General features: G+C 41.1%; 1 protein-coding gene across 1 annotated transcript; it reads right to left on the reverse strand.

Moving 5' to 3' along the window:
* Positions 1 to 23,108: 23,108 nt before the first annotated feature.
* cbln1 (cerebellin 1 precursor) lies at positions 23,109 to 58,703 on the reverse strand. Its single transcript, XM_004069759.5, has 3 exons — positions 57,988 to 58,703; positions 57,043 to 57,162; positions 23,109 to 26,250 (listed from the first exon to the last, which is right to left on the reverse strand). Exons 1-3 carry the CDS (start codon positions 58,243 to 58,245, stop codon positions 26,053 to 26,055), a joined length of 576 nt encoding a protein of 191 aa, XP_004069807.1. The 5' UTR covers positions 58,246 to 58,703; the 3' UTR covers positions 23,109 to 26,052.
* Positions 58,704 to 72,089: the final 13,386 nt, after the last annotated feature.

Consider the following 72,089-nt stretch of genomic DNA (forward strand, 5'->3'; position numbering starts at 1 on the left):
CGATCTGTGCCACATGAGAGGAAAAGAAATCGGAAATGGGTCACTTGAACCATGCAGTGTATGTGCGGCCTTAGAGCGATCTGAAGCTCAGTATGATTGGAAACGAGCAGAGATCCGCTCGAAAGATGGGTCTGGGAGCGGTTCTTGGTCCCGGACCAGGGTCCACTTGGGTCTCTTCTGACTGAAATTTGTTCCGGACAAAAAGGGGAAACAAACTCTGGTTTACTTTAACCCATAAGAACCATTTTTAAACAAATAAAATCGTGTATTTTACCACAAACCAAGTGGGCTACACAATCCATTCCTGATATTTTTTTGTTACACTGATGTGGGTTCTTATGTGTTAAGCAAACCAGATGTGTCCAGTCTCAATACACCCTTAGTTTTGAATAAAAAAATTTTAAAAAACATGCGGTTGACACGAGCCTATTTCCATTTTTAAAGAGATTAGTATTCCCATTCAAAATGCAACGCTACAGTCATATGTAAAGTTTTTGGAAACATTATTTAAGTCGACCATTAGTGTGATGGCAAACCATGAGCGACCTACACGACAAGAGGACCGAAGGGCCGTGAACTCTTGCTAATTTAATCAACAAAAGAACAGACAAAGAAGGATGATTTAACATTAAAAAACAAAATTAAATGGTTTAATATCAACATCAGATAACCTATGACCTTCTTCCAATCACAAATCTCGGCTTCTGCCTTGCGACCTCCCCAAGATTTAATTTGAATCCCTCAAAGTGGGGAACTACACATGTTCAATTTAAATGCATTCATTATAATCTGAATTAGTTTAAAGCCTGCAAATGAGATTTCCCTCCTGGCAGTGACGGTTCATAATGTGAAGTCTGTGACGCTCCTTCACAGTCCAACAGTCATTAGGAGCTGCACAAATAAAGATGACATGAATTTATTTCCTCTCCTATTACACTTTTATCACTAAAAATAAATGAATTATTTGCTTCATTTGCACAGTAATTAGGTGCTGCAGGCACATAAATCATTCTCAGCTTAAAAAGGTCAGTCCTGTTACCTGGATGAAGACAAACAATTACAAATCAGATAAAACTGCATAATTTATGCTGAACTTTTTTTCCCTTGAGGTTCTGCAGACTTTACAGTAAGAAAAAAAATGCTATTTTTATTACTCGTTAGGGATTATTAGATGAACTTTCTAAAATGCAATTTGTGAGAAAAATATTCTAGTAGGAAAATTTACAACTATAAGGAAATAAATGAGGGTCATGACATCAGTCAATTGCAAAAATAAATAAGTAAAATTAAAATACAAACATAATACATAAACATTAACTCAGATATAGGACACCCAGTGGCAGGAGTTTACTCTGCACCATTAAACAACAAAAGTTTTAGGGCAGGACAAAGTAAAATAGGAGTCTCTGTAGGATTCACTGCCAATCAAAGGCTTCTAAAGATTTGCAAACTTAAACTAAGTATGTGACTGGAGAGTGGTAGTGGTCTAAAGTTAGCTTGAAACTACTCTGAAGACTGCATCTTTACTATAAATATCCACATTATTTTAAACTGAAAAATACTTACTTTTTATGTAATTTTAAAAGATAAATTTCTAACTACAAATACTGCTTGGTTGATTTGTAAATGTGCTGACTGATAATTAGCTGCATATTTTTATTGGATTTGAAGTTTTGTGTTTTTAAGTTTTTAACAAAACTTCACTTTAGGCTCTCCTAAATGATTTTTCAGATTATTAATGGACATCAGTCTGAACAATTTATTTCAATATTCTATTTTTTTAGATATGTTAACATTTACTCTAAATTTATAAAATAAACATTCAGTTGAGTGAGTAGCTATTATTGTGTGTCAAAGTTGTACCTGTTAAATGCCCACAAAAGGCAGCTTTAAACCAATGACAGATATTTAATTTGTCATTTTAAGCCATTATTTCCCCAACATAACTGCTTTAGTTTTACAAATTAATACACAATCAGGTTAACAGTGGAATGCTTTCCACTAACAAAGAGATGAGTGTTAAAAGACTAAAGTGCAACTGCAGTATTTGGAGGATGTTATGTAACTGATGTGCAAAAAAAAAAATCTTAGAAAGGAGGATGAGAGACTTAATTGTCAAAATGTGCCAAACATGAAGTGACTGCAGGAAGACACTTATATGCTGGGAGGCTAATGAGACAATAGACAGCAGCTGAGATTATTTAAAGCAGGCAACAGCTGCAACACATGCACCAGTCTAAACCTCAAACACATACAGAAGAAGCAATAAAACCTTATCAAAAAAACAACTAAAAAGTCATCATAACCTAAAGCACTCATGTTTATCTCTTTTTTCTTTTTGTGGTCATTTTTGATGAGTTTTAGTTTTAAAAGTATTTGTAGAAGGTTTTTTAGAGAAACATTATAGGGGTACTTTAAATGTTTGCTCACTTTTTAAAAATCCATTGCAAACCAGTTTTTATATTTTAGTGTAGGGAAACATACAAGCATGCATGTATGTATCTATCGATCGATCGATCGATCGATCGATCGATCAATCGATAGATCTAATATATAAATATATATAGATAGATAGATATAGATTGATATAAATAGCTATAAATAGATAGATATAGATAGGTATATAATAGATATATGTATAAATAAATAGATCTATATATAGACAGAGATATGGATATATATATAAAGATATAGATATATCTATTTATATAGATATATCTATATCTACATATAGATAAATATCTATACATAGATATAGAAATATATATATAGATTTAAATATATATATTTACATATATATATATATATATATATATATATATATATATATATATATATATATATATATATATATATATATATATATATATATATATATATATAGATTTATATACCTATATCTATTGGTATATCTATATATACTTTATATATACACATATATATGCACATATATATAGGTATATATATAAACCTATATGTACACATATATAGGTATATATATATACCTATATATGTATTTTCATGATATATATATTATTTAATGAGGGCTTAACGGTGGCGCAGTGTTTAGCGCTCTTGCCCACAGCAAGAAGGCCCTAGTACAATTCCCGGCTGGGGGACCTGGACTACAACATCAATGGGGGACCTTTCTGTGTGGAGTTTGCATGTTCTCCCTGTGCATGTATGGCTTTTCTCCGGGGACTCTGGCTTCTTCTTACCGTCCAGAACATGCTTCATAGGTTAATTGGTCAACCTAAAATGTCCCTAGGTGTGAATGTGAGAGTGCATGGGTGTGTGAGATTGCAGACACTTTACCCTGCGACAGACTGGCGAACAGTCCAGAGTGACCCCTGCCTTCGCCCACAAGTGGCCGGAATAGGCTCCAGTAGCCACGTGACCCCGAAAGGGAAAAACTGATTAGAAGATGAATGAATGAATGAATGAATGAATGAATGAATGAATGAATGAATGAATGAATGAATGATGAATAATTATAATGAGGAAATTATGTATTCAAGACTTGCAAGAATTGTATACAAGACAAAGAAAAATCCTATTTACAACAGACATGTCAAACGTTTGGAGCCCGGGATTTGACATGGGTAAAATAAATAAATAAAGCGTTCCCACAAAATAATATTTAGTTCCCACGGAATAATTAATGCATGGGAACGGAATAATATTTTGATATACATTTATTCGGTTTTTCTTTGAATGCACCACAGTTACAGGGACACGTTGATTGGTTGAGATGCATTATGGGATATGTGTGATGCATGTAGCCTTCGGATGTAAAGTGACTGCTAACGAGAATGTTAATAAAAGACAAGTCCTGAATATTATTATTCCTATTCGACCCTAAACTACATTATCTGCCGGCTGTCTGGACTCCGGAATGACAAGCAAAAGAGCTCTGCGGCGGACCACAGCTCGTAGCTGCGGTATGGGGAAGCAGCAAGCTTGGGCGTCCTAAATATTATGACATTTTTCTTATTTTCATAGAGACAATAATAATAGATCATTCTTGTTTTTATTTTTCCCCTCTTAAACGAATGTGGGTCACAGAGACACGGAAGTAGCGGCAGAAAGCTGCTTTTGTGAATGTGTGAATATGTGAATAAATGCAGACATGGAGACATGTTTACCAATGCTTTTGTAGCTTTTTAAATAAATCTGATCACTAGACATCCTCAGTGTCTTCCATCCAATGTAATGAGACACAGAAATGTGAAGGTATCTGCAATCACGTGAATTTATTCGCACAAATTAATTATTCAAGGGAACACAATATTATTTCGAGGGAGCAAAATATTATTTCGAGGGAACTGAATATTATTTTGTGGGAACGGAATATTTATTATTTTACCCATGTCAGTTCTCGGGCTCAGTACAAGAGTAAAACTAAATGTATTCATATTTTTTGCAAAGTTGTGCACGAATAATGATTTATTCACAACTTTTTTTTATAAATTGACTATAGTTAGTCAATATTGTGCTTCATGGTCATATTTGAGATAATCAGATGTTGTAATCATATGTTTTTCTGTTTTTTAACATTGGAAGATTATGTCTTTAAAAAAAATCACAGCTTAACCCTTGTGCTATCTTATGACCCCACCCTCACAGGTTTAGTGCACTGTCTTGTTGGGTCTAGATGACCCAACTCCCAATGTTAAAGTGCCTAGGATAGCACAAGGGTTAATGGAATCGTTAATCATAAATACATGGTTGTTTTTTGTGGAAAATCTCCTCAGACAGGACAAAGTCCACATGTACCTCCTGTCAATCCTGTCCCCCAGCCACACATCGTTTTGCTTAATGTTCTACCTAACTGACTGTTCAAAATGTTAAATGGCTAATTTGTCATGTAAACTAAGCAATTTACAATGGTGTTGTCACCTGGAGAAAATATTTACGCTTTTAAAATGTTTTTTTGTGTGAAAAATGTGTAAAGAGAGAATGCTAAACAAGTTCTGCGATCATTTCAAAACGATCTGTTTTACGTAAAAACGTGACAAAGCTGAAACGAACTGAAATGATCCATTAATTGAAATACTCAACAAAGCCAAAATTACAAAGAAATAAAACTTGTATTGGATGCAAATAAAATGCCATTAGTGGATCCGGTTGAAACAAACAAAATATTGATATGAGGAACTTCCATCACTGATCTGATTATGAGAATAAAGCAGCTAAAGTCCAAACATGGGAGAAACTGAGAAGAAAACAGACGGGAGCATGACTGGAGACGAGGTGCCTGAAGGCGTTCTCTGTCACATGTAATCATGTGGAATGATGAATATAGAAATAGAATTACAAATATGCTTGTAAATACAGCCAGATCTGTAGAAAATGAAGACCTGACTGACTGAACTTCTTCTGCTGCTCAAATCTGTTACGATATTGAAAATTTGACACGTAAAGATGGATCGATATGTGATCTTTGGAAACGCTGAGGTTTTTTCCAGGATGCCTAAATTGAAGCTCTCTGTCACACCAACATATTTACTCATGCACCAAATACAAATACAAGAAAAGAAGATTGCGTTGCTGGATTTAAAAAAAGTAAATAAATCTGGGCTGTTGATCCGAAAACAGGAACATGAAGCAACAAAGGCTTTTTTCATTGAGCCGAGCACAATGTGAAGCTGAGACGAATAGAAAACAGGCTGGGCGCGCAAGCATCCCCCCTTCATCCCCAGACCCTCTCATCTGTCCATCCCCTGTCCTTCTTTTTTCTCTTTCCTTCCTCCATCCTCAAAAGGTTAGTAAATGTCAGACGGGAGTTGTCATCATCTTCGCTGGCGTCATCTTTCTTCATAGAAGCAGCGTGTGTGTTTGTGTGCGAAGTGGAAGGGGATGCAACAATTGAACAGAATGAAATGGAACAGGATATTGAAAATGGGAACTTCCAACAAAAGACGCACAGGCTTGTGCACGCTCGTGCACGCGCAGGGAGACTTGAAATAGAGCTGAGTGTGCAGCGTGCACCTCTCCTCCCTCTCTGTTTGTCACATTGCATAAAGAAACAACAAAAGTTGGGTTAAAGCAGCCTGTGACTTCACCAACACACACTCATTTCATTTCACTCCATCTTGCCGCTGCGTCTTCATCATAGCCTGCATTCGCCTAGCTGTATTTTTTATGACTAATAGAAGAAGCGGGCCTTAGTGGCGATGACAAATCCCCGCACTCTGACAGTTTTACAGCCCCTAAAGAGCCCCTTGACAAACGACGGGGCTGTAAACCCAATATTCTAATGCCGTGTGTTATTGTAATGGCGTGTGTGCAGGAGTGAATTTTCAGGAGGTGTTAGGTATTGCTTATCTGCCGCAATTATGGAAGTGCTTAAGTATCAAAAACAAATCAGAGCGAGACATTCGCATAAAAGCGTGCTGGCAGAGGAATGTTTTATTCACTGAACGAACCACACAGAGTCCTGTTTTCATATCGAGGCGTTCCATATCACTGAAGGAAATAATCACACAGATTCACACTCACAGCGTTAAAAGCCCTTTTATGCATGAAATATTCACCATTTCCTCAAATTTAGAGATAAGTCGATCAAATTGTGTCACGTGAACTAAACCAAACTGAATGTAACCTGTACCAATGTTGCTCTGAACATTTCTCTGATGATGGAGGACATATAAAGAAAATTAAACTCTAAATTGCATTTCTGTGTATTTACTTATTCAAATCGTTGTCAATCAGGAGCAGAAAAAAAATTGCAGATTGAAAAAGAGCTTATTTGTCACATAGGAAACATGTTGGGCTGGTCCCTGCTCCAAACTCTAGGTGGAGAATGAGAGGTGGGGTCACTCCACGCCAACAGTCCTGCCCATAACTCAAAGGTGAATTTCTGATGAACTACAGTATCCCCCCCGTATTCAAGGGGCTTAGGGACCAGAGACTCCCATGGATACGCAGAATCCATGAATATGGAGAACCAGCTCCCACCCCAGCCAAAGAATGTCCATCAGCGATCCTTACTCATCCAAAACCCTTCTGAAACATTCCTGATGCTTTGTGAACCATTTATTAAAGAACATCGGAATATTGCTCAACATAAAGAGGTTTCTTTTCAGTCAGAGCTGTACACTGTACTTTTTAAAGCACATTAGGAGTGTCTCTCTGTCACTCTGTGCCTAAAAACCAGGAGGCCGTGCTTCCTCTTCCATCAGTCAAGTGCGAGAAGGCATCTTCTTCCAGAATTAGCTGGTTTCTTTCATATTAAACACCTGCGCCGGATGATAATTGTTCTCTGCAATCATCTTCCTCAGCGTATCAGAATATTTTCCGGCCGCTTCTGAGTCAGCTGATGCCATTTCTCCATGCAGGGGCACAAACTTTGGTTGGTAGGGATTCAGGAACCACTGGATCCAGCTGTTGCTCGGTGGGAAATATTCTTTAGCAGTCGGCAAGGAAGCCGACAGGCCGGATTGCTCTTCGTCTCCGCTCCCCTCCTCCCCCGCAGCACCTCATTCGGATGCAAAAGTCTCATACAAGCATCTTGGGCTGAGTTTTTGTGATGAACCGGGGGGAGTCACGTGACTCAAAAAACAAATCTGCCAATCCGTGAAACCGCTAATATTGAAACGTGAATAAGCGGGGGAACACTGCACTGCCACTCTACAGAAACTATGTCCAAGAAAATGACACAGGTTTATAGATTTGGGCTAAAACGGCATAATCATAATTAAAAGATCTCTGGGAATGCTTTGAAAATAGATCAAAAGATGATCAGGGTGAGTCTATAACCAACCCACGTTTCCTTCCTGTCTCTTCATTAATGCCAGAACTGACATTCTGATATGAAAAGCCTCTTTTCTCCACGTCAGAATCAGCTGACTCACGTGGATTGCGTAAACAGTTGAAGGGTTGCAGCATGTCAAAGAGCGCGTCTTATCTAGGTGTCGCCGGCAATGTCTCAGGAGTTAAAGGGTTAAACTCTTAGGGTAACACAAAACGTGACTTGCTCATCTGCTTACAAAGAAACACTAGCAGGGTTGTAATTTTTTTCTGCATGGACTTTCTAGCCCACATGTGTCAAACTCAAGGCTCGCCGGCTGCATCCAGCCCGGCGTTTAATTATATCCATCCTGTGGGATCATTTGATGTTATTGTTATTAATGACCCGGCTATATGCAGCACTAGTAACATAATAAAAACAGATCCCATAATGCAGCGCTACATCTGCATTTGCATTTGAAGAACAAAAAAGGAAGTTTGAGTTACTTCACAGACGAAGAAAGACGTGCATGGATCTATTTGTCTGCAAGTGGATGCATCAGAATGGAGCAGAGCAGGGAGTTTGTTGTCCATCGATTGTAGACCCTACCTCTCTTTTACAATCATTATGTCATCTGTTCTTGATTCATAACTATTGGAATAAATAGATACTTTATAAAAGTCCTCCATCATAAAAAAAAGCCACCGTTTATGTAAAAAGTATTGAAAGAATTTGTCCATAACCCCAAATTACATAAATGTCGTATTTATTATTTCTATGAAGACCGTTTTCAAAATATCCAGTCCAGCATAGCAAGACAGCAGTTTAAGTCAAATGTATCAACGATGAGAAAAAGTTGACTGCTTTTCTGCCCAAGAGGTGATGATGCATCAGATGTGTTGCCACATGTTAAGGTCAAATTTACCTTCGTTATCCCTTTACAAACGGAAACCCAAAGAAAAGCTCCAAAGTTTATGAAAATTGTATTTTATTCAAAAGCCATTTTTAAAGACTTAGCTATTCTCCACTGTGGACATGTGGACATTTAAACAGCACACAAGGGTAAAAAAATGACTGAGTCAATGTTTATTGTACGTCCTGAATTTTATATAAAGCTCAAAAACACATGAATAAAACCTCTAAAAGTAAGAGATCCTTTGACTTTCTCATTGGATGCTTCAGAAGATGTATATTTTTAAAGTATGATAAAGCCTGATGCATCACTCCGGCAGCCCTCCCCTCTTAAAGGCTTACCGTGAGCATGTCTCAGGCCTTCTTTTTCCCGTTACTTGCTCATAATTCCCTCGTGGCTGCATGCACTTATTTCCCCTGAGGGCCAGCCGGCCTCACGGAGCTGCAGGAATGCATTAAATTCAAGAGTTGTCGACGTACACTCAAAAGAAAGCAATAACCGGCGCCCGGTCGCCGCCCCCACTGTCCCCACTTTTCCGTTGATTTTCTAAGGTCGAGCAGAATTGCCTTTTAGCTCGGCTGTGATTATGTTCCATTTAACATGGGAATTATGAGGATTACACACATCAGCGCTGTGTCACATACTCGACCAGATTAACAACAGCATCACAGGGAGGATAAAAGTCGCTCTGAAGTCTGAATAATTTTTCGCCCTAAACTTTAGAGGACGCTTTTTATTTTGAATATTGCTGTTGTCAATCCTGGCTGTTTTTAATACACTCTCAGAGCCTCCAGTCCTCTTGTTGAGTGGATTTATTTAACGCTTAAAAGACGTTTTCTTTTACTGCCCACCTGCTAAACACTCCTGCTGTCAGAAGGAAATAAAGTGAACTTAGGAGTGGACATTCGGAGCTAAAATCCCGGCCCTTCACTTTTGTGCAAAGTCATCAATAAGCAAAGGAGAAAATGAAAATAGCTTGTCACGTCTGGATGCCTGAAGGGTCAAAGTAAACCAGGCGTCAGTGAGACAGGATCTCTCCACGGGGCTGAACCATGTTCCTTCTGGGTTCTCCTGGAGCTCAGAGCAGAGCGTCGAAATTAAACGGCATGTGAAAATGGCTGCGAGGAAAACTCACTTCCTTGAATTTGATTTGGACTGACTTAATTATCAGGATCTGAAGAGGAGCCCTTTCAAGCTGCTGGCACAAGACAGTTCATTAAAGAGCCGTCACCGCTTTGTTACCCAAGCAACTCCCGGGGATCGATGCGTAATGCCTTTTTGTTTATGGAGACGGAGGGGGGAGGGGGGCAAACTAATTGAGCCCTCCACCATTATTATCCTGACGGCCTGTTGACCCACTCCGTGACAGATCCGCCTTTCCTGTCAACGACTGCGCCCAACTGACGCGGTTTCATGCAAAAACTGCTCCTGACTTAAACCCTCCAAGGCAAATTTGTTGACAGACTGATGTCGCATCATTTCAGAGGAAAAATGAAATCACTCTGTATTTGTTTTCCACAGACAGCCACTAGCGTCTAATAGCAGATATAATTGAATTTCATGGTGAACACACACAAACGCCCCTCAGCTGTTAGTTAAAGTAAACAGTGCTAATATGGTGTCTCACACACAGTAATTACAACCCAATCTGTGCTGCTTTCCCTTTTAATTGCTCTTCTTTCCCTCAGTCCCTTCTTCCTCCCCCTCTTCTGCCTCCATCCTCCATCTCGTTCTGTCCCTCCCCGCTACTCTGCATTTGAAGAATTATTTGCACTAACGTGGACCCTAATTGGCTGTCACCGAGTGTGAAGCCACTTCCTGGATATAATCATGTTTACATGCGAGCGCCGGGTCCCACACTGCTGGGCTTGTCTCTATCCAGCTCTTTTGGGGAGTCATTTACTGTAAAATTGGCAATGATAGGCGCAGAGAGGGAGAGCGGGAGCCACTGGATCAGCAGAAAATGGGTGTTGATGAGTATTCCTCCAGCACGCTTTGTTTTGTTTGAGCTTTTTCAAAGGTTCCTGGGGTGTATGGGGTGGGTGTGGCTGAAGCTTCAGGGGAAAGTTTCATAGTAAGTAAGTACGTTTCGTGAGTAATTATCACAGAGATCGCAAGTTTACGAATAAATCGTTCCCTCCTTATATGCAGTCAAGGCGTGAAAGACTGAATCCAAACACCCCTGATCCACTAGATCAACTGTACCGCTCAGTTTGTAGGTGACCCTGCTGAGCTCACGGCTGGTCACTTGGATCAGGTGTGTGGAACTGATCACACCATCCAAGAACTGTTTTCTTCCAAAAACAATGAAACGAGGAGCAGAGACGAGCCAATTGGAGGGGAGTGGGACAGAGGGACAACACAAGAATCGCACTGCACCAAAAAGAAGCATGGAGAACTAAAAGATAAATAAATGATCAAGAATAGAGGAGAGGAGAAGTAGATGAGAATAGAGGACAGAACCCCAGTGAACCATACTTTCCCCAGCTTCTAACTTCTAGCAGGCCACGAGCAACTCATTGTTATTAAAATGTAATTGAGACATGTTAATAGTAAGTTGCATGCAGTGGGGCACATATAGCGGATGGTAATAATAATAACAATAATAGAAAATCTATGTTTTTAGCTCATCAGTATTAATACAAAATAATAATCTAATCAGTAGCTGCAGTTACATGTACAAAATATCTTTGATCAGATCAAAGATATGAAACTATATAGATATAAACTATATAGATATAAAAACTTCATCCGATTATAACAAATGTTTACATATGCCACACTTTCAGTCAGAATAAATCATATTGACATGTGGAGAACTATCTAAAATAGCGGAAACAGCCGTAGAAGAAGTAAAAGCAAGATCTGTCATAAACAAACAAACAAAGCTGCAGCATAGAGTGAGACGATCTTCTAAACGTGCTTTTATCATTGATATGATTATTGTTAAGTTCCTGTTTGCTCATAACTTTTTTAATCCATGCGGGCAGAACGGACCCAGAAGAAGGGTTAGGATTAGGTTAATGCGTGCCAATAACATTGGAAACATAAATTCACATGCGTGTTTACACGGCCTCTGAGGACTCATCAGCCGCCTCAGCCAACATCTTCTTCAAAAGAAAATCATGTGGTCTGTCTGATAAAAGTGCATAAAGTGTACAGTGTTCACTTATAAATAAATGAGTTACTTACTTACCCATCTTACAAGTCACCCAGTGCAGAAGGAGGGGTCTTAGGGCAGACATGCCCAGTTTAGTTTAGTCTGTTTAGTTAGTTCAGTTTAGTATTTTCCTGTTGAATTCTATGTATTCATGATCCTTTTGATTTTACGTTTACTTTAAAATTTCCGGTACGAAGCCCATTGAGACGACTGTTGTTGTGAATTTGGGCTGCATGAATAAAACTGAATTGAATTGCTCTGCTGCTGTGCGGTGTTCACTTGCTGCACTGTAGGCTCACTTTCGACTTTAATCTCGTAAATTTACGAGTTTTTTTCTCGTAAATTTAAGACATTAAATCTCGTAATTTGACGTACTCTTTTTTTTTCTCGACGCCCTAAAACTCTGTCTAACAATCCTGCATATAAACAGGAGATATGAACAAAAAACCAAAGTTAGAAACCTTGAAGTAGTTAGTCTGTTCTGTTTCTGACAGTTTGTGAGAAACAGCCTCAACAGCAGCGGCATTAACATTTTAATGAGTCAAAACTAAGCCAAACAGTTTTCACTGAGACAATTCAAACCCAGCAAAAGCGTGGAGAGCATCTTCTCCAAAGGATGTGTGTTTGCAGACACTTTGTCCTCCACATCCGCCTGTCCCACTAATGCAGAAGATAAACTGCCATTTCAGACAATAACAACCAGCAACTTGAAACAACATCACTTATTTGTGTCCTCATTTCTATTCATTATAGCAGACCTTGAAGGCAGCGTGATCAAATGGGGCACTTCAAATGCAGCAGTCCGGCCTCCAGCTCTGCTTTAGCAGCTTGTCATGAAAATATTTCAGATTAAAAGCGTTGGGAAGACGGTGACCCGATCGCAGCGCTCCTGAAACACGCTCTGTGATTGCCAGCGCCGGTAATTCCCATTCCCAGCACGACGAGGGGTTGAGGGTTCACCTGAGAAGTCCAGACTCTGAAACAGAGATAGTATTTTTTCCATCTAATTAAATTTCCTTCTGCTTTTACCCCCCTTTCTTACTGTCGTGCGTCATTTCAGTTTGTGTTGGCAGGCTGTCCCAATAAAAAAGACGAAGTCATTAAATAATATGTGTGCGCATTGGCTAGGCTTTTTTTTATTCATCTTCCGTGTGCACAGCAGTGGCGCGCATGTTTTTTGCCAATTAGGCACTCGGTGACAGGACATGTGGCGAAGCAGCAACTGGACTATTCTTGGATCAGCAGTTGTGCTTTCTGGACACTTGCTGCAGGAGAGCTGCTGTCCTTTCAGCTGCATCAGTGGAGAAGAGTCAGTCTGTCTTTGTTTTGTGCGCCCACTTTCATTTTAAACATTCAAATGGAAATGACACACATCCGGTACCAGCCTGTTAGAAAATCTTCATCAGCCCCTCATCTACGCTGCTTCGTCCTGATTTTCACGTTTGCTGGAGTGTCAAACATTCATAAATGAGTCATGGAGGAGAAAGGAACGTCCTCAACAGAAGAGGGAGTTAAGTGTCTCCGTTCTGTTGTGTATCTGATGCAACTCTTTTCTCAGCACCTTCAACTACAGACTCATTTCACCAAAGAGCCAGCGTTCACGACCAACATCAACAGCTCCTTCAGCTGAGGACTGAAGTATCAATAAATCAACCGATCAATCATTTTCATTTGTCAAGTCTTAGACTTGACCCTTTAACCCTTGTGTTATCCTAGGCACTTTAACATGGGGAGTTGGGTCATCTAGACCCACTAGACAGTGCGCTGAACCTTTTTTCTTCAATGATTTGTGATCTTCACTGGTGTCCATGGATTACATAAAATCTTTCCACCTTTAACCACCTTTGTCATGGTAGGGAGAACACGTCAATGTAAGGGTGGGGTCATCTAAGATAGCACAAGGGTTAACAAAACAACACATGCTCCTTGACCTACCGTAACCGTAGCTCTACAACCGTTTCCACAGTCACCTGTCACAATAAGCTGGTTTACATTAATGACGTGAACATATAACGACTTTACAAACATGATATGCAACTAAGTGTTGCATATCAGCAAAAGACACTTTTCTCTGCTTCAGAATTTACTGGAATTACGTTAATTGCGTAAACTGTTACAGTAATTCCAAGAACTCAAGCTTTGGTGTAAAAGGATTAAAATATTTTAGTGTCACAGGATGATGATTGATTTCAATATGGTTATATGTTAGATGCCCCTCCTGACATGTCCCAGCGTTCTTGCCCAGACTTGGGACATGCACACAAAAGCACTGGAATGTGCCTTCTTGTGGTTACAGCAGCAGAGTTTCTCACAAGTAGTCTATTTACCTCAATAAAGCCACTAGTGAGAAAATATTAACATGTGGCGTGTGTTTCTGCATTTCCACACATGAAACTATGGCAAAAAGATGGATGATAAACCATCACCACAGCACTGTGGGATGAAGGTTAAGTCGCCGAATGCTCCTCTCTCTGATCACAGGTTGTGTGTAAACAGAGAACCAAACCCAACTGAGTTAGAAAAGCCAGTTGAAAGTCTTAAATCTGGTATAATGCAGGTCTTAACGTTGAAAAGCAATTTGCAAACCTAAGAAACCAGGTAGTTAAAGGCATAATTGGCAAAGAAACATCTGATCTTCCAGGTAAAATGAAATAGTTTGCGTGGAAGTGTTTGCAATTTGGTCTTTTTGTTAGCAGTGGATGATATTCCTATAAACAAAAGGCAGAGAAATTGGATAGAATGCTCAGTGTTTTCATTCAAATTGGCCAGAGGATCCACAATTCTGGACCTTCAGGTACAGTAACTGGTCTAAAAGAGAAGTTCAGTTGTTCTAAGGCAAGAACGGAGACGACTTTCTCACAATACAGGGAGGCAGATGAGTCGAGCACAGCTCCTGAAGTTTTTGCAGGAAGGACGTGAAAGTGGTAAAAAATCAGAAATGTTGGTGGCCAGGTACAGCATAGACATGGGGGCTTTGGTTTTAACCAGGGGTGTCAAATTCCAGGCCTTAAGGGTCGGTGTCCTACATGTTTTCCAACCAACCTGCCACTGACGCTCCTTATTGGCTAAATACACCTGCTCCAGGTAATCAGCAGCAGATGAGGAAGGATTTCTGGAAAACCAGCAAGAGGCAGGCCCTAAAGGCTTGGATTTGGACACCTCTGGTTTAGTACATTCTCCGCCGTCGTGGTGTAGAACATCTGCAGCTGTAGTTGGAAAAAAAAAAAGCAGAAATATGCTGCAAGATGTCCCAAACCAGTTTCTCAGGTGACACAAAGTCAGTGGACGATATGGGAAGGTATAAAACTGAGTACCTTCAGTACATTTTTACCATATCTCAACACATGTTCTTACTTTCTCTTGGGCTTTATTAGGGTGTCATGATCTTAAGACTGTTTTTCCTGATATGGCTGCAAAGTATTGCCATGGCAACAGAGCATCTCTGATCTTGCTGACCTGGTCAAAAGAAAAATAGTACATTTTATTTTCAAGGGTGTCGTCCTTCATGTCAGAGTGACAGTTAAAAGCCCTCAAGTAGACTTTAGTGCTTTCATCTGTGGACTAATTAGAATGAACCCCTTGTGTGACCGTTTGAATGTGAAAGTAATTTTTTCAAATACTCAGCCTGTTTCCTGGTCAATCAAAACTCTGCACACTGAGAAAACTCTTGAGAAGAAACTGATTGTTGAGCTTTGCTGCGCTGTGGGGTTGGCACTCCCCTTTAAGAGCAAAACGCTGCAGCACAATCGCATGTGATGAGCAGAAGAATAGAGCAGATAAAACATGAGTCAAGAAGGTTTCAAGAAAAGACAGTGGCCTGAATAAAAATAATGATCACTCCTCTTCAGTGTAAGTGTCTGGATTAAACCAAAGCTTGTTTTCAGGAGACAAAACATTATATTTCTTTTGCATGATTTGAATTTGAAAGCTTCCAAACCCAAGTAAACTTTCTGCACAGAAATAGTCGCCTGCAGCATAAAGGTCCAAGAAGTCACCTCACCTCTTCCTCAATCAATCATCCAAGGCCTCCACTCCTGAAGTGAAGCCATATGGCGTCGCTTCCTCTCCTCCCCTTGCCCGCTCCAACTGTCACATGTTGGATTTCTCCAGCTCTTCATAATGTAGTTACTCCTTCTTAGGCTCCTCATCTCCCCCTTCTTTCCCATCAGGCAACCAGACACACATCTGTCTGTGCAGTCATTAAAAAAAAAAGCAAAAGACGAAAGAAATCCCTGGTAGACGAAACTTATTTTGGTCCCAACAGGTGGACCAGCTTTAAATACAAACTTTGAAACATGGAGTCAAACTAAACAGTGTGGCCTTTTGCCAAAACACTGCATTAGAACTGCAGGTTCTAATCCCGATGAAACACCAGACTTTTGGACTTTCTTTGTTAGTGTCACCAAAAGGAAAACAATTCATTTGGAGTCATTAGAGCTTGTGCTCATTGACTCAATTTGAATTGTTTTCAAAGAAAAATGTAAAAGGATTAAAGAACGAGACTCCATCTGTGTGGAAAACACCTGCGGAAAAACGCTTCTTATTTACTTTTGCTTTAGTTTCTCACTCTTTACACATTTGTTTTTTTTATCATGAACATTTTGGCCACCGTATCCCTGCCCTTCTTCCTCCAAATCACCAGAAGCTTTTGAAAATGAAAACACTTGTGAACTCTGATTTACTGTTTTTGCTCCTCCAGCATGCAGCTCCTGCCGTGGCTGGTGACTCTGCCCCTCCCACAGACATCAGCTCTATGGAAGGGGCTAATACAGAGATATCTGCAGCTGCAAGTAAAGGATAGAAGTTTCCTCTTTTCTCTTTACAGGTTTAATTGCCCCCAGTGGCTACACTACTGTGAGTAATTCTTAGTAAAAAATCAAATTGGAGCCTTGAAGTTCATCTAATTTTTTTTTTCCAGGATTACTAATGAAAAACAAGGCGAGACCCCAGGACTCACCATGTTCAGGGTTTGCAGTCCTCAAAACTTCAATTTACCATTTTAGGCTGTCGTGCTCACATTGTGGGTGGAACAAGTCAAAACAGTGGTTTCAAAGCTTACTGATAAGATCTGAAACGTAAAAAAAACTGTTTTTAAGAATCGATCACCTTCATTTATCAGAATGGATTAAAAACTTGGATCACCTCATACTTCAGAATCATTGATTTGAAGATGTTTCTCTGAATGTGAACAACAGTCAGTCTATGAACCTCACAGCTGTAAATCTGCCGATGTGTTCATTTTCTGCTGTTCTTTGCTTTGTATTAAGTCTATCAGTAACTCTGTGTTCTGCCGTCCCCCGTCACCTCACCTCAGCTCATAACGTAAGATCAACAAAGGCAGACTGAGCCTGTGACACCCAATGATACTCCATCTCAGGCTAAGGTATTACCTTCATCCAACCTCTCCAATGGCCTCATCTGCTTATGGATTCACTTGAGTAGCCTGCTACCTTCCCCTCAGTGGCGGTTTTTGATATGGGCGATGTGGGCGGTCGCCCAGGGCGGCACTTCATAGGGGGCGACATTTGGTTACAATGTCCTGCTATATTCAAAGAGGCAACTTTGCGCTTTTAATTTGAAATTGCTTCAGCTGCTGACACTTAATACTTTAATTTTTGACACATCAGACACTTAATAATGTCTTGATCCTGTTTCCTCTTCACACTTAAGGCCTGTTCACACCGGGACGAATTTCGCCGGCGATTTTCGCCGACGTTTAACGCCTCGTGACTAAACAAAGGGCAACAATGTGAGTGTGCACACCGAGGCGAAAAAACGCCAAGCGCCAAAGCGTCAAAAAAAAAAAACGCCTCGGGTTCGTTTTTTTTTCTCGACGCGTCGCGTCGAAATCTATTCGACCAATGAGAATGGCGCTTTGGACACGTGTCTGGAGCTTCTGAAGTTACAGTAAAACACAACTCGGGGGCGCTCAAACACAAAACTGCCTTGCTGAGCACACATACCAGCGAAGAAGTTAGACGCCAAGTAGCGTCTACACTGCCGCGAAGAAATAATGACGGACATTCTTAAATATCCCCTTACCAAGTACCAGTTGGAGCTACTGATGCTTGAAATATTCATGTTTTCTTTGTATGATTCTGACAAGCGCGTAAATACTTGCTCTCTTTTTCTGAGTGAAAAGCGACTTTAAGAATCGTAAAGTTGCGCAGCGCCACCTTGTGTACAGGAGTATTTCTGTTTACATTAAGCGCCATCTAATGTCAGGGAAGGAAATTGCATGTTCGCTTGGCTCATCGTCAGCGAAAATCGCCTGGGTGTGAACACAAAAGACGTGGCGAAAAAAGCTGGCGAATAACGCCTGGCGAATATTCGTCCCGGTGTGTACGGGCCTTTATGGTGCAAAAAATAAAAATAAAAAAAAGATTAAATAACTTAGAGTGAAACAACGTAAAACAGGCACATGAAAAAGAATTAGGCAGAACAAACACCCATGCTCAACCAAATTTCGACAAAAGCAGGCAATGGGGATTATTTCCCACAATTACTTGCTCCGACACAGCAGACCCGACGCGCACGTAACCACCGCCCTCTGCTGTAAGACGCTTGCGGCCACACCTCTTTGCGGTAGTCTTTGGAACATAAGTCAAAAAACTCGAGAGGGGGGCGCAACTCGCCGGTGGCTGGCTGAATCACACTAACAGGTGATTGGGAGTCTTTTTCTATCTGACAATCAACTCTGAGCCGCAGCTGTGCCTCCCGCCATAGAGACGGAGCCGCGTGTGTCAGAGGAAAGGGGAGGGGGAGGGGTTGTTACGGGGGGAGAAGGGAGGAAGCACCCAGGCGCAGAGAGCGAGAGAGGAGGCAGGAGGTTGCAGGGGAACGGGAGCTTTAATAAACAAAACTAAGGACACAAAACCAAAACCACTGCAGACGGCAGGCTAGAAACTCGAAACACTAAACACTCGAAACGGGGAGAGCAGACTAACATACTGACTAACATACTATGGACCAGCCCAGGAGGAAGGGAATGACAAGACTTAAATACATACAGACAACCAAGACACAGGTGAACACAATCAGGAAGGATGGGGAACCAAAGTAAAGATAGCACAAGGGGTTAAACCAGCAGATAATTGCCTCCTCTGATAAGATGCTAGAAATTAACTTTGTATGTTAAACAACTACTGCATTTTTTCAGTCTTGAGCTGCTATAATGTATCATAAACAGTCTGGCCATAGCAGATCTGTTGTTTCCATTTAAATGGAATCTAGAATCAGTGTTTTTCTTCAGGTTGTGTTCTTTTGTCTTTTCTTAAACTTCTGTTCCAAAGGGGATTTTGTCCACAACCTTTACCTTGTCCACTAAAATAAATTAATTTAATATACATGAACATACCGTCACAAAAGTGTCATAAGAAGTATCTGGTTCAGAACTTTTAGTAAAAGTGTCTGAAAATAGGAGAATCCAAGAATCGTATTTATTCTCCAAAAGTTGATTAATTTAGTTTAAAAAGTGAGACCAAAATATTATAGTTCATGAAACACTGATGTTTCATGTTTTCTTTCATTGTTAAGCTACGTTCACACCACCCTCGACAACGCACCCTCAAGCGATCAAACGAGTGTAGATGCAGGTTTCGGAGAGTTATAAAACTCATTTTCATGCATCACTATGCAAGTTTCCGCGACATCTATTAGGCTCTACATACAAAACACGCAGCCATTGAACGCCCGTTGAGTTAAACCAGGTTCAACTTTGACCAATCAGGGACTCTTATTTGGTAGTGACAAATGGAAGACATCCCCTTAATTCACAGAAATGCCAACTATTTGAACATTGATCATGGAGAAGAAATTATAATTGTGGTTTAAGCCCGACTACAAAAAGAAGACATCAAGTCTTTTATATATTGGATTAAAGCTCTGAAAGAAAAAAGCTTGAAACAATAACAGGCAGACGTCTGGATCAAAATGGAGCTGGTTTATTAGCTCAGCTAAAAGTCCACAAAGCCAAATCAGGGTCAGGCAGGCAGGAGTTGATAACGGGTATAAGATCATCCAAGGAGACAGGGGTAGTCAAGATCCAGGCGAGAGTTAGGCAGAGGACACCGTGGACAGGTCGCCAGTCTGTCACATGGCCACAATCACACACCCATGACTCACATTCACACCTAGAGACAGTTTAGAGTAACCAATTCATCTATGAAGCATGTTTTTGGACGGTGGGAGGAAGCCGGAGTCCCCACAGAAAACCCACGCATGCACTGGGGAGAACATGCAAACTCCATACAGAAATTTCAACTGAGAAGTATGAACAAGTACTTGGCTGGGGCTTTTTAGCATTAACTACAGCATCAGAGCAGCTTGGCATAAAGATAAGGCTCTGATTCTGCTGACAGGAAGTGCTGGTGGGCCTCCTGTTTTACCTTCCTTTTTACAACTGACCCTCTTTGTAGATGATCAATTGCAGAGTTAACATACCCTTAAACTGGGAGTTGGTGCTTTTGGCTTTGAGGGCGTGTGTCTGGTAACTGTTTGCCCCTCTGGGATAAACAAAGTTGTCCGAATTTGAACTGGGAAGTCCAGCATCTTAAGAATTTGTTAACACCAGCTGACATGCAGTTTACTGGACACAGTGTTGGATATGGCAACAATTTTCTGTGGTGGCAGGTTTATTGCAAAAATGGAAATAACAAAATATCACAAACATAAACTTAAGGAGAGAAAAAGCATAACAACAGTCACCAGATCTTAAGCCAATATGTCACCTTTGCGATGGAACGGGAGATTGGCATCAAAGATGTGCAGTTGACAAATCTGCATTAACTGCGTGATACTATCATGTCAATATGGACCAAACCCTCTGAGGTAGGTTTCCAGTACCTTATTGAATCTATGCCACCACCGATTAAGGCAGTTCTGAAGGTAAAAATGGGTCCACGGTGTATCTTGTAAAGTGGCTGGTGAGTGTACTTTTGAAAGAATCTGCACGAAAGATCATAGTTTGCGCAAGTGAACATGTTTACAGAAATGTGTGGTGAGTGACAGCACAGAAGTGGAGCATATTCCTCTGATGTAAAGCTCGTCATTACTGCAGTCCACTATAGGGGTGGAGACCCTGCAGTTTTGTGGCCGTTCATGACCAGAGAAGAGGCTGAGTTTACATCAAGTTCAAAGGTCACAGGGGAAAACAGCAGAAAGAAACTGCTGATCGGGTCTTTTCCTTGTCTGGATGTCAGTCAGACACTACCCGTCTTCCTTTTCTCTGTCCATCCGTCTCCATCTGGCTGCAGTTAGAGGGCAAGAGGGCAGAAGGGAGTTTGGCAGTGAGGATGTGTGAGTGTGCGCTCAGGGCAGCTGTAAATAACAGCGTCCACATTTCCATAGAGCTGAAAATATAATGCTGCATCAGGTCCAACTGTCAGCTCTCTCCTGACATTGAGGAGGCTGCAGCAGGGAGGTGAGACTGGAGAGGGAAGGGAGGAGACTTCAAACACACACACACACACTTTGTTTGGCTGGCGATGACTTGCTGCAGACAATTATGTCTCCTTCGCTCAAACACAATTGAATTACGGCTGGAGGACAAGGCCTCTGGACAGCTCCACTGCAGAGAGGGAAATCAAAACACACCCACACGTTTGTTTCTCTATCGCTGTGGGGACTCCAGCTTTCCTGCCACCTGCTGTAACCTTAACCAGAAATTATGTCAAACACAACATGATCAAACCGTGGAGGCTAAAATCAAGCCTCGACTCTGAAAGAAAAAAAGGCTCTGCAGCTCACTATCTTTGAATTTTGCGTGGATAATGTCGTCTCTTTGGCTTTAATATGTAGTCACTTCCGCCAAACATTGAGGAGGGTCTTAGAATGCTTTCAACTTAGAATAACCTCTTAATCTGGTTCAAATTGGCATCTTCATAATCCAGGTCAGTAAACTGGTGAGAATCAAAGAAAGACCAGACTGATCCGTGTTAATGTACCCTTCCAAAAGAAGGGTCTCCCTTTCCCTGCAGGTGAACCTTGATTGTCTAATTACAGTGTGGATGAACAAAGGGTCTTCCTGGTTTCAGAACTGCTGTCATTTATCATTTGTATGGTGGAATAAATGTTAATGTAGGCTGAACTAAAGCTCATTGGAAAGTTCTGCCTACTTTACTTTATTCAGTGATATTCTTGTTTTTTTTATCTTTGAATCATTACAGCACCTGCATTTTTATTTTTCTTCTTTACCTGCTCCATTGTTTATTTATCACTGTTCTTAGAACAATCTTTCACTCCGCTTTTTCCGATCACTACATCTTTCTGGACTTCAGATAGGTTCCTGGCCTTTCCGGTGTTCACAAGGACTCAAGGTCCTGCAACCTAAAAACTGAAGCCCACATCATCACTGCTCCACTGCCGTGTTTGACAGTTGGTAAGAGACGTTTCTGGTTAAACAGTTCCCCTTTCTCCTGTGCTTTAAGACCTTTTACTATAATCTCCTCTGACTCAAGTGTTTTTATTTTCGCCATCAGCTTTTACAGTTGTTTTTAAAGAAAAACTATTGTTCTTTTCGTCCATTCTTTTTCACGGAAACACTTCCTTCTTGATGATGGTAAAGATAGCAGCAGAAAATAGTTTGTATTCTAATGACAAACCTTTAAATTATCAATGTTGTGTATAATATGAACACTAGGAGAGACGGTGAACCTAATTCTTCCCTGGAAATTACAAATCTTTCCAAACTGAAAAGGCGTGAGATTAGACAGGAAGACCTTTTACTACAACTGTGCAACAAAAACCCTCTTATGGATTTATTAAAAACAACCTTTGCTAGAATAAATGTAAAAAAAATGAAAGAAAATTCCAAGCTTGAGCTAAAACATACAAAAAAGAAGAGTGTGATGGAAATGGGGAGTAAACCTGAACACAAGAGGCTGGAGGGGAACAACAGAACAAAAAAATAAAAAGAATCAGAAGAAAAAAAAGGCCAGGGAAGACGGGAAGAAGCAGGAGGACGGAGGAGATAATGTTTGTGTTTGCTTGTTATTTTAGTGATAATTTTCCCCCTGGAGCTCATTAAACTCTGAAGAGAAATGATCCACAAAACCTTAAAAACCAACCGAGTGGAGGAGATCCAGGCAGATGAGAGGGAGGAAACGTCTGAGCGAAACCAGAACCAAAAATAAACCCAGAAGAAGGAGGAGAGGGGTTTAGAGCGAAGACGGAAAGGAGGACAAAGGCAGGGAGAAGAAAAGAAGCAAATTGACTGGATTTATGGAAACAAAACAAACACACAGCATCACACATAGAAACACGTGTTTGTTCTTACCGAACAAAGAATTTCCAGTCTGGACTTGTTTTAGGTTTAAGAAAAATAAAAGTACCGTTTAATTTTATTGATTTCTTCAGAGCAAATAAATAAATAAAAAAACAGTAGATAAATGGATTTGAATGATAAATCAAAGAATAGTTTAGTCGTCTAAATATTTTCATAACTGTACAGTGAAATAATATCAATAATAATAATAATAATATCACTTTTATATATATGTAAAGTCTTAGCTTTTTAGCCACACTTTGATTTGACCCAAAACAAAAAGAAGAAGCAAGTTTTTAATCAGAAGAGCAGAATGTCAGCCTCAGATTTCCACACAATCACTATTAGGTTTCATTTAGTCTTTTTTCTTTTATAGAACACTCAAGTACGGAAATACAGATATTATAATCATCAATCAGGTTCAGTACTAGTATTACCATTATTATCATCATAGAATAGAAACAGTGGCTTAGATTTTCATATGTTTATATATCCACGGTGCGTGTCTTCCAACAAACACACACAGACATTTATATAGAAATACATGTATTTGTACATAGATGTGTGTGTGTTTGTGTGTAAGGTTTGTGGTTGAAGGGTTCAGTGTCCACAGTCCATCATGAAAAAAAGCGCGTAAGGATTCGCAGGTCGGAGTCAGACGAGTACAGCAGCAGGTAAATACAGACGTGGAGGGAGGAGCGGTGGAAAAGAGGGACGAGAAAAAGATGTGATGAACCATAAAAGGGGAGGGGGGGTGCACAGGAAGATGAAGGATGACAAAAGCAAAAGAGCAAAAGCACTTCCTGTTTTATGAGCATCGGAAAAAATGCTTTGCATTGAACAGAACAAAGAAACAGAAATCATGAATAAAGAAATTCAAATCTGGTCTGAAGCTCCTGCTTCTGTTTACAGTCCAAACATGAGTATTTGTATTTGGAAATCCAAAGTTTTTCTTTCTATTGAGTCTTTTTGCTCTCAATAGCTGAAGTTTATTTTAAAAATGAAGTAGAAAGGTGTATTTTAACCGTTTACCTTTTTTTTTTTTTTCAACAATGGCCTTATTTTGCTCTACTTCCAACTTTCAACTTCTTTTTTGCCATTTTGTCTGTAAATATTATCTGTTCCAGCTTTAACAACACCAACATTTTTAAGGTTTCGTTTTCTGCACAATTTGATAAAGCATTAGCATTTAACATGGTAATTAAGCATTTCTTTCTTCTGCTGTTTTAGACTATTTTCAGATACATTTACTATTCTGATCAGGTTTTATTTTTTAGTGTTTAACTGTCATCTTTTTCTGTTGATTTGTGTTTCCTTCAGGTTTGCATTTGGGATCAAATGTCTTTAATTTGCACGTTGCTCGTTTTGAGTCCCCCATATTTAAAAATGCTGAAAAATGTCCCTGCTGTTGTTAGCAACTGTCTTTATTGACCCTTTTTTCTTCTCTGAGCATCGTTTAACACCGTTGAGCTCTCAGTAGCCTGTGTTACATTCGCTTTAGCTACGTTTTCTCGTATCTGCTTCAGCAGCAGCCTTATTGATATTTTGCACCTGTCTGATTTACCAAATGTTTTTCTTACACCTTCTACTAGTCTTGTATTTCATTTACCTTTTGTTTTTAATATTTCTAAATTTTTGCAATAGTTCAGACATTTATATTTTTTTAATGTTTGTGTCTGATTTCTTTAGGTTAGCCTTTATCATCAAATGTATCTTCATTTAGCTTCCTCTAAGCTATCTAACATTGCAGTACTGAGATTGTACTTGACATTGTCTGACTGTCCGGTACAATGTTTCAGCAACCTCTCAGGTGATTACCAATGTGATTACCCAATTTAGCCTTTAGCATTCTACTGATATGCTAATAGTTATCTTTTTCAAGGGTTTTAAAATCGATTTTAATAAAAGAAAACAGAGAGTGAATTGGCTGACCTACTTCTTTTATGTAGAATTAAAGATTGTGTAACCTTGAAGTCATCCTTGTGTGTCCAGGTGTGTGAAGGCGGAGCTTTTCTCAAATCAACACTTTCTTTGGAGTCCATCACTAAGGCGGATTCTTTGTCATCTTTGATGCAATTGGCTTCTTGGATGTAGGTGTTAAACCTGGATCCATCTGTTCATAGGCTGGAGATAAAGTTAGCAACTAGAAAGGGGGAAAAAACTGAACTGAAGGTTGTTTGGACATCTAATTGCTAAATCAGTCAATTAATAATTCTTCTTAAGTCATATTTAAGCAAAAAACATTGTTTTTACAATGTTCTAAAACAAACCCTCCTATTTTAAAGTGTCTTTTTTTTAACAAAAGCGTTAGATTTTGGTTTTTTTTACCATATTCTTAGCTGTGCTGGATCCTAAAATGCAAACTCATTTATGCAAGAATCCTTCTGTTTACGCCTGCTTTCAATTTGATTCATTTAGGCCACAGTTTCTTTTTTTACTTTAATTTCTTGAAAACGCAAAAAACGGATGAACCTGAAGTTTACAGCAGCAAGTTTTGAGATCAGAGTTTCATATTTTCTGATTAATAAAGGTAATTTGGGCAAAAATAAAAAGGATTTAAAACAAGTAGAAGGAAAAAAAGACAACAAAATGGGCACAGAGAACAAGATAAAGTTCATGGTAAAACATTCTTCGAAGCTGATGGCTGAATGAGTGGATGAACGAGTGCAGTGGAGGGACGGATGGTTGGACTTTTGGGAAACTCTGGGACAAACAAATCAGCAGAGAATAAAAAAAGTTTCGGCTGTCCAAAAGCTGCAGTCAAGCCAGAGGGAAAACAGAGGGAGGAAAAGGAAGGATGAGCGTGAAGGAGGTGAAGAAGGTGGCTGCAATCGCTCTGTTTACCCCGAAAAACATCTCATCTTTTCAGCTCCTTCGCCGTCTGCAGAAGTTTGTTGTCCTTTTTCTTCCTCCTCCATCTCATCCATGTCCTTGTTTCTTTTCCCTCGTCTTCGTTGAACTTTCCATCTTCCTCCTGTTCTCCTCTACATTGGGAACACCAGGAAGCCGGAGAAGGTGGAGTATTTCCATCCTCCCATTAGGTTTCCTCTCTCCAGTTTGAGGTAGGCCCGGTCACCCTTCTCCATCTGGATCAGGACGCCGTTGCTGGCGGCCTCACGCGTCACGTCCTGGTCGCCCGCAAATGCAGAAATCACCGGCCAGCCGTTGTGCATCAGACTCACCTGGACAAAGAGGAGAAGAAAGGTTTATTTCCTGCTTCTGTGGAGGATTTGAACAACAAGTTTGCGCCTGATTGGACAGAGCATTTCAGCTGGGAAAAACAGAAGCTGCAGTCAGCGCCGAGTCCCCAAATAGTTTTCATTGCTCTTCCTTTGAGCAGCAACACAAACACTCCAGTGGTTTGATTCCCTTCTTCCCCTTCACCCAAATGAAAACAGAGTTCGGAGCAACATATGGAGGAAGCCCTTTTTCTACGGGATCAAACCCTCATGTGAGCGGAATGAAAACCGACGAGGGCCTGAGCTTCCTCTGCCGTTCAAGTTTCAAACACCACTTCTGAGTCACAGAAAGATGTCATAAAATAAAAGAACCGTTGGTCCGAACGGCAAACCCATCATGTTTTATGTAAAGGCAGAAGAAACCCTAAAAAGACAGAGTCTCCATCCTGAAACATCGTTCATACGTATTTAATTGTTCTGTACATATTGTACATTTTAATAATAGAGATGTGAGTTACAGTATTTTTATTTTATTTTATTTTATCTTCACCACTCCAAGGCTGCTACACTTTCATTGTATCACCTTGTACAATGACAATTAAAGGATTCTGATTCTAAACTCTTACCCTGAAGAAGTTGGTGTGTAAATTCACCCCCAGGAACATTCACAGATTCACAGCCGGTGAATTTGGACGAGGCAAAATGCCGTATATTTGTCACAGAGAAGTTTCCGTCTCGCGAAGAAATACGACAAATTTACTGTGTTCTAATTATTCATATCCATTGTATGCATTTCCAGTACAAGCTGCGTGCGGTCTTGAGAATGCGACACGGCCGCCCGCCGGAGGATGTTGTGTTCGGGAGGGGGGCGATAGAGTCACCGCGACTCTTGCTGCTTCATCACCGCGGTGATCAAAAATCCCACACCGTCACAGCTCTACTCCAGAGCGGTTTAATAAAGTATCAACCACCGTTCTTCTGGGGGAAACCTTTTATTACTGTTCTCATTCACTCCTAACACCAAACATGAACGCACCCCCAACACTTGTGCACGCTCTCACTCACTCTTGTGCTGCTCGCGCTCATTCCTCTTACACATGCAACGCACTGACACACATACACATAGTCATTCTACAACACCTATATAGTTAGTTCGTTAGTTAGATAATTAGTTGTTAAATAATATTGCGTTGTAAACATTAATTGTATTCATTTGCGACGCGGCCGCTGGGGATTTTGTGTTTGGCGGCAGCAGGGGGGGTGGTTAACCGCGACACCACAACTCCTGCTGCTTCATCACTGCAGTGATCAAAAGTCCCACACCGTCACAGCTCTAGCATTATCTCCTCCCCCTGCAAAAGAGTGCAGACGCTTTTTTCCCTGCTCCTGCTGCTTCCTGCTTTATTTGCTTTTTAATCATTTAATTAATCATTTCTAATCATTTTACTTCTTCCACACATCCTGGAATATCAGACTGGTCATCCTTTTTTGTGACTTCCACCTATATAAATCAATATTTTTGACAAGCCAGCGACATGTCCGGAAGAGAAAGAAAAACAAACTCCCACTGTGAACGCTGTCGGATCTACCAACAAGAAATAAAAGAGCTACAAACAAGGATATTTACTTTGGAAACTGAAAATGGACTTCACAAGACCCTTCCAGTAACATCGGGTGGTAAGAAGCCTGCTCTTACCACAAACGAGAAGAACAGTGACATAGACCTGAGTGATGTTGTGTCCTTTCCGAAACTTTGTGCGGAGGAACTCTGTGTTAAGCCAAAGCGTAAAGATGACAGAACATCCGAAATAAAGCTCACAAACAGATTTTTACCCCTAACACAATGTGATATTGAAGAACACAGTGAAATTGGACCACAGAGAAGGAGTCATAATGTTGGAAACAAAGCACAGGCAGAAAGAAAATCTGTGCCAAACGTCAAGGTCAGAGATACGCTGCTGCTTGGAGATGGCGCTATCAGTGGAGTCAGCCACAGAAGAATGCAAACTTTATGTTGCCCAAGTTCTACTGTTCCAGTGATTACAGGACTCTTATCTAAAGTCTTGTACCAAGGAGTCAAACGAATAATCATCCATGTAGGTGCTGTCGATATCAGAAAAGAACAGTTCGAACGTCTGAAAAAGGACTTCATGAAGTTATTTGAAGAGATTGACAAAGTAGAGGTTGAAGCATTCATCAGTGGACCTCTTCCTAACATCGATGGGGTGTCACTCAAGTTCAGCCGTCTGTTTCAGCTGAACAATTGGCTCTCCAGAGAGTGTGCTTCCAGAGGATTGCATTACATTGAGAACTTCAATACATTCTGGAAGCGAAAGGACCTATTCATGGGAAGAGGCCCACACCTGAACAGAGGTGGAGCAAGAGAGTTAGTGAAGAACCTCCTCCACGCTCTGGGGCATAGAGGCCAAGGCCCTGAAAAGGCAGTAAGGAAGGACCGAGCCAGTGTCCCAGGAACCACAGCACAACGGCAACAACAACTACCTCCACCACCTACGGTCAAAGACTTTGATCCGGCAGCACCAGCACCAAAACCACCTCCATCTAAAGACTCAGCTCCACCAGCATTACAGCAACCATCTCCATCTAAGGACTCACCTGCACCAGCACCACAACAACTACCGCCAGCTAAGGACCCAGCTGCAGAACCACAACAACAACCACCAGATTTGGCCCCAGAAATTCCACCATCTGACCAGCTGTGGGCGCCCCCTGCTACATCTACTCCCAGTGAAGAATCACTTTCCTTTTCGTCCCCCCCACTTTCACCCATGGCCCTACCTAGCCATTTTGATAGCCTCATTAAGTCAGGAATTAAGATGGCTCCCCTAACACCTGTGAGCCTCACACCACACAGGAGCTCTCCTACCCCTCCAGCGCCCCCTCCTTATCCTTCACCCAAAGTCCCTCCAACACGGCCTTCATCCAAACCCCCTCCAACACGCCCCCTCCGTCGTTCACCCAAATCCCGTCCAGCTCCCGCTCCTCCCGGTCCATCACCCAAACTACCCTCAACTCGACCTCTCCTGCGCGCCTCTAGAGGTGCTATTCCCCGGAGCTAGGATGAAACGGGCCCCCAGTGTCCTAGGAAAGGTTATGTCAAACTGGGGCCCTGTGATGAACAGCTTCCTTCTGGTGCTATACCTGTAGTTGCACCACGTAGAATGCAAAAAAGGGCAGTTAGATTGTCCAATCAAAGAAATCTAGTTCACATCCCTTGCAAGAAGATTTTGACCAGTCCCAAGGTGTCATGATTTGAACTTGTTGTCTTGTTTTTGGTCCTTGTTCTGTCTTGTTTCTGTTTCCTGTTTTATTTTGAAAGTCTCCTGTCTTGTCTGGTTTCTTCAGTTTTACTTCCTTTGGTCCCCATCTGCCCTGATCGTGTTCACCTGTGTCTTGTCTGCCCTGTCTGTATTTAAGTCTTGTCTCTGCCTTCCTCCTGTGTTGGTCCATTAGTTATTCCTGTCCTGGTTGTCCTTGTCATGCCATGTTCCTCGTGTCTTGTTCCACGCCACAACTCTGATCCTCATGCCTCCACCTCTGCGTCTGGGTCCAACCGGCTCTCGAGCCACCCTGCACCATGACAGAATGGACCAACCATACTTTCTGGACCCAGCAGAGCGGGACATGAAGCTACTAGAGGCCTACTGCCAGGAAGCCGAGCGTACGAGGTCTTACTGGGTTTTTGACCAGGCCCAGTTTGCCTCGTATGCCTGGAGTGGGAGCCACCTGGACTTCACAGGGAGCCGTCTCGCCATGAGGGGGGGTCGTCGTCGCCGTCGTCCCCGCCGTCCCCTTCAACCTCCCCTTCCTGTTCCGGAGGTGGTCCGGCACGCACCACAACCCCTTCCAGTGGTGGTCCCGGATGCCCTCCAGCCCCTTCATGTTCCGGAGGTGGTCCCGGACGCACCACAACCCGCTCCAGTGGTGGTTATGGACGCACCCCGACCCGTCCCGGCTCCCAGGGGGTTGCCGCCTGCACCCCGACCCGTCCCGGCTCCCAGGGGGTTGCCGCCTGCACCCCGACCCGTCCCGGCTCCCAGGGGGTTGCCGCCTGCACCCCGACCCGTCCCGGCTTCCAGGGGGTTGCCGCCTGCACCCCGACCCGTCCCGGCTTCCAGGGGGTTGCCGCCTGCACCCCGACCCGTCCCGGCTTCCAGGGGGGTGCCGCCTGCGCCCCGACCCGTCCCGGCTTCCAGGGGGGTTCCGCCGGAACCCCGACCGGTCCCCACTTCCGGCTCCACGCCTGACCCGCCTGAGCTCGGCTCCACGCCTGACCCGCCTGAGCTCGGCTCCACGCCTGACCCGCCTGAGCTCGGCTCCACGCCTGACCCGCCTGAGCTCGGCTCCACGCCTGACCCGCCAGAGCCTGACTGCTGGCCCGACCCGCCAGAGCCTGACTGCTGGCCCGACCCGCCAGAGCCTGACTGCTGGCCCGACCCGCCAGAGCCTGACTGCTGGCCCGACCCGCCAGAGCCTGACTGCTGGCCCGACCCGCCAGAGCCTGACTGCTGGCCCGACCCGCCAGAGCCTGACTGCTGGCCCGACATGCCTGACGACTCCACGCCTGACGACTCCACGCCTGACGACTCCACGCCTGACGACTCCACGCCTGACGACTCCACGCCTGACGACTCCACGCCTGACGACTCCACGCCGGACCTGCCTCGCCGGACCGCTCGGCCCCCCGGCCGTCCTCCGGACCTGCCTCGCCGGACCGCTCGGCCCCCCGGCCGTCCTCCGGACCTGCCTCGCCGGACCGCTCGGCCCCCCGGCCGTCCTCCGGACCTGCCTCGCCGGACGGCGCGGACCCCCGGCCGTCCTCCGGACCTGCCTCGCCGGACGGCTCGGCCCCCCGGCCGTCCTCCGGACCTGCCTCGCCGGACGGCGCGGACCCCCGGCCGTCCTCTGGACTCTTGTGCCCGTCGAGGTTTATCCTCCGGGGCCCCCCCCTCATGTGACTTGTGGAACCTCGGAGCGGTTCCTTGAGGGGGGGGTACTGTCATGATTTGAACTTGTTGTCTTGTTTTTGGTCCTTGTTCTGTCTTGTTTCTGTTTCCTGTTTTATTTTGAAAGTCTCCTGTCTTGTCTGGTTTCTTCAGTTTTACTTCCTTTGGTCCCCATCTGCCCTGATCGTGTTCACCTGTGTCTTGTCTGCCCTGTCTGTATTTAAGTCTTGTCTCTGCCTTCCTCCTGTGTTGGTCCATTAGTTATTCCTGTCCTGGTTGTCCTTGTCATGCCATGTTCCTCGTGTCTTGTTCCACGCCACAACTCTGATCCTCATGCCTCCACCTCTGCGTCTGGGTCCAACCGGCTCTCGAGCCACCCTGCACCATGACACAAGGAAACTAAGCTCAAACTTGCTGCACTCAATGTCAGATCTTTATGCAACAAATCATTTTTAATCAATAATCTTATCTCTTCTTTTAATCTTGATTTTATGTTATTAACTGAAACATGGCTTGACAAAAACACAGGAAACATAGTTCTAGTCGAATCAACTCCCCCCAACTACAAACATGAATCGGAAATACGAGAAAATAAAAAGGGTGGAGGCGTTTCTGCACTGTTTAGAGATAATATTGCAACCCGCAGACTATCATTTGGTGTGTTTTCATCATTTGAGTATGTGTCCTTTAAGATTGAGTTAAAACAAACTCCTCCCTTACTCTGCATAGTTATGTACAAACCTCCTCAGCACAGCCAAAGTTTTATTGATGATTTCACTGAAATGCTCTCAGTTGTGTGCACAGACTTTGATGGTCTAGTCATTACAGGTGATTTTAATGTTCATGTTGATAATGTCAATGACAGAAATGCAAAAGAGCTCAATGCTGTCCTTGAAACCTTTGGTCTAATTCAGCATGTGAGTTGCCCCACCCACAGCAGAGGGCACACTCTGGACCTGCTCATCACAAGGGGGGTTATTATTTACAATGTCAGTGTGGTTGATGTCGCCCTCTCTGATCATTTCTGTGTATTCTTTGACCTGTCTGTTGCTCCCAAACCACCGCCTGGCCCTGCAGTTGTCCAGGGGAGACAAATAAATGAGAGCACTAGGGCACAGTTTGTAGAAATGATAAACCCTGAAAACGTCTCTGGTGCCAATGTTGATGAAATGCTGAATTCTGTTACTTCTAGCATCTTGAATGTTCTGGATGCCATTGCCCCTATGAAAGTTAAATTGAGAAAACATAGACAGAAAGCTCCCTGGAGGAATGATGATCTAGTCAGGGCACACAAACAACAGTGCCGCAGAGCCGAGCGAAAGTGGTGCAACTCAAAACTCGAGGTTCATTATGGAATATATAAGGCGGAGTTGTACGCTTACAACCAGATCTTATGCAGAACAAGGGAAAGGTACTTCTCTGAAATAATTGGAAGTTGCAGCAGCAACTCTCGTATCCTGTTCACAACAGTTAACAGATTAACTAACCCTCCAACCCAGCTACCAATAGAACTGGTTTGTACACCCAAATGTACTGAGTTTGCTGTATTTTTCAATGACAAGGTTCAGGGCATTAAAAAAGCCATCAACTCCACAACACATATAACTATCCAACGGCCACCTACTCACTCTAAACTGACTCACTTTGTACCTGTCACTGACCAAATTGTCCAAGAGACCATCACCCGTCTGAGCTCGTCTACATGCTGCCTTGATGTGTTACCCACTAGATTTCTAAAGTCTGTCTTGAACAGTGTGTTGCCATCAATTACTCAAATAGTTAACATGTCTTTTCAATCTGGAATATTTCCAGAGGCCTTAAAAACTGCAGTCATTAAACCCCTCCTGAAAAAGAGCGGTCTTGATCCCACTGTACTGAATAATTACAGACCTATCTCTAATCTGCCATTTTTAGGAAAAGTCCTTGAAAAAGTTGTCTACCAACAGCTCACTGACTTTCTCTTATTAAACAATTCGTTTGATGTTTTCCAGTCAGGTTTTAGACCCCATCATAGCACAGAAACTGCTCTTATCAAGGTAACCAATGACATCCGCCTGAACACTGATGATGGAAAAGTCTCTGTCTTAATCCTGCTAGACCTGAGTGCTGCCTTTGATACTGTTGATCATGGGATCCTTTTGCACAGACTCCAAGACTGGGTTGGCATCTCTGGATCTGCCCTAAGTTGGCTCAAGTCTTATCTGGAAGACAGGAAATATTTTGTTGAAATTGGGAGTTGTGTCTCAGACTACATGGGCTTGAATTGTGGTGTGCCCCAGGGATCGATCCTGGGACCCCTTCTGTTCAACCTCTACATGCTGCCACTAGGGCAGTTAATACGCAGTAATAACATTTCTTATCACAACTATGCAGATGATACTCAGATCTATGTGTCACTGACAACAGGTGAATATGGGCCGGTGGATTCACTCAGCCACTGCCTCCAACAGATCAGTGCGTGGATGCAGAACAACTTTCTCCAGCTAAACTCAGACAAGACCGAAGTTATTGTTTTTGGCCCACAGAAACAAAGAGAAATTGTCAGCAGCTACCTTCATTCTCTGTCTCTTAAACCCTCAAATCAAGTCAGAAATCTAGGGGTAATCATGGACTCTGACCTGAACTTTAACAGCCATATCAAATCAGTAACATCAGCGGCATTTTACCACCTGAAAAACATTGCCAAAATCAAAAACATAATCTCAAAGCGAGACCTGGAGATACTTATTCATGCATTTGTCTCCAGTAGGTTAGACTACTGTAACGGCCTGCTCACCGGCCTCTCCAAACGAGCTGTAAAACAGCTTCAGTACATCCAGAATGCTGCTGCTCGAGTCCTGACCAAAACCAGGAAGTATGATCACATTAGTCCTGTGCTCAGGTCTTTGCACTGGCTCCCTGTACATCAAAGAATAGACTTCAAAGCAGCTCTGCTTGTGTACAAGTCTCTCCATGGCCGAGCACCAAAGTACATCTCTGACATGTTAGTGCCATATGAACCATCTCGTACTCTGAGGACCTCAGGGGCCGGCCTCCTGTTGATTCCCAGAGTCAGAACTAAACAAGGGGAATCAGCGTTTCAATATTCTGCAGCTAAAATCTGGAACAGCCTCCCTGAAGGCGTAAGACAGGCCTCTTCTGTGTTCATGTTCAAATCTAGACTTAAAACATTTCTGTTTAGCCGTGTATATGACTGAAAGGTCCTATCTGCACTTTTCTTTCCTTCCTTTCTTTTTAAATCTTTTTTTTTTTTTTTTTCTTTTCTTTTAAAGTAAATTTTATGTTGATTATTTCTATGATGTATTGTGATTTTAATGCATTTTTCTGTTTTGTGAAGCACCTTGAATTACTTTGTGTACGAATTGTGCTATACAAATAAACTTGCCTTGCCTTGCCTTATCTACAGGTGACGTCACACCTGCTTTGTCCAGTGATATATGGCTATGGCTCAACCAGACCTGCAGCCTTTTTAAAACCCTGATGCCAGTAAATGTCAGACGGTATAAAGTCAGAGTCCCCTTTACATAAAGGTTAGTTGTTTAAACTGCCTTTATTTTATTTCAAGCACAGCATACTGTCACCTAACAGAGGAACCCGTCTGATTGGGCCTCTGCACTGCCAAGAGGTTGACACTGCTGATTCACAATAATGACTGTTTACAACCGATACCCGATATTTTCCTGCCTCTTGTAGCCCATACCGATACTCAACAGATATTTTTTTAAGTACTTCAGAAAAAAATATTAGTAAGTAAAGTAACAGCGAATGGCTTTTATGTATTCAACACATTTGCTGAACTAGTTTTACCTGCAAATATATTGAGCAACAGATTGTACAAACACTTTATAAGCCTTTTCAGTCTGCCATACATCTGTGAACAGAGAAAGTGCATTTCAATGGTCAGAACAAATACTTAGACTTTAACTTAAATAGGAAAGTAACAAGTACATTTTTCAATACATATAATGCCCGATATAATAACGTGCAAAATAAATAATTTAATCTTAAAGTGCAAAAAATATTGCTTTGATTGAAACTGAAGTGCAAAATAATAACTATAAAGTTTTTAACTGATGTGCAAATAAATGGTTGCTCATAGAAATAAACTTTTCAAAAACATAGGCATCAAAGCATTTTACAAACCAGAAAGACAAAAAGAAATAAACCAACACAAGTGCATTTGTTTTTTTGTTTTTAACTGTGGTTGGATCAACAGGAGTAGCATCTCTGCTTTCTGACAGGTTAGCTGTTGATTTTTTCATCCGGCACATTTGCAGCAAAGAAAACAATCGCTCACCATCAATGCTAGTGCAAGGCGCCGACAGCTATTTCCGTGCAAGCCCCGCAGTTTGTTTTTTTTCCAGAATAAGCGCTGGCACTAGCAAAGACAGCAGCTTCATATTCCTTCCACACATCGAGGTGGTGAATTTTTTAATAGCTTGTGAAATTTGTGGTGTTAAAGCTTGACCTTTTTTTTTGCTCTTCATGGCACTTCTGTTGAACAAATTTTGCGAACAACGAGGGAGTTGTCGGTCTCAGACACGGTGAAATAGGCCCACACGGGCGAGTGCTGCGAATGTTGCAGACAGAGCCCTCTAGCGCAGGCGCTGAGACGTGACGTCACGTACACGCTTCAGAAGCTGTGTAGCTGTTTACCTGTGCTGACACAAGTACATACAGAGTGGTGAGTGAGGAAGCGACGGCAGTTTAAGCTTTTAGTTATCGGTCAATTTTATCAGCTATTTTTTTTCCTTATCGGAATTATCGACATGACGTCACACTGTCCACTATCGGCCAATAATTATCGATAACCGATTATATTGTGCAACCCTAGTTGACACCAATCAAATGCAGCGGAAAGGTTCCATTACTGCCTTGTAAGGTCCGCTTCAAGAAACCCTGCTGTGCGTTTGGTCTTTTACAAGAATCTTTCAGACTAAACAGCCTCTTTAGTGCAGCAGAGCAGAGAACTCTGGGTTTTAATGTTCACTCGTTCACAACCGAGCTCCAAATCTGCCGAAAATATTTCTGCTTGTCCCGAAAACCCGTCACTGTAAAATTGTCACTAACTAGTAAGAGGACAGCCATAAACATCCCATAATTATGCACTTATCCTCCTCGTTGTGCCCGTCGCTCAGTGCATGTGTGTGTGGGCAGGAGATTGAGAGGCTGTCAGAGTGGAGAGCCCGGTTTTCCTCTTAACAGCTAACTGAACGTGGACATGAGTGCGTGTTTGCTGGAAACACTCACACTCCACCTGAATTATTTATTCAGGCAAAATGGAAACAGCACAGGTCAGTGCAAATGTGACACCTTCACAATTTAGCTCATTTAACTGTTTAATGTTGACATTTACTCTGGATGCATGCCTCCATATTTGTAAGCATCACCATCTATTTATCTCAGCAGCATCATGCTAACATCAGCATAAACCATTAACCTTCTGTTCAAGACAATTTGTTGCGTTAACAATTAGCTTTAAACAAAACATTTCCAGATGTTCAGGCAAAAACTTGAGTGTCTTTGCAGACAAACATAAGGAAAACAAGAAAACCTTAAACTTTGGGTGAGAATCTAAAATAATTCAATTCTTTTATCATACAGAAATATTGTTTTCCTTTAAATTTAACTCGGCAGGACTTACAAAAACAAGGCAGTCACCAACTTGGGTATTTACTGTTGAGTAATGGGGGATTACCGTTAATTAATGGTGGATAAAACCACAACTTAAACTGCAAACATTTTGTACTGAAGCACATATGGTGAAAAATCTAAGATAAACTCATTTCTTATAATAGTAGCACTTATTCACATGTGCTTTAATGAAACCAGCTGATAATTGCTTCACATACAGAATATCGATTGGTAAATTAGGTTCATTTGGCAGTAAGTAGTAAATGGCGAATGGCTTATCCTCATATAGCGCTTTTCTACCTTCCAAAGGCCCAAAGCGCTTTACAGTCACCATTCACCCATTCACACACACATCCACACACTCATGGTGGCTCACTGCCAAACACTGGCGCCAACCCTATAACCACATGGAGCAATTTGGGGTTCAGTGTCTTGCCCAAAGAGACTCCGATACATGGGCGGGCAGGACGGGAATTAGGCCTGCAATCTTCCAATCACAGGTCGACTACAAATTGTAGGTAACAACACTGGAAGAATACTTCAGGATTAAATAATATGATCAGTACAGCGTTCAGTGATATGAAGGCAGTTTGTGATCTGACTGACTGTTTTACCAATTATGTCACCAACACCGACTTGCATCAGCCTGAATTTCCCACAAAAGTGCTTTACAGCCCAACAAGTCCCTACAGAACATAAGGAAATACTATAAGCTTCAAACTCATGCATGTATTTATATGTATACTCTACATCAGGGGTGGGCAATTGTTTTAACTCGCGGGCCATATAGGGTTCTAAAATTGGATAGAAGGGCCGGACCAGGAGCAGATGCGTGAAGTAATAAAGAAATAACATGGAATCTGGATGAAAACATTTGGATTTTAAAAAAGAGAATTTTAGAGTTTTTAGGTCTTTAGAGCCAATTGCACCAACGGCTTGATGTATCTCATGTAAAACTTAGAGATATACTGCGTTCATGTGGTGTTTGAATGATCGGAAGAATAAAAAACAACAAATCTTCCAACACCACACGGATGCTAGAGCAGCACCAAACTTTTTTTGTGAGGGCCACAATAACTCCTTTTCTTTAAAACTTTAAACTTCTTTTGTCTTTCTTTTATTGTGAAGCCCTTTGGTACTTTAAAGGAGTTGTAAAGTGCTGTATGAATAAAGTTTGATTCATTTATGATCCTTTTCATAAAATAAATAACACTATTTATGAAATAAAACAATGACCAAGTAACACTATGATTTCCAAAGACAAAAAAAATCAGGAAAAATATACTGATACATTAAAAAAAAGAATAATAATAATAAATAGTTGCTACTCTCCCGTCATAATCCCGCTGAGACTTTGAGGGCAGCAGCTCCTCACACGTCTCAGTTTGCACTAAAACTGAGCAGCTGTGTCCTGCACGTCTGTTTCTCATCCAGTAATGCATGTCTTCTGCTGCAGCTAAGCATATATCTGCGTTCCCTCTTCACCAGTACAGAGATCCCATGTTTATCGCAGGAGTTACGTCCTTAAAATAACCGTGATCTGTGAAATGATTACAGACGTTAATGGCAGTAAAAGTCCTCACTGCCTAAACACACTTTTCTCAGACAGACATGAACATTTTTACTTTTTTCTCTTGTTTAAAACGAAAATAAAGATCTGATCGCGATCAAAGATTTCTGCAGATCTGAAGAGCTCCGCGTTTCTGTACAGGAGACCCGGCACGGAGACTGATTGACAAGGTCTCCAGCCAATCAGGACACAGAACAGGTGTGCCGTTTAAAAAATGCAGCATAATCGCTCTAAAAGAATGAGCGAAACCGGAAAAGATGAACTGCGACGTAGTAAGGGAAGACTGTCTTCTGTTTATTAGACGGGGATTTTAGATGGTTTTAGGTCGAACACAGACTGCAGAACGGTGGAGTAAAATGTCACGTTCTATGCGGGTCTCAATCGTGTAGCCAGATTAAAAAAAACAAAAACATGGGTCTCTAATATTGTTTAGTGGGCTGGACCAAACATGGATCCTGCCCCCGGGCCGTAGTTTGCCCACACCTGCTGTACATAAAGTTCAATAACTCTAACCTTTCCTATAGTAGCCCTGGCATTTGTTGAAGAAAACTATTTTGATGAACCGGCGTTTTAAAAAGACCAGCGCGTAAGGGGGACTGTTGTCTATCTGCTGCAACATGTCTTCAAATCTAGTATTTATTGGAAAGACTCCATTAGAGACAGGTCTCTATTAGAAAAGTATACGGTACACACTAAGACTCATGAGATTTCGTTTTTATCTTTTTTATCATGCCTGCAAGGAATATTTTCATCTTTTTGGTACATGGTAAACAAAAGAAAAGAGTACAAATTGCTACCTACTGTGCGGATCTATGCTTAAGAAACCAGGTTAGGGTAGGTAATGTGAGCACTAGGGAGAAAACAGACTTGTTGGGAAAAAAAAGAGTGTGTTAAAATGAATCAAAACCAAGACCAAACTTAACGCAAACTTGAACAAAGTGAATGTTGCAGTTACTTTAAAATGCATTTTAAAACCCAAATAAAAATGAGATAAAGCCTGGTTACACAAACCTTTTCCATCTTTTTCATTTTTATTTCTGTTTTATTCTTTTTCATTCAGTTGAACTGTTGAGTTGAGCAGAGCATACTCTGGTCAATGGGGCGTCCCAATTTAAGCTTTTTTAACCATCCAGAACTCTGTGGTTGACGACAGAGATGATGTGTTCAATGTGTGTTTGTCATTGATAAGGACAGATGGTGTGTGTATTAGGGATGCGACTTTCCCCACATTTTAGTTCAAACTTCAATTACTGGGTCACAGATTTTTATGATTTGTGTATTACAAAACAACAACAAAAAACTACAAATTAAGAACAATATTATTTTTAATTTGCAAATATACAAGTAAGAATGAAGAGAACCCTTTCAGGTGGCTCACACTAAACCCTTAGCGTCATGTATTAAAACAATAAATAGTAAATCCTTCTTAAATTTAGCACAATAAGTGTTTGACACTTTCAATGTAAACATACTGGTGTGCAGTCATGATGCAACGATTTACACATGATTTGGTTCAGTGGTGAAACATACAGTTTGGTTTTAAACCAGGAATTGTGGCATCCCTAGTGTGTACGCACTAAAACCAAATTTGTGTTTAAAAATGCACAAGCAAAATACTTTTCAAGACTTCATAACCAGATCTGATGACAGGCAAAAGATGCTTATTTCTTTTAGTCTTGAAACAAATAAAGGGGTTCAGACTGTGGGGTAAATCTGAATTAAGGAAAAGTTTCAGAACCTGGAAGACCTGTTTAAGCCTCCCTCGCAAAAATTCTGTTTTAAATTTTATCTTTGTGAAAAGAGATTGCTTATTTTAACTTTTAAATTTGATTTAGACTTAAATTCACAGACTTTGACACCAAAACTCAGACAGGTTTAATTTTTCCTTATAAATCGTCGGCAATGGGGAGCTTTTGGTTTACAGTTATGTCCAATATTCAATAAATGGTCTGAATGCTTACTGATATATTTACATGAAAGTTTTAAAGTGAGGCTTATTTCTATGAGATCTTTTGCTGTATGTTAAAAAGGTCAAGTACAATGTCATTGTCCAGTGAAAGAAAACATTTGCATTTCTAATTAAGCGACAAAAAGGAAATCTAAACTTTGTGTTACTGTAGTACTTTGTGTATTTATGTTTTTAATGTTGACATTTTTATTGTAAATGTTATTTATTGTTTCCCCCCTAGCCAGGACCCCCTTGAAAAAGAGATTCTTAATCTCAATGGGACAATTCCTGGGTAAATAAAGGTTAAAAAAAAAAAAAAAAAGACACTTGCGCATCGGTTTCTGCAAATATCGACTATCGACCACAGTTGCAGAGGAAATATAGTTTATCGGTATCCTCTAGAAAAAATGATATCAGCCCATCCCTAGTAAATATACAAAATGGATATCTACATGCTTATCTTCTAAAGTTTATGTATAATATAAAAGCTCTCCGACTACAGCTTTTAACAGAATCGGAGCAGAAGATGCATTGTGCCAAAGGTCAGCGTCACCTGCAACAAAACCAACTTTTACATCCAGATGTATGAAAATGCACACTTGAATAGAGAAGAGGAAATAAAACAAGAGTTCATCTCAACACAAAGCAGATTGCTGCTGCATTAAAGGTGCTTTCTATCTGGCCATCTGTTTAAATCAAACACACTGACTGGATTACAGCTGCTATAAAAAACTGCAGTTATGGTTGTTTGCAAGAACATTTGAAAATTGTTCATTTTCTGGCTCAAGGTCGTAGTTTGGGGCATCTAAAAGTATCTGACCGGTTCCTATACTCGTTTTATTGTTTGCCACAAGCTGTGTTTGAGTTTTGATCCCTAGATGGTAAAAAATCTGTGGTTTGTTGTCGTTAAAACATGAGATTTAAATGTTTTTTTTTGTGTTATTTTGGGGTGAAAAGAATCCCCCAATTGTAGATCTGGTAACAAAAATAAAGGCTACGTAATGGTAAAAGTTAAGAACACTAATCACTTTAAAGATTCACCCTAACCAACTTTTGATCTATTTTCATCAAAAATTCACCTCCAAGTTGTGGTTGTTGCTGTTGGTTGTTGGTTGTTGGTTGTTGCTGTTGGCACGGAGCAACCCACCCCTTGCTGAGAGCTCTCTGTTTAGTGCTTTCCCTCTAGCTTACTGCCCCTCACACCCCCAACCTAACATTGCCGGGGTGTCAAAAACAGCAAGCAATATGCAGCTTGCACTGTACGGCTTTCCAGCCGTACAGTTTTCAAACGCATACCAGCTCAGGCGAACAAACAAGACGTACATGAATCTAGGCGTCTATAAGTTGATGCATCTTCTGCCAAGTGTGGTTTTTTTAAAGGAACTAATCTGATCATTTTTAAACAGCATTTTTTGTCTGCTTCTGATTCAAAATGATTTGAAAAGGGGAACTCTCAGAATTCCAATTTTGAGCTTCATTTTCTTTGTATAAATGTCCTCCATCATCAGAAAAATGTCACAAAAACACCCAAAACAAATCTTTGAGCTTTAGTTATTTCCTGTTTTTCCACCTCACTTCCTGTTTCTCCTCCATCTACTGGTTGCCTTTTTCTTTTTTTTTTCTTTTTTTTTTCTAACTTGTCCTGTCCAACAGCTGGGCAGGCAGATGAGACAAACCAAAGGTATGACTGAATAAACCCCTTTTGTAATTGAGGCCAAACTTTATTAATTTCAATCAGGTTTGAAAATTTTTAGTGTTGGACCGGGAGGGGGGGGGGGTGGGGGGTAAGACCATGAAGCAGCATAAAGCAACAAGTTTACTGGTTGTTTATCATTACTGTAAGGTTCAAATGTAGTACAAAAAGGGCGGGGCCTGTCCACACACACACTGAAATGTTATCAACACACCTGCTGGCTGAAAGAAAAAAAAAAACGTACACATGTCAACATGTAAACAAAACAGATAGTGTTCACACACGCATACTTATGCCTTTAAACCAACTAGTGTGAAATATTTCAGTCATTCAATCATGCAAACTGTTAGTGCAAAGGTGAGCTAACACCTGTGCTCAGGTGAGTGTTTATGTTTTTCTAAAATGGACGGTGGAATGTGAAAAGAAAGAAGGAGAGTGCCCAGCCATCCCCACACCAAGACCCCCGCCACACCAGCAGCGGCAGCCGGAACCCCCAACGCCACACGGCCGCAGGCAGGGAACAACCGCCCCTCGGGCGACCCAGCCCGCCACCCAGGCCAGGGCCAGCAGGACCGCCGCGAGGCCCCCAGAGCCAGAGAGCAGGGAGGCACGGAGGGGAGCAAGGGAGCGCCGCCCCAGCCCAAATGTCTAAGGTGCGGTTAAAATTGGCGGGTAGGGTGCTGGGAGGACATCTGCTGCTTGCTGGCAGTGATGTCCAAGCACCCCTCCTACCAAGGGCCCTACATGTCTAAGGTGCAAATAAAACCGAAAAAGGGGGGGGGGGCACTCCATATAGCAACCATGGGAGGGGGGGACCACTACCAAGTAGCGCCCCCCCCCCAAGGCGTATTGCAGGCTAAGCCCCCCACCCCCTCACCCTAATATGAGGTAATATGAGGAAAGGGGTAAGTTGGGGGCAGCTGGTAGACTTTCCCCTGGTGGTCAGACAGCCGTCCCCCAGCCCCCCCCCCCAGCATAGGGGCCCGGCCCCCCCAGACCAGGGGCCCCATCCCCAGAGGCGCCGACACCCTCGGCCCAGCACCACCCACCCCACACAGAGAGAGAGGAGCCAGAAAGCGCCGGCCCCCCGGAGCTAGCCCAGGCCCCCACCCCAAAAGCACCGGCCCTAGGAGAGCTCTGGTCAGGCCTCGACGGGACCGAGGCAGCCAACCGGCCGGGGCAACCGCCGATTGCCTCAGCGGAGAGCCCGACCCGTCAACCCCCCAAGGTCCCGTACCAATAGTGGGCTCCCCCTCCCCCCCAGAACGACCCCCACAGTACAGGGCCGACAAGCCCCCCACCCCACCCCAGACCCCGCAGTCGAAGCGGATGACCCCCAGAGCGACCGGGGGTCCCAAGAGGGTTGTCCCGTCCCGTCCCAGAGCCAGGGAAGGGCTGATCCCAGCCCCAGGTGCAGATGGGCAGCCCACCCCCCTCCAGGGTGGTTGCCTTTTTCGACATGAATTTCTAATCAACTTTTTGTTGCTGCTCGTCACCGCCTCACTCAGCCTTTATTCTGTGAAACTTTCTGCTGGTGCAGTGGAGTTACAACACGAGTTAGCCATGATGTGATCGATTGTAGCATGACAATGATCTGATATTCATCCCAGCTAATACTGTAGGAACACGTATGTGATTCTTACCCTAAATCAAATAGAGTTTTTGTCGCATTTGTTTATGAACTAATTTAGCATGACAAGTAAAAATGTTCAATAATTACAAAGGACGTGTTTTTTTTTGTTTCACCAAAACGAACCAAAATTAACTAACGGCCATATGCAACAATTCTTAGTGGTCTATTTTCCTGATCATTTTCTTTTCCAAATTTGTAGTATTTTATCACAAATCTCTTCAGCATTTTTTTTTACACCTTTTTTCCATGCTTAGGTGTTTTTGCACCCAGCCGGATAGCATTAAAAAGAAAAAGACATGGAGGATGTTTAAAGAAAAGCTTCTCCTGTTTGATTAAAAACACATCAACCTGCAGACACAGTGATGTGGGGGGTGGGGGTGGGGTTACATGGTTCCTGTCCAATAGGCATGTGATGCTTCTGACCACAGTTAAAGATGGCAGACAAGTAAAAGCGAGCATCACTGCATCACTCCGTTTCACTCGAATGCACCCAAGAGCACACGGACAAGTCATCCGTGTTGAACCTGAAACGCACAACACACACACAACTCTACACAAATTCTTCCCTTCACTCAGTTAATTTATAGCTGTTTTCTTGCTGTCTTTCCATCTGAGGCTCTATTCAGCCCTGGAACCTTTAACATCACCAGGTCTGTCCATCAGTTGCAATAATGGCTTTGTGGCTTCTACACAAAGGTCTCAGATGTGCTGCAGAATCTGGCAGGATGTGATCGTAGGACGATGGATGAGCTGAGCCAAAATGAGACTCCTTTTTTCTCTGGCTGCTGGCACTAAATCTGGACCAGATGTCAACCATTAAAATGTGTTTCTTCATAAATGTAGAACAGCTTTTCATCAGTTCTGCCTCTTTTTGGGACAAAAGCAGCTCAAGTTTGGTCAATCAAACTTTGTCAACCCCACCAACAAACAAACAAACAAAGATCACAATAAAACAGTTATAATTAACCTGCAGCGCCCAGATTCTTTTTTAGAAATGACTGTATGTAACCCTTGTGCTATCCTAGGCACTTTAGCATTGGGAGTTGGGTCATCTAGACCCACTAGACAGTGCGCTGAACCATTGTTCTTCAATGATTTGTGGTCTTCACTGGTGTCCATGGATTACATGAAATCTTCTCCACCTTTATCCACCTTTGTCATGGTAGGGAGAACACATCAATGCAAGGGTGGGGTCATCTAAGATAGCACAAGGGTTAAAAAACATCTGTGCAGTGTCAGCACTGAACTATGTTATATCACATGTAGTGACATATAAAAATACATAAGCTCAACAAAACATATGACAGCAGAAGAAATCAAGTAAAGTAAAAGAAATGCTAAAATGCTGGATTTACATGCTTCAACAAGCTAAATCAGTCAAAACTTTGAGAAAAGGAATAGTGATGCAGATAAATGCAAAATCATTTGCTAAACCCTAAATTAAAAAACATGCATCTTAAATAATGAAATTACTACAAACCATTAAAGACCCACTCTGACGAAAATTGTGTTTTTGTTGTTTTTAACATGTTCTTTGGGCAATTTTCTGATGATGGAGGACATAAGAAAATATTTTAAATTTGCATTTCTGAGTATTTCTTTTGTCCTAGACCACGACAAGTTGCTTTTTTAATTTTGAATAAGAATAACATAATCGCTCCTTAAAAAATATACAACATGAAAAGCCACATTTCAAGCAAGAACAAAAGCAAAGGGATTTTAAACAACGCTAAAAGCTAAACTAGAAAAATACATCTTAAACAATAAATCAGCCTAATAAGCCCAAGAAAGCAGTTTACAGTGTTACTTTGCGAGAACATGGTCCACCCCTTGCTGAATTTTTTGTGGTGCAATTTTAATAGTTTGTTAAGAGCACATTGTGTTGTCTCTGATTGGCTTAAGAGGGGGGGGGGGGGGGTCCTATGTCCGCCAGGAAAACATGCAAACTTAGAGAAGCACTGTGTTCATGTGGTGTTGGAATGATCAGTAAAATGATTCTCCAACTAGGAATACGCACATGAACATAAGAGAAGAAACCTTCCAACACCAGATGAGTGCAGATCATCTTTCTGCACCAACACAAAAGTCTTTTTTTGTTATTTGCAGTACACCAATTACCAGTTTGGAAATAAAACATTGATAAGGGTTATCAAAATCATTTATTCCAGTTTGGTGGGTCTTATTAAATAGCTTGATGGGCCGCATATGGCTTCTGGGCCTTAGTTTGTCCACCCCTGCTCTAGAGCATGGTCAGTTAATATGCTTCTTATTTTAGAAAACTGGGCTTTGTAACAATGTAACAATGTTCATTTCTGTCCATGAAAAGCATGTAGAGAGGGGTTTTACAGCATTAAAACATCTAGAATGAGTGTAAAAGCCGTAAGCGTTCTAATTCCCAGATGTCCTTTTATCATTGGTTATATTCGAGTTTTTATGCGTTATATTAAGAATGTAACCCCCTCAATAAATGTGGTGTTACTGTAAGAAATTTCGTAACTTAAGAGTTGAAGTTTCCTAGAAGAAAATAAACAGTGTTAGTAAATGACATTTTCAGCATAATACTGTATTTTTTGGACCATAACATGCACACAAATTTATGGTGCAGTGTCAGTTTTTGAGAAAATTAAAAGTTTCCTTTTTAAAGATTTAATGTAGTTTTACATTTGGCTGCATGTGATGATAATAAATACTTCAGTGCTTACAATGTGTATTTGATGCTACAGCCATTGTTTTCAATACAAAACCTGGAAACTAAAGGTTTACATGACAACAATGAAGATAGTTGCTTTCTGCACCAGTTAAAACACTGCAGGATTGACGGAAAAAGCTTCTCTGTATTTATGAACAAACGTGTTTTCATTGGATGGCATCTGGTCTTGACTTAGTTGCCAACAGCCAACAAAGTCACATTTTGGCTCAGCTCATCCATTGTCCTACAATCCAACAAACACACATCTGACTTTTATAACAAGAAAAATCGATGTTTTATGTTTATTTTTCTCATTTATTTTAACTGTTTATGGTCATCAGGAAACAGTAACAAATAAACCCAAAATCCATGATCCCTGGATGGGCCCAGGTTCAAGTCATACGGTAATCCAGGTTATGAAAAAGCCACAGTTTAAAAATCTTTCATTCTGTCTTTGTGGGTTAAGATAAAGATGGAAAATCTGCGTCATAAGAGACTGATTACTCAGAATGAGCTTTGGTTAACTGTCATGGTTGTTGAAGGTGAAGAGTCACAGCTCAAGAAAAGTGGGTCAGAGGGTGAAGTCATCTGTGGGGGAAAAAGTGGGAATTATTCCGTTTCCACCAAAAATATACAACACATCTCCCTCACTAATCTGACCATGAATGTTTGACAAAAACACTTCTAGAATGCTGCCACTTTTGGAAAACATTGTGTTCGATCGAACATCTGTTATTTTTTGCCCTGTCCTAACCTTGTTTTAAAGTCTCCCTATGACAACTTTTTAATGAAAACATGTCCAGTGGTGTTTTAATTATGATTATAAAGTTTTTAACCTAAATCCCATGACCTAGATGTCTTAAAAAGCCATATTTCATGTTTATCTGAACCCTCTGCTTCCAAAATCTCCAGGGCGTGGCGATTGGTGCTGAGCTGAGTACCCCTGCCCTCGATTCCCCCTTTCTGATGATGATACTGTGTCTCTATAGCGTAAATCTTCACCGCTGTTCCAAAAGAAAAAGTCGAGCAATATCGGAAATGTCCAGCCGTATCGTTTTGAGCCAGATGCCAGCTTGAACGAGGAAAGTGAAGAGATTTATGGATGGAATCGTCTACAGGTGGACACATCAGAATGGTATACTCTAATGTTCGAACGGTAACGCCTTAGAAAGCTTTGGTTTACCTCTTTATCTCTTTAATTATCTCGCAATCAAAGCATTTTAGTAATGAGATATAGCCAACTGTGGTAGTTATGAATTGATATTAATAATCAGTTTGCCATGGATATAATTATCCATTTCAACGAGTCTCTATCCTGTTCTCTGAAGAAAAACAATATTTTTAGGATCAGATAAGTCATAAGAAATGGTCCGTAAACGGAAGCCAAGTGGCCATTAAAAACACCCCCACCATCTTTCCCTTTCTCCCCCATTTCCATGTATACAGCAATGCGCATGCACCGGTGTGACATCACAACGGCTCATTAATTCAAACAGGATTGTTTGATCCTTTAAAAGCAGAAAATACTCAGTATTTCTTATTAAATTTGTTCTCTTTTATAAGAAAAATGCAACAAGTACCTGTCAAAAGACATGATATTCATTAGAGGGGGACTTTAACGTGATTGTTACTTTAAAAAAAAACTAATTTCAGAAATGAGAGTATCATATAATAAAAAAGCTTGACTATGGACATTTGTGATGTCACAACCTAAGCAACTAATTCCCCTAAAGCATCTCCAAAAGGTCTCAGTAGCCTAAACAATCAGCAAGAAAACAGCAAATTTGACATATCCTGAAAATCTTTGATGAGAAATGCGTGCAATAAAAAATTATTCACAGAGTGCTGCAAAATAACAGGAAACTCAGAAGACATGACCCAGTGACACCTAACCCTAACCAATCAGGGTGGTGACGTATGGATGGCATCCTTTTTAAAAACAAGGAAGTGCCAATTGTTTGAAAATTGATCATAAAGGAGACATTATTAATTGGGGTTTGTCCCGGAATTTTATGACAGCAAGTCTTTCATATATCGGAATAAAACTGGGAAAGAAAAACACTGGAGCAAGATTCAAGGGATTTGCACTGCTTCGACATTTCACACCAAGCCTCTTTCAACTGTTGGTACATGCACGCGTATCTGTTAGCGACAGATCTGTGGGAACATCATATAGTAAAAGCATGTACAAAAACCCACATTCAGGGCATTCTTGAACGCACCACACATCCCCAGTGTGTATCTTCAGACTTAAGCTTTTCAGTAGCATATGTGGTAATGTACAACTTGAAAGAACTGTGAATGCAATGGTCCAGCGTGAGAACAGTCCCACCCAAACTAACGTTTATAGATTTAAAAAAACAAAAAACATTACTTAACAATAGAAAAAGATGAATATCTTCATCTGACTGTCTTTTTCAAATTTGTGAAACTTTTCTTTTGGAAAATCTACTTGAGGAAAGAAGAACAAAAAAATAAAATGGGGGTCATGTTCTTGTTTTGGTAATTTGACATCCCAAAACGAAGTGTTTTGTTTTTTGTTGTTGTATTTTTAAATGTCCCTTTGGGCAGTATGAGAAATGAAATTTGTTTTTTAGAGTAGACTGTTTTTCAACCAAATTATTTAGAAGTGCATGTTTCTAGAAGGTTCTTTACCAAATTCTGATTACCAGTTTTGGGACAGAATGATCTGCAAGTTTGTCAGTTTTTTGCGAGTCCAATTTTTGTCCATTTAATTTCTTTGATTTTTATGTTTTCCTTTTTCATTTGTTAATTTTCTGCTTGCTCACGTTCTAATTTCCTTCTTTTTCTATGGAGATTTAATTTCTCACTTGGGGATTTTTAAGCAGGCAGACAAACCACCTGCAGATTTGTGATTCTCTGTATTTGTTTGTCAGGTTAATACCTAACCGCGTAAACATATGAGCCCACTCAGATCAGAATCTGTCATCTTTGGATTCAAACATTGGAAAAGTTGGAAACATCTCCTGTCCCGACTGCAGCCTGGAGGTTCTGCTGGGAGACGACGGATTGGACTCAGGACTCTTATGTGAGCACACTACAGGGATGGGGGGGTCAGTAGCACCAGAGCTTTAAGGAAGTCAAATGCCTAAATATTTTTTTTTAAGTTGTTCGATTTGATTCCAAGCGAACAAAAGTTATAATGTTGCTTGAAAAGCTGCAAATTTCAGCAACTTTGTGAGTTTTGTTCCAGATGTTTGTTTGTTTTTTTCCTTTTTGCATGTCAGTGTCCTTATCAGACACTAAAACTTTATTTATACTGCCAACAGACACTTGACAAAGGGCTAGACAGAGCACACACTTATAGAGACAGATGGAAAAAACAAAACAGTTGAAGATCAACTGAAAATGCAGTTTGTCCGTTCCATTCTGAACACACATCTGTCTTGGAGGACAGATGCAGCATTTGTTCTTGGTGTCACATAAGGAGAAAAATTGCTTAATGTAAATAATGCTATCTCATTTTCCTGCTCCGCTGTCTCCCAGTTGTTCCCCTCTGGTTACTTATTATTTGCCTTTACTAAGGAGTCGATGGATGCTCCAGGGCGTCCAGGTCACATGATTAATTTTAAAGGTTATTTATGGACATTTAAAGATGCTCCAACTGTTCGTTTCAGCTGAGTTTTCAAGTCAGGCCTTCGATCTATATTCCATGAGTGGTTTTACTTGTTTTTGTTTTACCTTCAACACTTGTGATCAATCATTTATAGGCCTAGGTAGGTTAGCTTCAGGAAGAAACTGAACAGCGCTTGCAAGCGAATGTGTGGAATCCCCCTTTATCCATCCCATTGGATAAGAAAGTCATCACATCCACCCTAATAAAAAAAAACCTGAACATTTGAAGCTACAATGTTGGTACTTATTTAAAAAAAATTAAAGTGTCTGAAACTTTCTCTAATTAAAATATAAACTTAAATATTTTCAGGTTCGAATTTTTTGTTTATTAGTTTCAAAATTTGAGTTTCAAAACTATTTTATTTTTATCTTATTTTAAAAGTAAAAAAAAAAAAAAGATTTGAAACTGAAAAAAAGTTTTAAAAACTCAAATGTTGAGTTTTGAAACTTAAAAACAGAAAATTTAAAGCTGAAAATAATTAAGTTTATATTAAAATTAGAGAATGTTTCAGGCGCCTTCTTGTTGTTTTTTTAGCTTATCACCAACATTTCAGTTTGAATTTTGAAAAGTGTTTAAACTTACCCACTCTGATGAAAATTTCGTTTCTGTTTTAAGCATGTTCCTGTGGCATTTTTTATGATGGGGGAAATGTATATGAAGAAAATTGAGCTTAAAATTTCTTTTCTGAATATTTCTTTATTTAAACAGTAGTGAATCAGAAGGAGAAAGATCCATCTACGTCCGTACGGCTGGATAGCTTCAATATTGCTCCTCTTTTTTTTTACACCAATAATGTTAGATTGGGGGGGTCTGAGAAGCTGTACATTAGTGGGAAAGTGTGTAAACAGAGAGCTCCAAGTTATGGGTAATGGGAATGGGGGCGGGGTTGCTCTGTGCTAACAGTATCGACCATAACTAAGAAACTGTGTTCTAGAAAATGACACAGGTTTTTTCTATTTATGCTAAAAATGGCATCATTGTAGTTAAAAGACCACTGGGAACACTTTACAACAGATCAAAATATGTTTGGAGTGGGTCTGTAAGTACAAAAACATATGAAAAGTAGAAAATCTTATCAGTTAACCACTAAACAGAGTGATTTTTCCGACTTTATGTCTTTTCGATGAAGCATTAGAGCATGTAAAACACAGAAAACACAAAATGACATCTGATTATTCTGTGTGGTAATGGAAAAGCACATCCTGCAGGTTTGGATTCAAATATGAATGCACTGTTTAAGTCTGTGACTCACTGCTGTTGTGTTCAAAGAACACATTCATCAACGCCCCGTCTCCTTCACAAACCAAGCTTCTGTCATCTGCTGCCAAACTGAGCAGATTAGGGGAATCAAACCAAGCATCTGTGTTTGTGTGTCAGTCTGGATCTGTGCAGTCACACTGCTGGAGCTCGCCTTCCTTTTCATAGCGGAATCACTCTTCACTTACAGTAGATCTGCAAAACTCAGGGCTTAGTTTTGCTTAGAGAGATGTGCTGCAAAACGTCCTACCAACATTTACTGTTCAGGTGGAGAGCTGCAACCAATTTAAAGATTGTCGATGCACGGCTGACTAAAACCACAACTCCTAACACAACTATGAAGTACAAAAAGGCTGCAATTAACAACTTTCATTCATTTTAAAACATCTTGGCTCATGTTTGAAATAAATCCAATTCAGGACCAAAGACAACAATTTACTTCTTTATCTTTAATTTCACTTCTGACACTTCGTTTTTCTTTTTTATAATTGAAATATTTTTCAGTGTTTGTGTTCAAAAGACAAAAAATCAGTGTGGCCATTCTAATTTGGATGAAAATACATTTTGCCTACATTTCTATAAATTCATTCTAAATCCCTTTTATAATGTATATTCGAAATAGGTGCTACATTTATTGATACACTCAAAATAAGGAAATTACCAGCTGTGGGTACCGGATCGACTCGGGCTGCCACATCTTCTCGGGGTCCTTCGACCAATGATGACGTTACACTATTTGATTGGCTGTAAGTTGGCACGATGACGTATACGATAGTGATTGGTCAGTTACAGTTACGGTGAACGATAATACTATAATAATTATCCGCTATTCGTGAGAAACCTGGATGACTATTACACCGAAAAAAAATGTTTGGTTGTTTGGTTGTTTAGATAAAGCATGAAGAATAAATAAAAATTGAGCAAAAAAAGTGCTGTTTTTCGTAAGTAGTTTTTTAATGCTGTCAACAAGTTTTAAACGGGAAATATAAACTTTGCAATCATAACTGTTAAATCCAATGAAGTTCTGTATTCCATAATGTGGAAATCGATTAATGCTTAGGACTGTAGGCTGCTCCTTTTGATTATAGTTATCAATATGACAATGTTTTTTCTGAGATAAAAAAAGGAAAACTGACATTTGGGAGAATTAAACCAGACTGCACAGCATAAAGAAATATTGTTTTTATAGTCATACATTTTGGTCAAATTGGAAAAATAAGTTTATATTGCCGTTGTTTCTTCTTTAAAATATAAACAGAACATATTTGGTCTGTTCCTTTACAAAAGGAAACGTAAAATCGCTGAGTAGTTTGTCCAACTGGTGTTGCCGTAGGGTGACGTCAGCATTGGTCGAAGAACCCCGAGAAGATGTGGCAGCCCGAGTCGATCCGGTACCCACACCAGCCAATAAGCTTTACGAAAATGTAACTTGTCATTTCAACTAGAACATTTTATGTTTGTAAATTGTACGTGAATGAATCATGTCGTTTGTACGTAAGAATAATCAATTTATTAGTTACTAATTCCATTTTGATCCAACATGATACCATTAAACTGGATTATGCCTGTATAGAAAACACCTAAAACCAACAGCAAAGTACGCACATTTGCTTCTGACATGAACTGTAGGTGTCTGTCCATAAAGTTGTTGGCATCACCGGATGCAGGATCTCACAGGATCCAAACAGAGTTAACTCTGGTCACATGATTCGGTGAAGTCTCTGCATTTGCCAGAACAGGAATTCAACATCGTCAAAGCTCATTTAACTCAGCAACATACAACATGTTGTTCAACTGCTGGAGCATAAAGGGTAACTACACTCAAAAAACGTTCACTTTGAATGAACATAAAAAAATTATGGAAAGGATTTCCACATGATTAGATTGCGTTACTTGAACAAAAATGAATCATGTTGGTCCTACTTAATTTATTTAGGTTGGCTCAACTTAATGTATTTAGGTTCAAACTAATAAATTTAAGTTGATTCAATTTAAATAGAGCAGTTGCACCCAACTTTAAATTGATATTGTTGCTCACTCTAAAAAGTTGATCCAATTTAATTGAATCACTTCAATTGGTCACCTAAGTAAATTAAGTTTATTTAACTTGAATTTCTATTTATTTCTTTAATTTTATTTATTCATCTGTAATTGATATGTTGTTCCAAAGTTACAACCAATGGGTCTTTTAATTTTCACATCAAAGGCATGAATTACCCAGCAAAGTCCCACATCACAAGACAGGAGCTCAATTACCGCGAACTCTGTGTTAAGTATTAGAACATTAACAGTTTGCCAAACAAGGGGGTTGGTCATCATCCTCTACCAAACTTTAACTCATGGTGCAAAAAAAAAAATAAACATAACAGTTTAAATCACTAGTTAAAACAGAGTAAAACAGCTAGACAATAAAACCCATGGACAAAAACTCACACTTATACCCCAATCTGCCCAGATAGACAAAGAAAATGGTATCCCACAATTCCTTGCGATTACTAATGCATCCAATTTAATGGTATCATGTTGGATCAACGTGATTGAAATTAGTAACTTTTAAATGGATTATTTTTATGTACAATCGACATGATTCATTCACGTAAGATTTACAAACATAAAATTTTCTGGTTGAAATGACAAGTTACTTTTTCGTTAACTTAATTGGCTGGTAATTTCCTTTTTTTGAGTGTAAGGTTCAAGTACAACCACACAGAAGGTAAAGGGATCCACAACCAAAGGAGGATAGTCATGCTCTAAGATGGCCGGATATTTACAGACTGTGCTGACTAGCTGGCTAGACTCTTGGCCAATGTCTTCAACCAGGTGCTGGCCCTGTCCCACTGTGTCCATCATAGTCCCATTACCAAAGGGCTCTCGCATCTCCAGCCTGAAAAACTACTGGCCGACAGCCCCCACATCAGTTATGAAGTGCTTCAAAAAACTGTCCTTAATAGGAAAACATCAATGAAGCTTAAACACTACCCAGTTTGTTTATGGGAGGGGGGCCTGAATCACAGAGGATGCTGAATCACAGCCCTTCATCCTGGACTTCCTGGAGAGGCAGAGGAGCTTCATGCTCTTTGCGGATTGTAATATGGGGTTTAACGCTATTCTTTGATCAATTTAGCAGACAAGCTGAAGAACTAGGGGCTCCATACTCCACCTGATCATAGTCAGAAGGTCACAGCTCACCAGCTCCCCTCAGCGCCGTGTTCTGAGGCCCTGCTCGTGCTCACCAAAGCATCAGTGCTGTGAAGTCGACCGTGGTGGTACTCATCAGGAGGTGATTGGTCAGCTTCTGGGGATGAGGTGGAGCAGCTCTCATGGTGGTGAGAGGAGAATAACCTGCTCCCCCACGTAAAGACCGATGAGCTGATCATTGATAGCAGAAGGAAGAAACAGACTCCACCTTCCATCAGAGGGGACTGTGTAGAGAAACGGTTCTGTTCTGGTTCTGTTCTGGTGGGAGTCCAGATAGAAGAGGATCTGACCTCTGAGCAGCTGAAAAAGGCCCAGCAGAGACTATTTCTAAGAGCCCTGAGGGAGAATAACAAAACTCAGAGGTCCTTCAACCAGCGCTCCAGAGAACACATCCTATTGGTGTTAGGTTCACCAGTTTTCATGCAGCAGTTTTTATATAATACAAATATATCAAACAATTTAGAAATCAAGATGATCTTGTGAGTCAGAGATAACTTTTTTCATTTTTGTATAAACACAAAAAAATTCAAATGAGGACAAAAAGAAATGTAGGTTTACTGAAAAACTACACGGCAAAAGAGGGATGTAAATAAGACAGATGAAAGTAATTACAATTTAATTAATAAATAAATATATGGGTAAAACCTTTAAAAGGGGGAAAGGTAGAGCATCTCAAAGATACGCCTCTATGTCTGAAAGGTAAAAGAGTGGATGGGAAGACCTCAGATAGGCTGGACTTTATCTGTGAATCCATCATTGTAGATGACCTGAGGCCTTCATGAATGATCAAGCGCTCCGTAAAATATCACTTACAAAGCAAAGCTGGAGCTTTTTAGATTTTACTGTGCCATGTTTTCCTTATTAATTCTAAAAAGACACTTTAATCTCAAACAAAAAGACCAATACATTTTTAACAGACATCTAATACGTGGTAAAGCAGCATATGTGTTGATAACAGATCCAGCATAAATGAAATCATGTACATTTTTGGAAAGTGATACATGAATAAATTCATAGCTTTTATGTTTCGTCATACCAATTACACTTGACTTTTTATGTCTTTTTAAACCAAAACAACATTAAAAAGAGAAACTACAGTTTTTATAGTCTAAAAAAGCCTTCTAGGTCGATGTTTTCCACCCACCAACCAGAGTTGCTGCTTGAGCTTTGAGACATCCCATAAATGCTTACTAGTGTCATAAATATAGATATGACATGCTTTAGAATGAAAAGCAAAAGGGAAAGAACCCATAGAAATGCTGAGGACGTCTTTTAGAATAAAAATATTCGACTTGAAGGTAAAGAGAAAAAGCACCACCCATTCCAGCTTCTTTAATAAACCACGCCCATTTGAGAAAAGCCACGCCCATTTGTTTTCTCATTCTCATTTAAATGGAGTATTATTTCGATATTTTAATTGTTCTGATGTTCAGATATTTCAAGGTAGCCTTTGATTTTGTTAATCTAAGCAATGGTTTTGTGCAGCAATAACCTCAGGCATGAAACAACGCAACTGCCGCTCGGGACTCTGGGAGCTCATCGGTTTTTATCCCTGAAATGTGGGGAAATTGTGGGTGTGGCTCCCCCTTGTGACGAACTGAGTGTGGCTTTTTCTTAAGCAATAAAACACACTCATAAAAAATAAATAAATAAAATGTGTTTTTCTTTTAACTCAGAGGTTTCTGTGTTTCAGTTCCTACTGAAAATAAGGCGACGCTGAATGATGGCATAGCGTTTTTATAACAACAAAATGTGGAGAATATTGCTGCGTTAGCTACCGTACTCGGACAGATGATTAAAAATGATGCTAACTCTTTGTTCTCTGTAATTCCTCCGACATTCTGGTTTTCCTCTTCACCCCCAGACCCTCTAACTATCCTCACATCTGCTCTCCATTTTTTTGCCGCGCCTCAAAGGCGATCAAGCAGCATGAGTTTTTCCCACAATGAGGATTGATTCGGCGAGACGGTGTGCAAACGAGTGCTTAAGCCGTGAACTTTTTTTATGATAAAATGATGCAATCCAACCTGCAACTTCACGATGAGGCAGACCTAATTAACTCGGTGCCATGAGTCAAGTGTTGGCCATCATTGATGCCAAACAGCCAACTTAACCCTCTTTCCCCCTTCTCCAATCCCTCAGTCTGGTTGTTGTTCATTAATACAAGCCTCTAATAATAACATATAAGTAGCAAAACATGATGGCAGAACCCCCGGGGGAGCCGCAGCATAATTGTACAACCGTTTAATTTGCAAGAGATGCATTCATTAAAGGGTGGGTGGCTCATTCTGCATCATCATGTTGTACGCACAAATGTGCATCCCAGAGATTCTGCGGGGGCATTCTGCGGGCTGTGCACAAGCCCGTGACAAATTAATAAACGGTACCAAGTGCTTTCTGCAACAACCCTTCACCAGCAGCTCTCTGCGCTCATTTTCTATGCAAAAGAGTTAGGAAAAACCTGCTTCTGTCCCATTCCAGTTCCAACAAAACCAATGCAGAAGAAGCTGATGCTCAACTTTTCTGCTGAGGGAGAAAACAGACACGCACAAATGAACAGAACAGCTACCTGTATGGTCTGGCGGTTGTAGACTTTGACTACATGGAAGTTAAAACTGTAAATCCCTTTGCGCGGCGCAATGAAGTTGCTTCTCTCCTCGTCGAAGTTCTTTCCAATGTTTACTAGAACCTGGAAATACAGACCAGAGGGGGAAAAAAAACATTTTACTTTATTAAAACATTTTTTTTTTAAATTGGTCAAAATTCAGTATTATTTAATAAAAAAATCTTTCAAACAGAACTATCCCTTAAACTGCAACTTAACATGGGAAAAAAGGTGATAAAAGTCATTTTTCTGCAGACAATTTTAGCATTTCAAAGATTTTGGAAACACTAAGTTACTAGTATAAGACATTTACATTTTGGAGTTGTAGTTTTGCAGTAGACGGCCTCAATAATTAACTTCTTGTGTTTTTCTGTCAGTTCCTAAAAAAAGAATTCATGGAATTATAAAAAGTAAAGGTTTTATGTAAATTAGTGCTTTTATTTTTCTAGATTTATTGGGGGAAATGGAAGAACGTCTCTGGATTAAAGCAGAATTAAACATTAAAAGTATAACTGCTGATGCTTCTCCTTAAGTTTATCCAGCTGCCGATAACATTTTATTTATGTCTATTCCAGCTGGAAAAGTTGATCTTATTTAAATCATATTCCATTTAAACTGTAATGAATTAATTTCACATTTTTCTTTTAGAATGGTTTAAAAACAAAGAATAAAATCGTATTTCATACAAAATAAAAAGGGTTTGTTTGGTTTAAAATTTTTAAGGAGTATAAAACGTGTTCGCCGATGTTTTGTCAGTAATCCCGTAAAAGTTCACGCACGTGCCACTTTCGCGCGTACTCGGGACATCTAAAAGACCGACATCAAAGCTGAGCCTCTTCTGTTTCTTTTATCTTCCCCGCACGCGCCAACTTTGCGTTCAAACATCTTTGTTCCGGTTTTGCTTCATACCCGGTCGAAGTAGATGACCATGGTCCGGTTGCTCATCTCGGACGGTTCATGGTTGGTGTTCCGGACTGCGGAGAACGCAACCTTCGCGCTCCCGGAGCGCACCGAGATCCCGAGCGCCGTGCCCGTGGGGTCCGAGGTCGGGTTGGAGTCGCACACGACCAGACACTTCCCCTCCAGGACGATGGGTTCGGTCTCGTTCTGGGCCCGAACCGGGCTCGCCGTAAGCCAAACGGCACTCAGCAGGCAAAACGCCAACATGCCGGAGCGGAGAGGCGAACTTCTTCTCCTCCTCCTGCGCGCAGCTCCGCCGCGGGTCTGAACTCCTCTTCAGAAAGAAACAAGTGGGAAGTTTCCCGCTGTCCCGGTGAGCCCGCTGGCAGTCGGGACCCGTCCTCTTCTGGGTTAAAACAGCCTTTGGTGAAGTCCTTTAAAAAAAAAAAAAAAAAAAAAACACCCGTGTGTTCCAGTTTTCACCTGTTCTCCTCTGGTCCCACTCAGAGAATATCGCGCCGCGCGGCCCCCTGCACGAGTGACGAGGCAGCAGAATTCATAGCGCGCGAGCGGCAGCTTCGTCTGCTCTCCCGCGCGCACCTAAATTATTGATATGCGAGATATGAGAGTTTCAAACACAAAAGACTCGTCGGGCGGGGGAGGACAAAGATGCCCCCTCCACGCGCACTCTTCTCCTCATCGGACCCCTCCCTCTCCTGGTAACCGAGCCTCATCATCATGAGTTTCCAATCACCGCATGCTGACCGCGGCCCCGCCCCGCCCCTCCAATTCACTGCCTTTCTTTAACCAATCTCTTTCTTTATTTTAGTCAAAACGGGGCCTTCCTTCTCTTTTGTCTGAGCTGAACGAGGTTAAAACAAGAACTCTATTTGTAAATATACAGCGAGGGGTCACATGACCCAACTGGGCTGATTTCAAACCAGTTTTTGACACCAAACCAAATTCCAGCAAGTGTGTGAATGTTTTCCAATGAGTTGCTTTAAAGCCAATTTTTTTGCTCAGTGGGTGTGGCTACCTCAACCAGTTATGATCATTGGCTATCAATGAGAACTGGAACTAGCGAGGGTGACGTCCCACATACTTCCTGTTTGGAACATGAGGGGAGGGATCACTCACTCCAGTCCTCAGGTACAGTCAATGGGTATGACTTAGTCATGAAAATGTATGAGCAAGTTCAGAAAATATTGCCAGTTGTTGGAAGACATTTAGTGAAGCATCTTTGGATCTGACAGAGACTTTGGTCAGAACAATTTTAGCGCAATTCAGATCTAAATCTAGATAAAGATTATTAGACAATTATTTTGGAGATTACAAATTCAAAAGTGGCCCCACACAAATTTATAAGTAGTACGGACCAGTCGCCTGATACACACAGACATAACCACATTTACGCACAGATAAGTTACAAATGCACGAGGGTTGTAGGATTCCTTTCACAACTTTAGATTGGTATGTAAATGATGCGTTTTCTGAACAATTGCTTTGAACTTAGATTGTGAATATTTTCTAATAAAAACTAGACATTTTTTCCAGTTTCTAAAACAGGTATTCCCTGTTAATTATGGTGTATAAAAAGTTAGTAAATAGGCATCTTTAAAACACTCATCACTTATTTTTTTAAAGCTTTCCAGATCTCACCACTGCGTAGGAGCCGTTTTGAATCTATAGTTAGTTTTAAGCTGGTGTAATTTCAAGTTATGCATGCATAAATTGTGTTTTTTTGTGTTTTTTACATTTTTAATATTCAATTGTACACGTGAAATACACAATTGCAAGTACAGTCAGTTACTTACAAAAACGTATTGTACAAGTAACAAATCCATTTTTTCATTCACACGAATCCAGTGGGACTAATTTCTCTCCATAATGAAGAGCCAGCAACTGCTGCAAAGTGATAACAAGCAAAACTTGGATTTGGAATATCAGATCATCTTAATTGTAAATTTCTAACAATAGAACAGAAAAAAATGGTCCCAAAAGAAAACACCAAAATCACATTCTGCTTCTGTTAACTTCACTTTGAGGAGTTGCCATAGCAACACCTGAATGTAATTGATAGAGATAGGATGACGCTGGCAGATCCAGCCCTCTTTAAGTCAATGATCTCTCTTTAACTTCAGTTTTAAAAGGTTTCTGGGTTGAGGACCGTGACAGGATGAGGGAGGAGCACCGACGCTCCTCCCTCCCACCGTGTCAAATGAGGCCCACCGGGAAGCAAAGCAGCTGGGACTCAAATGTGTCAGATGCCTTTGTTTTATCAAGCAGCTTTTTTATTTTTACTATGAAATAACATTTGAACTTTCATCACAAAGTGTTTCATCTCGCAAGCGTGACACTTCCAGCTCAACATATTAGCATCAATGTCAGAAAAATATGGATCCATCACATGTAAAACCAGATTCTGCCACATCAGCGCCCCTCACAGCTTCCCATCTGTGTTGCCTGAGCACACGAGCGCAGCAATCCAAAAGCTGACATGCTGAAAATTAGCCCTTCAAACTGCCTTGTACAAGACATCCGCGCAGAAGCAACTTCTTTTCAGCCAAAACGTCAGCAAGCCACTGGACAACATACAGCAATGACAACTCCAAGTTACTGACTTTTAAATTTTCCAGCAACTTGACGACTTTGCTCTGTGTAATTCCTTATTTCTTTCATGCCTTTGTTTTACAGAATACAATAAAACTGGACTGGTGACGTGTCCAGGATGTCCTGCCTTCGCCCACGAGTGACTGGGAAAGCAGCCCGTGCAGCCCCGTGACCCCGAAAGGGACAAAACTGGTTTAGAAGATGATGAATGAATGAATGAACTATAAAATGTGAATTTTGATGTCTTTAATCCTTAGTCGTAGATGTGTAATCGCGCCTCTAGCCACTTTACTGCATTTGTCTGGGATTTTCTTTGCTCCATCCATCCTTCCTGAATCTATAGGTGGTGTAATTGTGGGCCTTACTCTTGGTGGTGAAGCTGCCTTCCCCTTAAAACAAAATTTTCGGGCCTCGTTATTGCCTTTGCTCTGTGTTCGTCAGTGTTCCTTTAGCGCGGTTCTCACCACTGTCTTCATTATGTTGTCACTGGAGAATTTTTTCATATCTGAAAATGTTTGGAACTCCAGGAACGTAATGTTGGGAATAGTGTGTGTTTTGTGTTTGGCAAAGGGTAGCTGTGGCTGTCGTCACAACTGCCCTTGATAAGGACCGTTTGTTTTTTAGGGGACAGGTCATAGCGAGCAGTTAAAGGGCCTACTATCACGCTTTTCTTAAGCCTTTTAGAGTAAACTAGATGTATATCCGCATATATGATGAAATATTACCTTTGGCACACTAAAGAAGGATTTTCTTTTGCAGTGTCAAGGAAACAAAATACACCTCTGTTTTAGATGCGGCTGCTCCTGTCTACAACCCTCCATGGGCCTTGACAGCCCAAAATGCTGCAGCTCTCGTGCAGGTCAAGCCCCGGACTGGAGGCTTAAGACATTCAGGAAGACCTGTTAAAACCAGAGAAACAGGGAGACCATTGTCCAACATTTAACCCCTTACTCCATAGCGCCGTCTTCATCCTGATAAGCTCTGTAACTGCTTCATTGTTCTTCTGAAGTCACATCTGGGCTCTCCGAGAATGGTTTCCTTTATTTCTAATAAATGTAAATGTCCAAACACCTCAACCTGGGGCTTCGGGCTTCGTACCAACACTCACCTATGGTCATGAGCTATGGGTCATGACCGAAAATACAAGCGGCTGAAATGAGCTTCCTCCGTAGGGGAGCTGGGCGCTCCCTTAGAGATAGGGTGAGAAGCTCGGTCACCCGCGGAGAGCTCGGAGTAGAACCACTTCTCTTCCACATCGAAAGGAGCCAGTTGAGGTGGCTCGGGCATCTAGTCGGGATGCCTCCTGGATGCCTCCCTGGAGAGGTGTTCCGGGCATGTCCCACTGGGCGGAGGCTCCGGGGAAGACCCAGGACACGGTGGAGAGACTATGTCTGTTGGCTGGCCTGGGAACGCCTCGGGGCCCTCCAGAGGAGCTGGAGGAAGTTGCTGGGGCGAGGGAAGTCTGGGCATCATTGCTTAGACTGCTGCCCCCGCGACCCGGTCCGGCTTATGTGGTCCCCAGATAAGCAGAGGAAGAAGGATGGTAAATGTTCAAACACCTTGCTTTCATCTCCATCAAACATAAGTGATCCTAGTTAACTCATGATGTCGTCCAGACTTAGCCAGCCATCTGGACTTGAAATCCCCCTTTAAGTTTCTACAGATTCAAAGCTTTTTGAGCTCCTTCAGCCCAAAACCAATTGAGCTTTAAAGCTTTATCAGCAATTAACCTAAAGGAAAAAAGTTGGTGAAGGAAAAAGAAATCTTTTTTTAGTCGCTTGACATTTTCTATCAGGAACAAAACATTAAACAGCTTCAGTTCAACAGCTAACAACTCCTCACAGTCACTCCACTAAACATGACGTAACTCTGACATTCAAACCTGCGACTCAAAGTGGTGAAAAACAAAATGTTTCATCACATTGGCAGTGATACACAAATTCTATATTAAATCAGTATTCCTGACACAAAATTCCTTCTGCATCTCTTGATGTCTGTTTGTTCCGTCTCTACCGGCTCCCACGTTTTTCCTCTCCCCATCTCTGCTTTCTGCCTTTACCCCCGTAATTCCTGAGGTGTTTTTTTTTTTTTTTTATTTATACTTTTTCACTCTCTCAGGGGTTTCCCTTGGCGCCCGACAGAAGCTGATGGTGACTGAGAAGACTCGTCCCTGATGCAGACGCAGAAGACAAGCACCATCCATTTGGTCTCCCTCTCTGTTACACACCTGTTCAAATTCAGTAATTAATGAAGTTGGTCAAAACTAATATTTGATTTCCACTGACCCCCGATGAAGCAAAGGATTCACCTAATACTAAAGAGAGATTTTGCTTGATTTAGAATTACGATTTAAAAAACCCTGGTTCACAACAAATTGGTCTTTCAGTTCTGGTTCATTAACCTAAAAATGAGCTACATTTACCAGCCCACACACACAAACATCTTCTGATTTAGAGAAAAGTAGAAATCTCAGGTCCTACAGTTTCTTACAAAACAACACACCTACACACAAGCACACACGAAGGGTGCTCTAAGACAGAGCCAGTCTTCCAGAATGAAAAACACACACAGGAACCCAACCAAGTAGACATCGAGGGAGCAGGTTCACCCAGGCATCAGTGGGTTGTGCCGTCTGATGATCGGTGTCTTCCCTCCTGAGACCTGCATGTGTGTGTGGGTTTGTGTGGGTGTGCTCCTGCCAGCATGCATGCACCACACCAAACGTACAGAACCTCCTGTTTCTGACGAATGAGGACAGGAAGAAAACTTCCAGTGGGCTCATCCCTACTTTCTACTTGACTAATAAGCTGGACAGTATTTCACCACGGAGTGACCCTGAAAGGGCATCAAACTCATCCGAAGCTAAATGTGTGTGATTTCAACTATTCCACACGATGATTCCAGCTTTCCTGTTTGCAGACACCACTCTGTCAGCCCGCACACTGCCTAATCCGAGGGAATGAATGCAGATGGAAGCCCAAACACACTGCATTTTTTAATTTTTAATGTTGCATGAAGCAGCTTGATTATTCATGCCTTAACTCCAGTATGGATCAACTCAGGTTAAAATAAAAAACGGAGTGAGTTTCATCTAGCAGATGGTTTTAACACAAAAGACAGCTTTGTCAGAAGCAAAACAGAGAAGGAAAAGTTATGCAGACTGTACAGTGAAGGCACGCTTCAATTTAAACTGTTGACCTCCATGAAGAGGATAAAACCATGGCAACCATGCCTGTCCTTGTTTGTCATGTCGATACCTAAAAGTGCAATTTTTCTTAAATTTTCTTATGAACCAATATTCTTTCTTGCCACGTTGCATAATCACTTTAAATGTCATGTGTATGGGCTCAGCGTGGGATGAGCAGGTTTTGTATTAGTGCCACTTGAACTATGGTCCATAGGGGCTTGCCATATGAGCTACCTATGACATCAACAAGCCACTACCTTTCACAAAAAGAAAATTGCAAATATTGTACTTCTTTTGTGATGTTTATTTTTTGTGGACAGCACTGTGCATTACATTCTGTATAAAAAGTGCTCCATAAATATTGGTTAGTTGATTGATTTATGATTGAACACAATCCTATGACTGTTCTAAAGCTAAGGATTTGACAACCACCTTTCAATCAAAAGTCTTTTGATCCATTTTCCCAGTAGTCTTTTAATTATGATCGCGTCATTTTTGGCCAAAATGTAAAGAACCTGTGTCGTTTTCTGGGACATAGTTTGTGCAGAGCAGCAAGAGTTCAATAGAAGTTCACATCTAAACTGTGGGTGGAACGTTTGGTGCTGAGTAAGCCCACCCCATTTCCCATCACTCTTAAGACATCTATTATACCAGTAAAAAACTAAAGAGGACTACTTTTCAAATTGTACCTAATGTGGGTTATTTTTAAAACATAAAATAGAACTCCTGCAATAAGCAAATTAGCAATGTACAAAAAAAGGTGTTTTAGAGACAGTGTAAGTGGTCATAACACTGGCGTTAATGAGGATCGAGCCACCAAGAGGTCACTTGGTGAAGTGATCTGGCTCCAGTTAGTTTGTTTTCAAAGGAAGAGAAAGTGTAAGGAACAAAATGAAATTCTGTACTCTGTAATAACAAAATTTAGTCAATCTTATCATTGTGTCTGAATATGAATCAAATAAACAATAGAAAAAAGTATTTCATGATCTTTCCTATTTCTACCCACAATTATTAAACCTGGGCCTGTTTGAATGAACACACAACTGATATCCTTGCAATGGTAAAAGTGTTTAGATCAACTGGGCGTAATCGAGCAGTTTCCCACAGCACACCTGACCATCACTAACAGCAGTGCACAGAGGAACACTGGCTGAAAAACACTGGCTGAAACTATGTCCAGGTTTGTGTTTATCAGATCAATTGTCTCAGTGTGAGCAATGAAAATGAATTCCCTCCATAATTCCAGACTCAAGATGGTACTCTTAGTGAGGGTCGGAGGTCATGGCCACAAAAAAGTTATTTCCTGATGTGACAGACACTTGTACCACATTTGATAGCTGTATAAATTAAGGCGAACACTTACTCAGTTCTGTTGGCCTTGTATTCCCACAGTTGCCATGGCAACATAAACCTGGCAGCCAGGTGTGTGGTTCTTTGTTTTGAGTTTTAATGCATGAGAAGCATCAGAAAGGTGTCCGAATGGTGGGGAGAAATTTAATAATAAGCAGAGCAATTACAGAGTGGCCTTTTGCCCAGCTTCTGGGAGTTTGAGCGGCTTCTGTTTGGTCTTTAAAGGGGTTCCGTCTCTCACAGAATCAAACCGTTGTGGATCGCCTGCTCCTGACCTTTCTGTTTCTTATTTGTCAACCTGATTCCTTAAACTGATGCATCCTGGTGCTGTCAAACACAAATCTAATAGGCCACATAAAACACATTTTCCTGGCATGGGATGAATTAGCATACGCTCTGCTATCATAGGCATATTTTCGTTAGGGGGGGGGGGGGGGGGGGGGGGGGGCTGCCATTAATTTAGTTATTGCCTGTCATCGGATCCAGAACTCTTATAAACTAATCAGATTAGATATGTAAAGCACAGTCTGTAATCCAATTCTCCAAATCAGATTAGATCATGTTGACAACATATTGGTGGGCGTGATGGATCGCTGGCATGGGACGGCCAAGGTTGACGCTCCGTCTTTGGGCTGAGTGCGCACAGAATCAGCAAGAACACCAGGATGAGCGTGTGAACGTGTGCCTGAAGTGACGAAGGGATCTTTCACTCTTGCAATATGTGTACATTTTGACAGGATGTCGTTAAAATGTTCTGTTGGATCTTCAACTGGATTCATTCATCCCTCTTCTAAACCAGTTTTGTCCCTTTCAGGGTCACAGGCCTGCCGGAGCCTATCCCTATCTATTGAGGGCGAAGGCAGGGGGGACATGGGACAGGGGTCGGCGGTTCCAGCCAACTGTCGTTGTGTCCTTGGGTAAGACACTTCACCCTCCCTGCCTCCCAGGCAGCTCCACTGGTGTGTGAATCTGCATGAACGATCCCGGTGATGGCCAGAGGGGCCGTAGGCGCAAACTGGCAGCCACGCCGTCTGGCCCAGCGCAGCTGTGGCTACAACAGTAGCTTACTATCACCAACTGTGAATGAATGATGGACACACTGTAAGCGATTTTAGCATCTGGAAAAGCTCAGATAAATCCAATCCATAAAATAAAACAATAAGAAACGTGACATTGTAGAAATCAAAAAAATCCCAGAAACCAAAAAAAATGGAACAAAAAAATAACTATACATTTCACAAACACCAAAGTGATCAAAATGAAATGTTAACAAATGAAACTAGAAAAAGTAGGTACTATATTGATGACTGAATGATGACGTTTGAGTTCTTAAAGGCATTTTTAATGTCTGCATATAATTAGTACGAAGCATGTCTATTATCACCTCGTGCCTAATAACTTTTAGTTAAAATAATGAATAAACATCATCACCCAATCATCAAACTCTTATAATACCTTCCTTATTTTGTTTCATTTTTTAATATTTCATTTTGATTTCTGGAACTTACTTTTGTATTTGTGAAATGTTCTTCTGTTCCTGACTTTTTTTTGGAATTGTCTTTTTGTTTCTGGAATTTTATTTTGATTTTTAAAAGGAAATGTATTTGTTTTGCTTTTTTAGTCATTGTAATCTTTGTGTTTTTGCATTGAGTGATTTGCACTTCTAGGCCACTGAATAAGACCCTTATTGGTCGTCTTTTTCAGCCTCTGATGTGAGAAACTGCAGCCGGGGCTTCTTCCGCACATGGTTAGACCAACAGGGAGGACAGTTGCTGCAAATGACGTTAGAAAATACTCTTGGCCTGATATAGGGATGCTCCCGCTTTACTGAAAGCACTCAGAAAAAAAACAACAAGCAAAAAACTCAGGGAAGTTTGTCATGAATATTGCATGAAATCCATCCACTATCAGAGACAAAGTAAACCCACTCACGAACAGGAATATGTAATGTCTGAAACTGCACCTTGAGTGCATACCTATGTTTTCAGCTTTGATTTAAACGCAACATCTGACCCACATTGTTTCCATTTCTGGGAAATATACTGACATGTTTGTTTTTTGTTGTTGTTGCCATGAATAGAAGAGTCGACAAAGCTTTACTGTGTGTCCTTATTGAGAAATCAGCAGACGTTTCTGTTTGATTCTGGGAATCAAAATGGCCCCTTTCTGACGCGTTTGAAGTTCTGTCGTCCCCTTCTTTTGTGTTGCTGTTATTAGCTGAGAGGATTTGTGTTTCTCTGCTCAGGACATCAGCTTCAGGTGCTCCTCTGTGCAATAAAACACAGCGCAGAACACGCTGTTTATTACATCAGTGACACGCACAGAAAAGAAGAGGCAGACCTCGTCACTGCAATGAATCAGTCTCACTATCTTCCACAAACACGCCAGTCTCACTCTTTTATACATGGAGTTTGATGGGGAGGTGTGCAGAGAAAAACGTGCACAACGCTTTTAGAAACTTTAAATTAAACTGATTTGTAAATGATGTAAAGTGTTTTTTGAGATTTTCCCAGGTAATGAGATTAATTGGCAGATAGATGGATTGCAAATAGAACATCTTTCAGGCTGTATTTGAGAGTTATATGTTTATCACTATTCCTAGTACCTCATTTATACAGAAACAAGCTGAGATTCTACACACAGGACACATTAAGAAGTCAGGCAATACAGTGTTTCAGGAACAAAACAAAGACTTCTAAAAATCCTCTTCAACATTTTTCCAGTTCATTCACAAATGTGTTGATTCTATTGAGAGGTAAAGAAAAAGCACCTGAAGCTACATTTGCACCACCCTCAGCAACATGTGTTCAAGCAACCACTTCCGATGAAAAGTCTATTTAAATGCGCATTTTGGGCTTCCACAAATAAAATTCTTGTGTTTACATGTCGCCACGTGAGTTTCTGTGAGCGTTTTTGGACTCTACATACAAAATGTGCGGCCATTAAACGCACGTTGAAATTTAAACCTTGTCCAACTCTGACCAATCAGGGACTCGGATTTGGTAGTGACAAATTGTTATAGTGATAATTCCCAGAAGAGCCAACTGGAGGGGAAATTTATAATTCTGATTTGTGTTTGGACGGAATTCTATGACACCAAGTCTTTAATTTATGTAATAGAGCTGTGAAGGAAAAAGCCTGGAGCAAGATTCATGAGATTTACACTGCTTCAACGTTTAGCACCAAGCGTCTTTCCAACTGTAGGTGGCGCTAGTAAACTACAAAAAGAAAAAGAAGAAGAGGCACCTCCTTGCTTGTCCAGTGTGAACACTGAGACCACCATGTGTCCTGGGACAGCCTGCTTTGCTTCACAGGTGTAAAGGTTCACCAATCAAGGAAGTTTTCGGGTTCTCTTAGGATTCTCTTGGGGACTCGTTCCTGTGGGTAGAGAAGGCTAATACAGTTCAAACTGCTTAGGAAACATTAGTCAGTACCAAATGCTGCTCACTAGGGTGCTGAATTGCCGGACAAAGCAGGAAACAAAGCTCAAATAAAAAAACAGCTACTAATGCTAATCATTTGTTGTCATGTAGTACAACGTGCCTGTACCTCCTCCCTGTTCAGCTATTTTTAAAACTTTTTCTTGAGTCTTGTTTTTTTATTTTTGTATTTGTCTTGCTCCTAATAGACAGGTCTTACATCATTTATTACCTTTGCTTCTCTTCTGCACTTTGGTTCACCCTCAAGAGAACCAAGAACCTCGTTCTCCAGCAGCTCAGGGTTCAGGTGAACTTTCACACTCGCCAAAAACAGAGGACACTCCAAACTAACAAACACTGAGGCAAAGCAGTCCTGCCAATGTGGATGTGACCCCTAATAATGGGTTCACTTGCAGGTGAACTCTGGTGTGGTTCACTGCAGTGTGAATTCAGATGCATCATGACGGGGAATAGAGTAATAAAATAAACACCAGCATTATGGGTAGAAAAACCTGCCTGATATTCAATTTAAAAAAAGGTTCACATCCATCTATACGTCCATCCATCTTCTTAACCCGTTATATTCCTATCAGGGTCACTGGGATGCTGGAGACAGCTACTGTTGGGCAAAGGCGGGGTACACCCTGGACAGGTTAACCAGTCTGTCACAGGGAACACAATCACTCCCAAAATTAACCTGTGAAGCATGTTTTTGGACTGTGGGAGGAAGCTGGAGGGAACAGTTTGTGTGGGAATCATAACAGGCACTAACTTATCATGTGCACACAGCGTCAGTAAGGCGCCAGTACGTGCATCTTACTTTGGGTTAGAGTGCAGCATAATGGGACTGTATGACAGTAACCCCTGTAAGTCATAAGTGTGTGCAACTTTCATTATCCCTACCAATACTTCTTGATGAACTTACCACACACACTACAATGGTACGATCCATTTTCACATTGTCTCTTGAGGTGGCAGGTCAAGACACACCTGCGCTTCCCTTAAGATGCAGCCACTGCTCTCCATGACCTCATCCATATAGGTCCAACCAGGTTTACATGACAGAGGCTTTAGAAGAAATGGAGTGCACCTGGCCCATTCACAATTCCCTAGACGATTTGTTCCCCTAAATTGATTTTGGACTTTGCTACTGCTGTGCAGAAAGCTGAACAGATGTTGAGACATAGCTTGTATCTCTTGCTAGGATCCGTGACCTGTGTCACACGAGCCAGCACAACTTCAAACAACTTTCGTTTGGGTCGTAATGATTTTGCCATATAAAGTGTCTGATGGGGATAAAAGCAGATGGTCTTTTTATTCTGTAGCAACTGATGTTTGATCGTACATGTTCAACAGGATTGTCTGCAGCTTGTGTCACAATAAAAACTGCAATCAAGAGTCAGTGTCATAGAGAACACATGATTGTAATAAGAAAACGTCTTTTATCTTTTAAGCAGTCATTCATTTTTGTGAAATATTGAGTTTTAATTTAAAGAGTCATGAACACAATTCAGCAACAAAAATCGCACAGTTTGAAAACTGGATTTAAACACAATCAGTGTTTGAATTCAGAGTTTCTTCTAGTGAGGGACATTTCTGTCATGGTGCCTCTGGCAGCGCTCCTCCCCATCCCCTCTCTGCTCTGCTCCTGAGGACTCCCAGCAGTTTCCACTCAACTCATCTACCTGCAGCCTTCATAAGGAGATCCAGATCCAGCATTCATCGCCAGTTCGTTGCTCCTCCATGGTGCCTAGTCTGGTCATCTATGTTTTTGCTCTCGAACCTTTATTCCAAGTTAATCTCTGCTTACGCCTTGCTTCCAGGAAAACAAACCATCCACGAGTGGAAACCTGGGAACGGTCCTTGAACCGTTTGGTCCTCCTTGCTAGGCCACGATCCTCTTCATGGCTATCCTCACGCCACGACCTCGAACCTGTAATCCTATCTCTTGCTCAGCTTTTCACCTGCACCCACCAGCTGTCATTCTCGCCAACGTCTCCACACCCTTATTTTTTTGCATTTAATAGATGCAAATATATATTCAAATGTTCAACATAACTGCATTATTAAATACCACATTTAAAGGTGCTGTTTTCTTTTTTTTACTCAAACGGATTCCTGAAAGAAACAAGCTAACATTGGTTTCTACACTTCTGCGGCTCCACATTTCTTTGTTTCCACTTTTGGAGTTCTGTGAATTGAATTTGTGGAAATGGTAAAAAACAAAAAAAACCAACTTATTTTCAATGCTCCTGTCCAGTCTTGAACAACCAAAATCTACCATCTGGAGAAATAAGGTTGAACAGACATATGTGCGTGTCTGGGTAGAGTTTTTTTTATTGCATATCTAAATTTATGTCCTAAAACAGAAGGTGGGCTTCAAGTGAAGAAAGTTGGCGGCGTTTCTCCATCGTCTGGCATTTAGCTGTGAAACTTCTTCAGCCTCCCGGTTCAGATCTGAGAGATGCAAAAACTGTGAATTTTCTTTAAAAATCCCAATCAGGCAGCTAAGTGTGTAATGAGTGTTAGATATAGAGGTGCAGCTCAAACTGTGGTTCTTAACCCACGAGCCAGGGGTTCATGCCCTGTCTGCTCAGTCCATTACACGAACGCATGGCCCAAACCCATCCGTGTCTATTAAATATGTAGTTAATTGGATTTGTTTAGCGTCTGGTACTGAAAGACACAGCAGATCAGGTTGATTTATAGAACATGGATCAGATTTTAAACGCGTATCAAATATGTGTTGTTTTAATTTGTGCTCAAACAAATTTAAAAAAAAACTTGCATTAAAAACTGGTCCTAAAAAATATGTACAGGTAAATAAAAACAATTTTCTCAAAAAGAAGCCAACAGTTCATTGAGTGTTTTTGTTGGTGCGTGATGATGCTGGATTTTAGGCTACAGTGGTGGACAAAATTGTCGGTACCCCTCGGTTAAAGAAAGAAAGTACACAATGCTCACTGAAATGACTTGAAACGTTCAAAAGTAATAATAAATTAAAATATGTTGAAAACTAAAGAATCAAAATCAGCCATTACTTTTGAGTTGTTGATGAACAGAATTATTTTTTTTTAAAAACTAATTTTGGAGAAAAAAGTTTATTTTTTCATTTTTCTTTTAGTGGTACCCGCATATTCCTAATTAACTTTTGTCTTTCAAGTCTTGTACTCAACGTGAGTGTCGCTTGTGAACGGACTGTTTTTGTTTTTTAATCAAACTAATAGGGCTGGACAAAAATGATGGTGTGTGACACCAGGTGAATCTAAAGGGAGCTGCAAGACCCACCTGTGCTCCCTGTAACATGCGGTCGCTCCTCTCTACGACCCTCCACGGGCCTGGACAACCCAAATCCTTGCAGCACCCGTACGGGTCAATTCGCCATATGGGTGCATGTAACTGAGGTGTAACCCTAACCCTTCTTAAACCAGAGCCCCACAAGTTCAAAGTGAAAAATAAATTCAGCAGAACTCAAGTCAATGTTTCTATAATCGATGTGAAAGTTTTCAAATGTAAATTCGCCCTCTTATTCAATTTTTTATCTA

Source organism: Oryzias latipes, chromosome 6 (assembly GCF_053564925.1).
Source record: "Oryzias latipes strain Hd-rR chromosome 6, Olatipes_Hd-rR_3.1".
NCBI classification, from domain to species: Eukaryota; Metazoa; Chordata; class Actinopteri; order Beloniformes; family Adrianichthyidae; genus Oryzias; species Oryzias latipes.

What these genes read in the sequence shown, in the direction of transcription:
- cbln1 (XM_004069759.5), bottom strand. Translation starts at nt 58,245, where the DNA reads ATGTTGGCGTTTTGCCTGCTGAGTGCCGTTTGGCTTACGGCGAGCCCG. An exon ending in TGGTCATCTACTTCGACCGG is followed by an intron (nt 57,163 to 57,987) that starts GTATGAAGCAAA and finishes CTGTATTTCCAG; the next exon opens with GTTCTAGTAAACATTGGAAA. An exon ending in ACAACCGCCAGACCATACAG is followed by an intron (nt 26,251 to 57,042) that starts GTAGCTGTTCTG and finishes CTCTTTGTCCAG; the next exon opens with GTGAGTCTGATGCACAACGG.